General features: G+C 44.6%; 2 protein-coding genes across 4 annotated transcripts; both read left to right on the top strand.

The window, feature by feature from the left end:
• The first annotated feature begins 5625 nt into the window (after positions 1–5625).
• LOC110510393 (b(0,+)-type amino acid transporter 1-like) lies at positions 5626–33308 on the top strand. Of its 3 annotated transcripts, XM_036964324.1 has the most exons (14): positions 5626–5717; positions 8526–8593; positions 13354–13494; positions 20997–21144; positions 22851–23093; positions 24200–24325; positions 25358–25457; positions 26479–26523; positions 27897–28020; positions 28210–28313; positions 28476–28572; positions 30889–31038; positions 32405–32579; positions 33047–33308. In XM_036964324.1, the coding sequence occupies exons 3-14, from the start codon at positions 13360–13362 to the stop codon at positions 33106–33108; spliced, it is 1509 nt and encodes a 502-aa protein (XP_036820219.1). In that variant the 5' UTR covers positions 5626–5717; positions 8526–8593; positions 13354–13359; the 3' UTR covers positions 33109–33308. The 3 variants fall into 3 exon arrangements, with proteins under 3 accessions (XP_036820219.1, XP_036820221.1, XP_036820220.1); XM_036964325.1 differs by lacking the exon at positions 8526–8593 and having other exon boundaries at positions 5640–5717; XM_036964326.1 differs by lacking the exons at positions 30889–31038; positions 32405–32579; positions 33047–33308 and adding an exon at positions 30634–30808.
• A 3686-nt stretch (positions 33309–36994) lies between these two features.
• Positions 36995–41445, top strand: LOC110511392 (nucleoside diphosphate-linked moiety X motif 19). The gene is made up of 3 exons (XM_036964281.1): positions 36995–37900; positions 38175–38382; positions 40827–41445. The coding sequence occupies exons 1-3, from the start codon at positions 37109–37111 to the stop codon at positions 41045–41047; spliced, it is 1221 nt and encodes a 406-aa protein (XP_036820176.1). The 5' UTR covers positions 36995–37108; the 3' UTR covers positions 41048–41445.
• The last annotated feature ends 23900 nt before the right edge of the window (positions 41446–65345 follow it).

Below are 65345 nucleotides of genomic sequence, written 5' to 3'. Positions count from 1 at the left end.
GCTGGTTAGTCTGGTAGAAAACCCCTTCAGCTGGTTAGTCTGGTAGAAAACCCCTTCAGCTGGTTCAGCTGGTTAGTCTGGTAGAAAACCCCTTCAGCTGGTTAGTCTGGTAGAAAACCCCTTCAGCTGGTTCAGCTGGTTAGTCTGGTAGCAAACCCCTTCAGCTGGTTAGTCTGGTAGAAAACCCCTTCAGCTGGTTCAGCTGGTTAGTCTGGTAGCAAACCCCTTCAGCTGGTTCAGCTGGTTAGTCTGGTAGCAAACCCCTTCAGCTGGTTAGTCTGGTAGAAAACCCATTCAGCTGGTTCAGCTGGTTAGTCTGGTAGCAAACCCCTTCAGCTGGTTCAGCTGGTTAGTCTGGTAGAAAACCCCTTCAGCTGGTTAGTCTGGTAGTAAACCCCTTCAGCTGGTTAGTCTGGTAGCAAACCCCTTCAGCTGGTTCATCTGGTTAGTCTGGTAGCAAACCCCTTCAGCTGGTTAGTCTGGTAGAAAACCCCTTCAGCTGGTTAGTCTGGTAGCAAACCCCTTCAGCTGGTTAGTCTGGTAGTAAACCCCTTCAGCTGGTTCAGCTGGTTAGTCTGGTAGCAAACCCCTTCAGCTGGTTAGTCTGGTAGAAAACCCCTTCAGCTGGTTAGTCTGGTAGTAAACCCCTTCAGCTGGTTCAGCTGGTTAGTCTGGTAGCAAACCCCTTCAGCTGGTTAGTCTGGTAGTAAACCCCTTCAGCTGGTTCAGCTGGTTAGTCTGGTAGAAAACCCCTTCAGCTGGTTCAGCTGGTTAGTCTGGTAGTAAACCCCTTCAGCTGGTTCAGCTGGTTAGTCTGGTAGCAAACCCCTTCAGCTGGTTAGTCTGGTAGCAAACCCCTTCAGCTGGTTCAGCTGGTTAGTCTGGTAGCAAACCCCTTCAGCTGGTTCAGCTGGTTAGTCTGGTAGAAAACCCCTTCAGCTGGTTAGTCTGATAGCAAACCCCTTCAGCTGGTTCAGCTGGTTAGTCTGGTAGCAAACCCCTTCAGCTGGTTCAGCTGGTTAGTCTGGTAGAAAACCCCTTCAGCTGGTTCAGCTGGTTAGTCTGGTAGTAAACCCCTTCAGCTGGTTCAGCTGGTTAGTCTGGTAGCAAACCCCTTCAGCTGGTTCAGCTGGTTAGTCTGGTAGCAAACCCCTTCAGCTGGTTCAGCTGGTTAGTCTGGTAGAAAACCCCTTCAGCTGATTCAGCTGGTTAGTCTGGTAGCAAACCCCTTCAGCTGGTTAGTCTGGTAGAAAACCCCTTCAGCTGGTTCAGCTGGTTAGTCTGTTAGCAAACCCCTTCAGCTGGTTAGTCTGGTAGAAAACCCCTTCAGCTGGTTCAGCTGGTTAGTCTGGTAGAAAACCCCTTCAGCTGGTTCAGCTGGTTAGTCTGGTAGAAAACCCCTTCAGCTGGTTCAGCTGGTTAGTCTGGTAGAAAACCCCTTCAGCTGGTTAGTCTGGTAGCAAACCCCTTCAGCTGGTTAGTCTGGTAGAAAACCCCTTCAGCTGGTTCAGCTGGTTAGTCTGGTAGCAAACCCCTTCAGCTGGTTAGTCTGGTAGAAAACCCCTTCAGCTGGTTCAGCTGGTTAGTCTGGTAGCAAACCCCTTCAGCTGGTTAGTCTGGTAGAAAACCCCTTCAGCTGGTTCAGCTGGTTAGTCTGGTAGAAAACCCCTTCAGCTGGTTCAGCTGGTTAGTCTGGTAGAAAACCCCTTCAGCTGGTTCAGCTGGTTAGTCTGGTAGAAAACCCCTTCAGCTGGTTCAGCTAGTTAGTCTGGTAGAAAACCCCTTCAGCTGGTTAGTCTGGTAGCAAACCCCTTCAGCTGGTTAGTCTGGTAGCAAACCCCTTCAGCTGGTTAGTCTGGTAGCAAACCCCTTCAGCTGGTTAGTCTGGTAGCAAACCCCTTCAGCTGGTTAGTCTGGTAGCAAACCCCTTCAGCTGGTTCAGCTGGTTAGTCTGGCAGCAAACCCCTTCAGCTGGTTCAGCTGGTTAGTCTGGCAGCAAACCCCTTCAGCTGGTTCAGCTGGTTAGTTTGGTAGCAAACCCCTTCAGCTGGTTAGTCTGGTAGTAAACCCCTTCAGCTGGTTCAGCTGGTTAGTCTGGTAGAAACCCCCTTCAGCTGGTTGGTCTGGTAGAAAACCCCTTCAGCTGGTTAGTCTGGTAGAAAACCCCTTCAGCTGGTTAGTCTGGTAGAAAACCCCTTCAGCTGGTTCAGCTGGTTAGTCTGGTAGCAAACCCCTTCAGCTGGTTCAGCTGGTTAGTCTGGTAGAAAACCCATTCAGCTGGTTAGTCTGGTAGAAAACCCCTTCAGCTGGTTAGTCTGGTAGAAAACCCCTTCAGCTGGTTAGTCTGGTAGAAAACCCCTTCAGCTGGTTAGTCTGGTAGCAAACCTCTTCAGCTGGTTAGTCTGGTAGCAAACCCCTTCAGCTGGTTAGTTTGGTAGCAAACCCCTTCAGCTGGTTCAGCTGGTTAGTCTGGTAGCAAACCCCTTCAGCTGGTTCAGCTGGTTAGTCTGGTAGCAAACCCCTTCAGCTGGTTCAGCTGGTTAGTCTGGTAGAAAACCCCTTCAGCTGGTTAGTCTGGTAGAAAACCCCTTCAGCTGGTTAGTCTGGTAGCAAACCCCTTCAGCTGGTTCAGCTGGTTAGTCTGGTAGTCTCTACCTCCCTGTTCTCCTAACCAGGGATGACTATACCTCCCTGTTCAACTAACCAGGGATGACTCTACCTCCCTGTTCTACTGGCCAGGGATGACTTCCCTCCCTGTTCTCCTAACCAGGGATAACTTTACCTCCCTGTTCTCCTAACCAGGGATGACTCTACCTCCCTGTTCTCCTAACCAGGGATGACTCTACCTCCCTGTTCTCCTAACCAGGGATGACTATACCTCCCTGTTCTCCTAACCAGGGATGACTCGACCTCCCTGTTCTCCAGCCCCTGCCTCCTCCTACCTCCCTGTTCTTCAGCCCCTGCCTCCTCCTACCTCCCTGTTCTCCAGCCCCTGCCTCCTCCTTCCTCCCTGTTCTCCAGCCCCTGCCTCCTCCTACCTCCCTGTTCTCCAGCCCCTGCCTCCCCCCACCTCCCTGTTCTCCAGTCATCAAATCAAATGTATTTATAAAGCCCTTCTTACACCAGCTGATATATCAAAGTGCTGTACAGAAACCCAGCCTAAAACCCCAAACAGCAAGCAATGCAGGTGTAGAAGCACGGTGGCTAGGAAAAACTCCCTAGAAAGGCCAGAAACGAGGAAGAAACCTAGAGAGGAACCGGGCTATGAGGGGTGCCCAGTCCTCTTCTGGCTGTGCCGGGTGGAGATTATAACAGAACATGGCCAAGATGTTCAAATGTTCATAAATAACCAGAATGGTCAAATAATAATAATCACAGTTTGAGTTGAGTTTGAGTTTATTTTTTATTTTTACAGGGACAGTGCACATTAATCAACGTTTCAGTAAAAGTGCCGGTTTTAGCCAGCCGGGTAATTTTCAACCGCAGTCCCTGGGCAGGTTATTAAAAACAATTACAATATAGACAATAGCAGCATAGAACAAGCAAGACATAGCAACATAGGACAAGCAAGATGTAGCATACAGACAGAGCAACATAGAACGAGCAAGACATAGCATACAGACAGAGCAACATAGGACAAGCATGATGTAGCATACAGACAGAGCAACATAGGACAAGCATGATGTAGCATACAGACAGAGCAACATAAACAAAAAGCAGCAAGACAAAATTCATAAAAGCAACAAAGTGTTTCCACACCTCACAAGCTACAGACAACAGACAACATGGAAAGCGACAACACACAGCTAGGGACCATGTTCACAAATCTGATTGACCTTTAGCCATGTCTTCAAGCATTTTGTGAAAGTGTGATATGTGGTGCAATTATGTGTCTGATGGCAGTGTATTCCAGACATGGAAAGCTCTCACAGAGAATGCAGATTTACTAAAGGTGCTTTTCCTTAGGGTAACTATACAGTCACCTCTCATGGCAGACCTTGTGGATCTGCTGCCATATGTCTGGGTTTTCTGTTTAACAAAAATATTGAGTGGAGGGGGAGCCAGGCCATTAAGGATCTTGAAAACAAGACATGCGTCGGTGTATTGCACAAGATTTTCCCAACTCATGCTTTCTAAGAATGTGACAATGATGATGGCTATTGGGCTTCCTATCAAGCACTTTGAGAGCCTGTTTGTAGACAGACTGAATAGGTCTTAATGTTGTACAGCAAGCTTGGGCCCAACTAGTCAAGCAGTATGTTAAGTGGGGGAGTATCATAGTATCATAGATTTGAAGTACAGTTTTGCTAGTTGTTGTAGAGGGTGCAACAAGTCAGCACCTCAGGAGTAAATGTAATTTGGCTTTTCATAGCCGATCATTAAGAGTATCTCTACCGTTCCTGCTGTCTCTAGAGAGTTGAAAACAGCAGGTCTGGGACAGGTAGCACGTCCGGTGAACAGGTCAGGGTTCCATAGCTGCAGGAAGAACAGTTGAAACTGGAGCAGCAGCACGGCCAGGTGGACTGTGGACAGCAGTCCTGAGGCATGGTCCTAGGGCTCAGGTCCTCCGAGAGAGAGAAAGAAAGAAAGAGAATTAGAGAGAGCACACTTAAATTCACACAGGACAACGGATAAGACAGGAGAAGTACTCCAGATATATCAAACTGACCCTAGCCCCCCGACACAAACTACTGCAGCATAAATACTGGAGGCTGAGACAGGAGGGGTCAGAAGACACTGTGGCCCCATCCGATGATACCCCCGGAGAGGACCAAACATGAAGGATATAACCCCACCCACTTTGCCAAAGCACAGCCCCCACACCACTAGAGGGATATCTTCAACCACCAACTTACCATCCTGAGACAAGGCCGAGTATAGCCCACAAAGATCTCCGCCACGGCACAACCCAAAGGGGGGTGGGCGCCAACCCAGACAGGAAGATCACGTCAGTGACTCAACCCACTCAAGTGATGCACCCCTCCTAGGGACGGTATGAAAGAGCCCTAGTAAGCCAGTGACTCAGCCCCTGTAATAGGCCCCTTGTAGGTTAGCAGTAAAACCTTGAAATCAGCCATGCCTTAAAAGGAAGTAAGTGTAGGGAGGCTAGCACTGGAGTAATATGATCAAATTTTTTGGTGCTAGTCAGGATTCTAGCAGCCGTATTTAGCACCAACTGAAGTTTATTTAGTGCTTTATCCGGGTAGCCGGAAGTAGAGCATTGCAGTAGTCTAACCTAGAAGTAACAAAAGCATGGATACATTTTTCTGCATAATTTTTGGACAGAAAGTTTCTGATTTTTATATATATGTTTATGATATGTTCTTCAAAAGAGAGATCAGGGTCCAGAGTAACGCCGAGGTCCTTCACAGTTTTATTTGAGACGACTGTACAACCATCAAGTTTAATTGTCAGATTCAACAGAATATCTCTTTGTTTCTTGGGACCTAGAACAAGCATCTCTGTTTTGTTCGAGTTTAAAAGTAGAAAGTTTGCAGCCATCCACTTCCTTACGTCTGAAACACAGTCCCTGCCTCCTCCTACCTCCCTGTTCTCCAGCCCCTGTGTCCTCCAATCAGACGGAGTGTTGAGTCTCTGTTCCTCCTCCCATAATGTGTACTTTGTCTCAGGGAGGCAGTAGTAGTTGAGACCCACAGAGGAATGTGTTGTGCATCGTAGTAGATCTATCTCTAGTTGATGATTTCTGCTGCTATCAGGTGAGTCTTGTTGACGCCAGCTGTGTCAGAGGAGAGGAATTTATGTCTTAGGGTTTCAAGTTTAGTCAGTGGGTCTGGAAATGGTGTGTTATTATGAGAGGCGGTAGAACAGTAGAACAGAACAGAAGAGGACAGTAGAACAGTAGAACAGAACAGTAGAGGACAGTAGAACAGAACAGAAGAGGACAGTAGACCAGAACAGAAGAGGACAGTAGAACAGAACAGAAGAGGACAGTAGAACAGAAGAGGACAGTAGAACAGTAGAACCGAACAGGACAGTAGAACAGAACAGAAGTGGACAGTAGAACAGTAGAACAGAACAGAAGAGGACAGTAGACCAGAACAGAAGAGGACAGTAGAACAGAACAGAAGAGGACAGTAGAACAGAAGAGGACAGTAGAACAGAACAGAAGAGGACAGTAGACCAGAACAGAAGAGGACAGTAGAACAGAACAGAAGAGGACAGTAGAACAGAAGAGGACAGTAGAACAGTAGAACAGAACAGGACAGTAGAACAGAACAGAAGAGGACAGTAGACCAGAACAGAAGAGGACAGTAGAACAGAACAGAAGAGGACAGTAGAACAGAAGAGGACAGTAGAACAGTAGAACAGAACAGGACAGTAGAACAGAACAGAAGTGGACAGTAGAACAGTAGAACAGAACAGAAGAGGACAGTAGAACAGAACAGTAGAACACTAGATAGGGAATAGGGGACATGCCATATGGGACATAACCCCTGTGGTGGCCTGGTCTGTCTGTCTGTCTGTCTGTCTGTCTGTCTGTAACAGATCAAGCATTAACAGAACAAGGTCATATGAAGTTATAAACCAATAACAGTGGTTGAAAGTGTTCACTCTGTTTCACCCCAGTTGACCTTAACCCTCGTCGCTGTCTGTGTGTCTGTCTATCAGTCTATACGTCTGTCATAGAGGATGTAATAGATCAGGCATTAACAGAACCCGGTTATATAGAGTCAGAGAGCTGTCAGGCTGGCTGACCATCAGCAGAGCTGTTGCAGTGGTGTAAAGTACTTCAGTAAAAATACTATAAAGTTCTACTTCAGTCGTTTTTGGGGTATCTGTACTTTATAGTATATTTTTTCATACAATATTTTATGTTATATTTTTGACAACTTTTTCATCACTACATTCCTGACGAAAAGGATGTGCTTTTTAGTCCATACATTTTCTCTGACACGCAAAAGTACTCGTTACATTTTGAATGCTTAGCAGGACAGGAAAATGGTCCAATTCACACACTTATCAAGAGAACATCCCTGGTCATCCCTACTGCCTCTGATCTGGAGGACTCACTAAACAGAGAACATCCCTGGTCATCACTACTGTCTCTGATCTGGAGGACTCACTAAACAGAGAACATCCCTGGTCATCCCTACTGCCTCTGATCTGGAGGACTCACTAAACAGAGAACATCCCTGGTCATCCCTACTGCCTCTGACTCACTAAACAGAGAACATCCCTGGTCATCCCTACTGCCTCTGATCTGGTGGACTCACTAAACAGAGAACATCCCTGGTCATCCCTACTGCCTCTGACTCACTAAATAGAGAACATCCCTGGTCATCCCTACTGCCTCTGATCTGGAGGACTCACTAAACAGAGAACATCCCTGGTCATCCCTACTGCCTCTGATCTGGAGGACTCACTAAACAGAGAACATCCCTGGTCATCCCTACTGCCTCTGATCTGGAGGACTCACTAAACAGAGAACACCCCTGGTCATCCCTACTGCCTCTGATCTGGAGGACTCACTAAACAGAGAACATCCCTGGTCATCCCTACTGCCTCTGATCTGGAGGACTCACTAAACAGACAACATCCCTGGTCATCCCTACTGCCTCTGATCTGGAGGACTCACTAAACAGAGAACATCCCTGGTCATCCCTACTGCCTCTGATCTGGAGGACTCACTAAACAGAGAACATCCCTGGTCATCCCTACTGCCTCTGATCTGAAGGACTCACTAAACAGACAACATCCATGGTCATCCCTACTGCCTCTGACTCACTAAATAGAGAACATCCCTGGTCATCCCTACTGCCTCTGACTCACTAAACAGAGAACATCCCTGGTCATCCCTACTGTCTCTGATCTGGAGGACTCACTAAACAGAGAACATCCCTGGTCGTCCCTACTGCCTCTGATCTGGAGGACTCACTAAACAGAGAACATCCCTGGTCATCCCTACTGCCTCTGATCTGGAGGACTCACTAAACAGAGAACATCCCTGGTCATCCCTACTGCCTCTGATCTGGAGGACTCACTAAACAGAGAACATCCCTGGTCATCACTAAACACAAATTATTTGTTTTTAAATTATGTCTGAGTGTTGGAGTTTGCCCCGGGCTTCCTGGAAGAAAAGAAAAAACAAGACGTCTGGATGACTTAATAAAATAAATGTTTAATTATTCATACTTTTACTTCTGATACTTCAGTATATCCAAAACCAAAGACCTTACTGGGTCACTTTCACTTTTACTTGAGTCATTTTCTATTCAGGTATCTTTACTCTTACTGACCACTTTACTTTTTCCACCACTGTCTGTGTGTGTGTGTGTGTTTGTTTGTTTGTTTGTTTGTGTGTGTGTGTGTGTGTGTGTGTGTGTGTGTGTGTGTGTGTGTGTGTGTGTGTGTGTGTGTGTGTGTGTGTGTGTGTGTGTGTGTGTGTGTGTGTGTGTGTGTGTGTGTGTGTGTGTGTGTGTGTGTGTGTGTGTGTGCGTGTGTGCGTGCGTGTGTGTGTGTGTGTGTGTGTGTAAGCATTTCCAATATGTGCATCTTTGTTTCAGCTTCCAGAGAGATATCTGAAGACATCCCTGGGTTCCTGCATCAAACTACAAGCATTTCTACACAGGAGGTGAGTATCATTTCTATACAGGAGGTGGGTATCATTTCTACAAAGGAGGTGGGTATCATTTCTACAAAGGAGGTGGGTATCATTTCTACAAAGGAGGTGGGTATCATTTCTACAAAGGAGGTGGGTATCATTTCTATACAGGAGGTGAGTATCATTTCTATACAGGAGGTGGGTATCATTTCTACACAGGAGGTGGGTATAATTTCTACAAAGGAGGTGGGTATCATTTCTATACAGGAGGTGAGTATCATTTCTATACAGGAGGTGGGTATCATTTCTACAAAGGAGGTGGGTATCATTTCTATACAGGAGGTGAGTATCATTTCTATACAGGAGGTGAGTATCATTTCTATACAGGAGGTGGGTATCATTTCTACAAAGGAGGTGGGTATCATTTCTACAAAGGAGGTGGGTATCATTTCTACAAAGGAGGTGGGTATCATTTCTACAAAGGAGGTGGGTATCATTTCTACAAAGGAGGTGGGTATCATTTCTACACAGGAGGTGGGTATCATTTCTACACAGGAGGTGGGTATCATTTCTACACAGGAGGTGGGTATTATTTCTACACAGGAGGTGGGTTGAGATGCTATGGGCAAGGTCATAGATAGCACCCAATATTAGCCTATATAACATATCTGTTATATAAAGAGATCACCCAGTATTAGCCTGGTCACAGATCTGTTATATAAAGAGATTGCCCAATATTAGCCTGGTCACAGATCTGTTATATAAAGAGATTGCCCAATATTAGCCTGGTAACACATCTGTTATATAAAGAGATTGCCCAATATTAGCCTGGTAACACATCTGTTATATAAAGAGATCACCCAATATTAGCCTGGTAACACATCTGTTATATAAAGAGATCACCCAATATTAGCCTGGTAACACATCTGTTATATAAAGAGATCACCCAATATTAGCCTGGTAACACATCTGTTATATAAAGAGATCACCCAATATTAGCCTATATAACATATCTGTTATATAAAGAGACAGGATAAGACTGTTCGCGAACCAGGGGACAGGATAAGGTTTGAGGGGGTCCCCCCCCCACAGAAACCGGGACCGAGGTCTGAGGGGTCTCCCCCCCACAGAAACCGGGACCGAGGTCTGAGGGGTCCCCCCCACAGAAACATATGTGCATAGTGAAGGTTGAAGGGAAAGAGGTTGCAGCCCTGCTTGATTCCGGCAGTATGTCAACCATGGTCGTTGCAAACCTAGTGCCGACTCATAAACTAGATACATGTCAGGATATCCGCCCTACAGCCTTAGTGAGCAGACAAACAGAGGACAAGCTGCTGGATTATGAGATCGGCGTGGTCCAGAAGATGGCGTATGTTGTAATACTGGGTAGATACTTTCCTAGGTTAGGCCAAAATAATGGCATATTTGAGAAGCCCAACACCCCTGACCAAGCAGGAAGTAGCATGTAGCCCTCAAGCAAAGCCAAGAAAAGAGAAAGTCTCCCAGGGACCAAGCTCACAGGTGCTAGTAGGGGAGGATGAGGAAGAAGGAGCAGACCACGTCAATAAGGGGCAGCCTGGTACTAGTGGGGCTGGGGGTCCATCAAGATCCAGAGGGCGACAATCTAGAACCAACAGACCTGGCAGGGTCCCAGACTAATTTTGGGATGGGCCAGACCCAGGATCCAACCATGCAGCAAGTCGGAGCAGATGTGCAAGTCATAGATGGTACCCCCATAAATGACAGGACAATGCCCAATAGTTTCTCCCACTTCATCATGAGAAAGGGTTTGGGGTACTGAGTCTCAAAAATAAGGGTTGATGTGGTGGAACAGTTGTTGGTCCCCACCCGGTACCGGAGAACAGTACTGGACCTAGCTCATGGGCATTTTCTGGGAGGAGGCACACCTTGGTATTGATAAAACCCGAGACCGGATTGTAAGGAGGTTTTACTGGCCAGGAATTCAGACTGAGGTGGCTCGACATTGTGGAGAGTGCCCTGGGTGCCAGTTAACAGCTCCCCGACCAGCTGTTAGAAGCCTGTTAGTGCCACTCCCCATAATCAAAATGCCATTTGAGAGGATAGCGAAGGATAGTGGGTCCGCCACCCAAATCCGCAAGACGGCACCAATACATTCTGGTCATCCTAAATTATGCCACTCGCTAACAATAAGCCATTCTCCTTCGGACGATGGCTTCCAAAAATATCTGCAAGGAATTAGTGCTCCTGTTCACCAGGGTAGGGATTCCAAAGGAGATCCTTACTGACCAGGGGACCCCCTTTATGTCCAGCTTTATGGCGGACCTTTGTAAGATGTGGCAGGTGAAACAGTTGAGGACATCGGTTTACCATCCACAGACAGACGAGCTGGTTGAGAGATTCAACCGCACCCTGAAGTCAATGCTCAGGAAGGTAATTGATAAGGGTGGGGAAAATCTGGGATTGCTTATCTGATGTTTGCCATGAGAGAGGTTCCCCAAGCCTAGCTGGGGGTTTCACCCTTTGAGCTGGTATATGGGAGGCAACCCTGGGGAATCTTAGAAATCGCCCAAGAAACCTGGGACAGTAAGTAAGATAAAGAGAGACAGATAGTAGGGTGGCATCAGACAGACAGACATACAGACAGATAGTAGGGTGGCATCAGTCAGTCAGGTAGACAGACAGATGGACAGACAGACAGACAGACAGACAGACAGACAGACAGACAGACAGACAGACAGACAGACAGACAGACAGACAGACAGACAGACAGACAGACAGACAGACAGACAGACAGTAGGGTGACATCAGACAGGCAGGTAGAGAGACAGACAGACAGATAGTAGGGTGACATCCTGATCCTCTCAACTAGCTCCATTAGATATTCACCTGGAATGTATTTCAATTAACTGGTTTGTCTTGTTAAAAGTTAATTTTTGGAATTTATTTAATTCTTAATGCATTTGAGCCAATCAGTTGTGACAAGGTAGGGGTGGTATACAGAAGTTAGCCCTATTTGCTAAAAGACCAAGTCCATATTAGGGCAAGAACAGCTCAAATAAGCAAAGAGAAACAACAGTCCATCATTACTTTAAGACACGAAGGTCAGTCAATACGGAACATTTCAATAACTTTTTATGTTTCTTCAAGTGCAGTCGCAAAAACCATAAAGCGCGATAATGAAACTGGCTCTCATGAGGACCGCCACAGGAAAGGAAGACCCAGAGTTACCTCTGCTGCAGAGGATAAGTTCATTAGAGTTCGCTGTACCTCAGATTGCAGCCCAAATAAATGCTTCACAGAGTTCAAGTAACAGACACATCTTAACATCAACTGTTCAGAGACTGCATGAATCAGGCCTTCATGGTCGAATTGCTACAAAGAAACCACTACTAAAGGACACCAATAAAAAGAAGAGACTTGCCTGGGTCAAGAAACACGAGCAATGGACATTAGATCGGTGAAAATCTGTCCTTTGGTCCGATGAGTCCAAATTTGAAATGTTTGGTTCCCACCGCCGTGTCTTTCTGAGACGCAGAGTAGGTGAACGGATGATCTCTGCATGTGTGGTTCCCACCGTGAAGCATGGAGGAGGTGGTGTGATGGTGTGGGGGTGCTTTGCTGGAGACACTGTCTGTGATTTATTTAGAATTCAAGGCACACTGAACCAGCATGGCCACCACAGCATTCTACAGCGATACACCATCCCATCTGGTTTGCGCTTAGTTGGACTATCATTTGTTGTTCAACAGGACAATGACCCAACACACCTCCAGGCTGTGTAAGGGCTATTTGACCAAGAAGGAGAGTGATGGAGTGCTGTATCAGATGACCTGGCCTCCACAATCACCTGACCTCAACCCAATTAAGATTGTTTGGGATGAGTTGAACCGCAGAGTGAAGGAAAAGCAGCCAACAAGTGCTCAGTATGTTGGATCTCCTTCAAGACTGTTGGAAAAACATTCCAGGTGAAGCTGGTTGAGAGAATGCCAAGAGTGTGCAAAGCTGTCATCAAGGCAAAGGGTGGCTATTTGAAGTATCTCACATATAAAATATATTTGATTTGTTTAACACTTTTTTGGTTACTACATACAGTGGGGCAAAACAGTATTTAGTCAGCCACCAATTGTGCAAGTTCTCCCACTTAAAAAGATGAGAGAGACCTGTAATTTGCAAACTTCAACTATGACAGACAAAATTAGAAGAAAAAAAATCAGAAAATCACATTGTTGATTTTTTTATGAATTTATTTGCAAATTATGGTGGAAAATAAGTATTTGGTCACCTACAAACAAGCAATATTTCTGTCTCTCACAGACCTGTAACTTCTTTAAGAGGCTGAATACTTTTTTGCCCCACTGTAATTCCATATGTGATATTTCAGAGTTTTGATGTCTTCACTATTATTCTACTAAATAGTAAAAATAAAGAAAAACCCTTGAATGAGTTGGTGTGTCCAAACTTTTGACTGGTACTGTACATCCGACAAGAGAGAACACAACACGACATAGAGAGAGACCTAAGACAACAACATAGCACGGCAGAAACACATGAAAACACAGCATGGCAGCAACACAACATGGTAGCAGCACAAAACATGGTACAAACATTACTGGGCACAGACTACAGCACGAAGGGCAAGAAGGTAGAGGCAACAATACATCATGCGAAGCAGCCATTAACTGTCAGTATGTCTCCATGATTGAGTCATTGAATGAAGAGGAGTTGAAGAGAACTGACTCTGTCATCTTTACATTGTCCTCTTACGTGTTTGTTTGTGCGTGTTTGTGTGCGTCTTTGTGTGTGAGCAGGGTGACATGGACGAGGGCAGTGTGAGGAAGAGGAAGGACATGTTTAATGGAGGCCCCGCCCCCGACCCAACCTCCAATATGTCTGCCTCCCACTCCAAGCCTGCTGAGGAAGACGTGAAGGCTACCGTGCTACAGAAGGAGGTGAGGAATGTAGAGGACAGTATGTGTGTTAGTCTGTCTCTCTCTCTGTGTGTGTGTGTGTGTGTGTGTGTGTGTGTGTGTGTGTGTGTGTGTGTGTGTGTGTGTGTAATGCCGGATAAAATACCATTTTAAAACCGCCCCACTGCTCATGCCGTGTCTCCAGACATCCCCCAAACAAACAAAAAGTGACTCTGGGAGGGAGTAACAACTGGTAAACAGTCTCCTTTTAGACATGTCAGTCAGGTGGCTGCCGGCAGAGACTTCTAGTGCAGCAACGTTGAAGGGCTCTGGCTGGTATTACTGAGCCAGCTAGAAGGATGAAGGATGAAGCGTTAAACGGAGTCTACCTCAGCAGGAGCAAAAACACATACGTTACTCAAAAGTTCTCATAATAACTTTAGTGGTTGAAAAAGTTCCCAATTGTCACACTGGGACAGAGCGACAGGAAACACAGGGATAAATACACTGGTACAGAGAGACAGGAAACACAGGGATAAATACACTGGTACAGAGAGACAGGAAACACAGGGATAAATACACTGGTACAGAGAGACAGGAAACACAGGGATAAATACACTGGTACAGAGAGACAGGAAACACAGGGATAAATACACTGGTGCAGAGAGACAGGAAACACAGGGATACATACACTGGCACAGAGAGACAGGAAACACAGGGATACATACACTAGTACAGAGAGACAGGAAACACAGGGATACATACACTGGGACAGAGAGACAGGAAACACAGGGATAAATACACTGGTACAGAGAGACAGGAAACACAGGGATAAATACACTGGTACAGAGAGACAGGAAACACAGGGATAAATACACTGGTACAGAGAGACAGGAAACACAGGGATAAATACACTGGGACAGAGAGACAGGAAACACAGGGATAAATACACTGGTACAGAGAGACAGGAAACACAGGGATAAATACACTGGGACAGAGAGACAGGAAACACAGGGATAAATACACTGGGACAGAGAGACAGGAAACACAGGGATAAATACACTGGTACAGAGAGACAGGAAACACAGGGATAAATACACTGGTACAGAGAGACAGGAAACACAGGGATAAATACACTGGTACAGAGAGACAGGAAACACAGGGATAAATACACTGGGACAGAGAGACAGGAAACACAGGGATAAATACACTGGGACAGAGAGACAGGAAACACAGAGATAAATACACTGGGACAAAGAGACAGGAAACACAGGGATAAATACAGTGGGACAGAGAGACAGGAAACACAGGGATAAATACACTGGTACAGAGAGACAGGAAACACAGGGATAAATACACTGGTACAGAGAGACAGGAAACACAGGGATAAATACACTGGTACAGAGAGACAGGAAACACAGGGATAAATACACTGGTACAGAGAGACAGGAAACACAGGGATACATACACTGGCACAGAGAGACAGGAAACACAGGGATAAATACACTAGTACAGAGAGACAGGAAACACAGGGATAAATACACTGGGACAGAGAGACAGGAAACACAGAGATAAATACACTGGGACAGAGAGACAGGAAACACAGGGATAAATACAGTGGGACAGAGAGACAGGAAACACAGGGATAAATACACTGGTACATAGAGACAGGAAACACAGGGATAAATACACTGGTACAGAGAGACAGGAAACACAGGGATAAATACACTGGTACAGAGAGACAGGAAACACAGGGATACATACACTGGGGAAAATAATACCTGGAGAGGGTGGAGACAATCACAAGGACAGGTGAAACAGATCAGGGTGTGACTGATTAAAAGTATAAATCATTTCATATTTCTTGTTAACCAGAATGCATCATTTTCTTTTTAATATACGGAGAGCCAGGGGCACACTCCAAACACTCCGACATCATTTACAAACTAAATATTTGTGTTTCGTGAGTCCGCCAGATCAGAGGCAGAAGGGATGACCCAGGGATGTTCTCTAGATAAGTGTGTAAGTTAGACCATTTTACTGTCCTGCTATACTGTACATTCAAAACATAACGAGTACTTTTGGGTGTCAGGGAAACTGTATGGAGTATAAAGTTACATTACAAATACCCCCAAAACTACTTAAGTAGAACTTTGAAGTATTACTGAAGTTCTTTACACCACTGACTTTACAGAAAGTAGGCTACTGAGACAGACAGTTGTCACGTTCGTTGAATGGAGGAGACCAAGGCGCAGCGTGATATGAATACATGTTGCTATTTATTAATGAAGACGGACACTAAACAAACTATACAAAACTAACGGGACGCTATAATATAAATGTGCAGACACGGGCAACTAGACATAGACAATCACCCACGATTTACCCAAGGAATATGGCTGCCTAAATATGGTTCCCAATCAGAGACAACGATAAACAGCTGCCTCTAATTGAGAACCAATCTAGGCAACCATAGACATACAAAACACCTAGACTAGATGAAACCCATAAACATACAAAAACCCTAGACAGGGGGAAACACAACAAACCCTTGTCACACCATGACCTAACCAAAATAATAAAGAAAACAAAGATAACTAAGGTCAGGGCGTGACAACAGTGATGTGGTGAGGCTGAGGTAGACTGTAATGCATGTAGGAGGAAGTAGAGGAGACAAAGAGAGCGGAAGCAGAGAGTTAGTTAGTATAGTGGTTCCCAAATGTGGGGTTATGCCCCAGATGGGGTCCTCTGGGAGAATCTGTACTAATCTCATCAAACAAGATAAGACAAAAAATAAGGGACAAAAAAACTCAATCTCAACAGGACCCATCTTCCCTACAGACCTACATTACAATACAACCACTGTATGTTACAATATGAACATCTCAACAGGACCTATCCTCCCTATAGACCTACATTACAATACAACCACTGTATGTTACAATATGAACATCTCAACAGGACCTATCCTCCCTATAGACCTACATTACAATACAACCACTGTATGTTACAATATGAACATCTCCACAGGACCTATCCTCCCTATAGACCTACATTACAATACAACCACTGTATGTTACAATATGAACATCTCAACAGGACCTATCCTCCCTATAGACCTACATTACAATACAATCAATGTATCTGGGACCTTTACCACATCAGATAATACTAAACCAGACTAGATCAATCTGGGACCTTTACCACATCAGATAATAATAAACCAGACTAGATCAATCTGGGACCTTTACCACATCAGATAATAAACCAGACTAGATCAATCTGGGACCTTTACCAAAAACATGTATCCAAATCGTCTGTTTGATCTTTGGACGTGAAGGAGAACCATTGTGTTGCTCTTCAAATATAAAAATACTACAAATGATGTTTCAAACAGACAAGTGTGATGTAGCTTGTAGCATTATTCATGTAATTACTGACCAAGTATGACTTTGCATTCTGGTTCCACTCATGTGAAAACTGACCAAGTATGACATTGCATTCTGGTTCCATTCGTGTTCTCGCTTGCTACAAGTACATAAGCTACTTGAGTGACCGACATCAATCCTCCTAGCTTGTGTACAAGGCCTTTGTATGGTAGCTGTAAATGTATAGTCCTGTTTTAGTGCACAGGGTTACTGAGTGACTCTGACAACAGTATCTTGACTGACTGAGGAATGTTAGGAAGCTGTTTACGGGTCAGTACCTCTCAATAGAACTACTGCTTCATTCTGTAGTTTACACCGTGAGGCTCTCAGGAACCCAGGGTCGGTACCTCTCAATAGAACTACTGCTTCATTCTGTAGTTTACACCGTTAGGCTCTCAGGAACCCAGGGTCAGTACCTCTCAATACAACTACTTCTTCATTCTGTAGTTTACACCGTGAGGCTCTCAGGAACCCAGGGTCGGTACCTCTCAATACAACTACCGCTTCATTCTGTAGTTTACACCGTTAGGCTCTCAGGAACCCAGGGTCAGTACCTCTCAATACAACTACTGCTTCATTCTGTAGTTTACACCGTGAGGCTCTCAGGAACCCAGGGTCAGTACCTCTCAATACAACTACTGCTTCATTCTGTAGTTTACACCGGGAGGCTCTCAGGAACCCAGGGTCAGTACCTCTAAATACAACTACTGCTTCATTCTGTAGTTTACACCGGGAGGCTCTCAGGAACCCAGGGTCAGTACCTCTCAATACAACTACTGCTTCATTCTGTAGTTTACACCGTGAGGCTCTCAGGAACCCAGGGTCAGTACCTCTCAATACAACTACTGCTTCATTCTGTAGTTTACACCGTTAGGCTCTCAGGAACCCAGGGTCAGTACCTCTCAATAGAACTACTGCTTCATTCTGTAGTTTACACCGGGAGGCTCTCAGGAACCCAGGGTCAGTACCTCTCAATACAACTACTGCTTCATTCTGTAGTTTACACCGTTAGGCTCTCAGGAACCCAGGGTCAGTACCTCTAAATACAACTACTGCTTCATTCTGTAGTTTACACCGTTAGGCTCTCAGGAACCCAGGGTCAGTACCTCTCAGTAGAACTACTGCTTCATTATGTAGTTTATAGAGGAATGTTGCAGTGATACGTAGATTAATTGTCACATTTTCCACTCTTCTTCTTTTTTTTTTTACAGAAATTAGACATTTAACCCTGAATTAACCCTGTCAGTCCTGAGACCCCAGCAAAATTCATTTATCTGACTTTCATTTATCTACATGTTCAGCCCTGATATTTAGCCTCACAATGAAGTGTTCTACCATTTTCTGTTTTTATTCCATAAAAATAATATATATTGTGAAACTCCTTACCTATTCACGAACAAGATCCTAAGCGGGACAGCACAAAATGAGACTCAGAGATGTGACTTCATCAATGAAACTGTAATGGGTGTTTTTCTTTCAACTCTCCCCGGTGCAGTACAAACAAAGGCCATGGTAATGACTATCCAAACAAACTAGCAGTTAGTACTAAACACAAAATCAACAACTTGAGCCGAATGTTTAACAGGGAATCATGGTGCTGTGGAATTTGCCTCATGCTTGTAATCACTCTGCCCCCCTCTGCCCCTTCAGTCTGGTCATTAACTTCCTGAGGGCCGGGGGCAGTATTCGAAAATTCGGATGACTGACGTGCCCAAAGTAAACTGCCTGTTACTCAGGCCCAGAAGCTAGGATATGCATATAATTGGTAGTATTTGGATAGAAAACACTCTGAAGTTTCTTAAACTGTTAAAGTAATGTCTGTGAGTATGACAGAACTGATATGGCAGGCGAAAACCGAGAATCCAGAATCCATCTGGAGTTTTTTTTTTTTTAGGTGTCTGCCCATTCTAATCCTTGTTAATGGGAAAATCAAAGGAATACATCACAGATTGCAGTTCGTAGGGCTTCCAGTAGATGTCAACAGTCTTTGGAAAGAGGTTCAAGCTTGTTTCAGGCTTGTTTTTGGAAAAATGAGCTAGAATTTGTTATTTTTCTAGGTGGCTCCCATTTTGACTAGTAATGAACATACATCCCCCCAAACCAGTAACCACTATTAAATTTGATAATTTATTTACATATTAGGGTACCTGAGGATTGATTAGAAACGTTGTTTGACTTGTTTGGACAAAGTTTACAACTTTTGGGATTACTTTGTATGCATTTTGAATGCGGGAAACAGGTGGATTACTGATTGAAGCGCGCCAACTAAACTGACTTTTTTGGGATATAAAGAAGGACTTTATCAAACAAAACAACCATTTGATGTGTAGCTGGGACCCTTGGGATTGCAACCAGAGGTAGATCTTCAAAGGTAAATTATTTATTTTATCGCTTGTTTGGAAAATGTTTGTAATGCTTTTGTAGCGCTGTCCTCAGATAACCGCATGGTATGCATTCACCGTAAAGCCTTTTTGTAATCTGACAAAGCAGCTGATCAACAAGAAGTTAAGATTTTAAATTATGTAGGATACTTGTATTGTCATGAATGTTTAATACTACGATTTTGTATTTTGAATTTGGCGCGCTCCGATTTCACCGGATGTTGTCGAATTTGATGCTGGTTACGGGATTTCTGCACTAAGAGGTTTTAAGAGAGGACCAGCAACAATTAGGCAATTGACCTCAGGTGAGCTCATCAGTAGTGGCTGTACTGCGGCCCACCTCAAGGAGAGGAGTTGATAATTTGATCCAGCTGATACCTCACAATATATTGAACAATAACACAAAATACAATAATGGAAATAAACAGACAAGCGTACATAAACTTAACGTAGGCAGGGATATTAAATTAAATGTTGCTGGATCAAATCCTGAAGCTGACAAGGTAAAAATATGTTGTTCTGCCCCCTGAGCAAGGCAGTTAACCCACTGTTCCCCTGAACAAGGCAGTTAACCCACTGTTCCCCTGAACAAGGCAGTTAACCCACTGTTCCCCTGAACAAGGCTGTTAACACACTGTTCCCCTGAACAAGGCAGTTAACCCACTGTTCCCCTGAACAAGGCTGTTAACCCACTGTTCCCCTGAACAAGGCAGTTAACCCACTGTTCCCCTGAACAGGGCAGTTAACCCACTGTTCCCCTGAACAAGGCAGTTAACTCACTGTTCCCCTGAACAAGGCAGTTAACCCACTGTTCCCCTGAACAAGACAGTTAACCCACTGTTCCCCTGAACAAGGCAGCTAATCCACTGTTCCCCTGTACAAGGCAGTTAACCCACTGTTCCCCTGAACAAGGCAGCTAATCCACTGTTCCCCGGGGCGCCGAAGACGTGGATGTTGATTAAGTCAGCCCCTCCCTCCCGCACCTCTCTGATACAGAGGGGTTGGGTTGAATGTGGAAGACACATTTCAGTTGAAGGCATTCAGTTGTAAAACTGAGTAGGTACCCCCCTTTCCCCAACTGAGTAGGTATCCCCCTTTCCCCAACTGACTAGGTATCCCCCTTTCCCCAACTGACTAGGTATCCCTCTTTCCCCAACTGACTAGGTACCCCCCTTTCCCCAACTGACTAGGTATCCCCCTTTCCCCAACTGACTAGGTATCCCCCTTTCCCCAACTGACTAGGTACCCCCCTTTCCCCAACTGACTAGGTATCCCCCTTTCCCCAACTGAGTAGGTATCCCCCTTTCCCCAACTGAGTAGGTATCCCCCCCTTTCCCCAACTGACTAGGTATCCCCCTTTCCCCAACTGAGTAGGTATCCCCCTTTCCCCAACTGAGTAGGTACCCCCCCCTTTCCCCAACTGACTAGGTATCCCCCTTTCCCCAACTGACTAGGTATCCCCCTTTCCCCAACTGAGTAGGTACCCCCCTTTCCCCAACTGACTAGGTATCCCCCTTTCCCCAACTGACTAGGTATCCCCCTTTCCCCAACTGACTAGGTACCCCCATTTCCCTTACATGTAAAAACAAAATGTACACATTAAGACACATGGTTGAGTGGTAAAACATTCACATACAAAGCTTCCCAACAGGAGACGGGGGTTTAATCGCTGGTTCTACCGCCTGTATCACCCTCTCAGGAAGTTGTCATAACCACTTCCTGTCTCTCTCTGCAGGTGGGCCTTTTGAGTGGGATCTGTCTGATCGTAGGAACGATGATCGGCTCCGGCATCTTCGTCTCCCCTAAGGCAGTGCTGCTGGAAACGGGAGCCGTAGGACCATGTCTGTGTGTCTGGGCTGCCTGCGGGGTGCTAGCTACACTGGGTGAGGAGGCAGACAGTCAGTCAGACAGACAGACAGACAGACAGACAGACAGACAGACAGACAGACAGACAGACAGACAGACAGACAGACAGACAGACCCACCCACCCACCCACCCACCCACCCTATCCTGGGTAATCTCTAACCAGACACTAAATGATACCATGAACTGAGATAGTTTACCTGATTAACCCTATCCTAGGTAATATCTAACCAGACACTAAATGACACCATAAACTGAGATAGATTTCCTTGACTAACCCTGTCCTAGGTAATCTCTAACCAGACACTAAATTACACCATGAACTGAGATAGATTACCTGACTAACCCTATCCTGGGTATTCTCTAACCAGTCAGTAGTGGTGGGAAAGAATGATAGGAATCTCCTAAATCAGGAATGACCAAAGTGAGGAGGGCTCCGTGTGAGAAGGGCCCCGTGTGAGAAGGGCCCCGTGTGAGAAGGGCCCCGTGTGAGAAGGACTGGAGCTGCATCCCAGATGGCACCCTAACCCTATGGGTCATGGTCCTACTACCCCGTAAGGCCCTGGTCTAAAGTAGTGCACTATATAGGGTGCCATAGGGCCCTAGTCTAAAGTAGTGCACTATATAGGGTGCCATAGGGCTCTGGTCTAAAGTAGTGCACTATATAGGGTGCCATAGGGCTCTGGTCTAAAGTAGTGCACTATATAGGGTGCCATAGGGCTCTGGTCTAAAGTAGTGCACTATATAGGGAATAGGGTTCCATTTGGGAGGTATTCTGACTGTGAGAAGGATTGTGTCAGTGTGTTCAAGCCCCTCAAACCAGTAAACAGAAACATGGACATGGACCCTGCTGAGTTATTAAGAGGCTAGGAGGGAATTCCTCTCCCAACACGAACCCTGCTGATTTATAAGAGGCTAGGAGGGAATTCCTCTCACAACATGAACCCTGCTGACTTATGATGAGTCTAGGATAGAATTCATCTCCTGATTGATTAGTTAGTAACTCTTAATTGACTAGTTAAGAACTCCCCTGGTTGTCTAGGTCTTAATTGATTAGTTAAGAACTCATCTGGTTGCCTAGGTCTTAATTGATTCGTTAGGAACTCACCTGGTTGTCTAGGTCTTAATTGACTTAGTTAGGAACTTACCTGGTTGTCTAGGTCTTAATTGATTAGTTAGGAACTCACCGGTTTTCTATGTCTTAATTGATTAGTGAAGAACTCACCTGGTTGGCTAGGTCTTAATTGATTAGTTAGGAACTCACCTGGTTTTCTATGTTTTAATTGATTAGTGAAGAACTCACCTGGTTATCTAGGTCTTGATTGATTAGTTAGGAACTCACCTGGTTGTCTAGGTCTTAATTGATTCGTTAGGAACTCACCTGGTTGTCTAGGTCTTAATTGACGTAGTTAGGAACTCACCTGGTTGTCTAGGTCTTAATTGACTTAGTTAGGAACTCACCTGGTTGTCTAGGTCTTAATTGATTAGTTAGGAACTCAACTGGTTGTCTAGGTCTTAATTGATTAGTTAGGAACTTACCTGGTTGTCTAGGTCTTAGTCGATTAGTGAAGAACTCACCTGGTTGTCTAGGTCTTAATTGATTAGTGAAGGACTCACGTGGTTGTCTAGGTCTTAATTGGACACATTGATAGGAAATCCCCTGAAGCAGCAGCAGGTCTCGTGTCAACTAACTGTCTGTCTCTGAGCCTGCCTGTCTGCCTGCAGGGGCGCTGTGTTACGCGGAGCTGGGCACCATGATCACTAAGTCTGGAGGGGAATATGTGTACTTGATGGAGGCCTATGGGTCAGTGACGGCCTACCTCTACTCATGGAGCACCATCATGGTCCTACAGCCCTCCGCCTTCGCCATCATCGCCCTGAGCTTCGCAGAGTACACCTCCACACCGTTCTACCCAGGATGCACTCCTCCCATTGTGGTCACAAAGTGCCTGGCTGTAGTGTGCATATGTGAGTGTGAATCTTTCTTGAATTATGAAAAATCCTAATAGAAAACAATTGACATGCACTTCCTGAATGGACTGAATTAAAACCATGGCTCTATCTAAATTTGTGTTCCTTGCATTGTATTGGAGAAGATCCAAGGTCCCTCCCCTCTGACCTTCTTCTCCAATGCCTTTTGAGAAGAGAGGATGCCTGGGGTCACGTAAAGATGAATAAAAAATTTGCCATGACTTGACCCCCACCGTGCTCTTCCTGCCTTTGGCTCTTCTCCTCCTCCTCTTCCCCTTTTCTCCTCCTCTTCCTTGTCTCCTCCTCCTCCATCTCTTCCTCCCGCCTCCTCCGCCTCCTGCTCCCGCCTCCTGCTCCTCTAGTATCTTAGAAACCATCAAATGTTGTTGTTCACTTGAGCAAGGCTCTTAACCCCTGAACTGATCCCCAGGCTCTTAACCCCTGAACTGATCCCCAGGCTCTTAACCCCTAAACTGATCCCCAGGCTCTTAACCCCTGAACTGATCCCCAGGCTCTTAACCCCTGAACTGATCCCCAGGCTCTTAACCCCTAAACTGATCCCCAGGCTCTTAACCCCTAAACTGATCCCCAGGCTCTTAACCCCTGAACTGATCCCCAGGCTCTTAACCCCTAAACTGATCCCCAGGCTCTTAACCCCTAAACTGATCCCCAGGCTCTTAACCCCTAAACTGATCCCCAGGCTCTTAACCCCTAAACTGATCCCCAGGCTCTTAACCCCTAAACTGCTCACCAGTCTCTTAACCCCTAAACTGCTCCCTGGGCACTACAGTAGCAAGACACTAGTAGATGCCCACAGTTCCAGCCTCATACACGTGTGTGTGTGTGTGTGTGTGTGTGTGTGTGTGTGTGTGTGTGTGTGTGTGTGTGTGTGTGTGTGTGTGTGTGTGTGTGTGTGTGTGTGTGTGTGTGTGTGTGTGTGTGTGTGTGTGTGTGTGTGTGTGTGTGTGTGTGTGTGTGTGTGTGTGTGTGTGTGTGTGTGTGTGTGTGTCGGAGTGGTTGACTACAACAGAAGACCAACTTCTGTCTCGTATGGATTAATAAAATATTCCTCCTCTTCTTCCTTCCTCTTCCTCCCCCTCCAGTTCTGATCGTGTCGGTGAACTGTCTCAGTGTGAAGTTAGCCAGCTATGTCCAGAACTTCTTCACTGCAGCCAAGCTTCTCATCATCCTGGTCATCATAGTGGCGGGCATCGTCCTCTTGGTACAAGGTTGGTACTTTACACATTCTGTCTGCTTCCCTTATGGCACCCTATTCCCTAATTTAGGTGTGGCATAACAAAGGGGTTGAATACTTATTGATTCAAGACATTTTAGTTTTTCTAATTAATTTGTAAACATTTCTAAAAACGCAATACCACTTTGACAATAATGGAGTATTGTTTGTAGGCCAGTAAGACCAAATCTAAATTTAATACATTTGAAATTCAGGCCGTAATACAACCAAATATTGAAAAAAATCAAGGGGCATGAATACTTTCTGAAGCCAATATTCAAACCAAAAACTTTGAAGGCCGACGAAGTGGTTCCATGTGAACAGCAGTTAAGGGCAAACGTCGTTCGGAAGGGAGGGGCGACGGCCTCAAAACACCAGTCTCAACGTCAACAGTGAAGAGGAGACTCCGGGATGCTGGCCTTCGAGCCAGAGTTCCTCTGTTCAGTGTCTGTGTTCTTTTGTCCATCTTAATCTTCTTTGTTTTTATTGGCCAGTTTGAGATATGGCTTTTTCTTTGCAACTTTGCCTAGAACGCCAGCACTGCGAAGTCGCCTCTTCACTGTTGACGATGAGACTGGTGTTTTGCAGGTACTATTTAATAAAGCTGCCAGTTGAGGACTTGTGAGGCGTCTGTTTCTCAAACTAGACACTCTGATGTACTTGTCCTCTTGCTCAGTTGTGCACCGGGGCCTCCCACTCCTCTTTCTATTCTGGTTAGAGCCAGTTTTCTAATGATGAATTAGCTTTTTAAAATGCTAAACTTGGATTAGCTAACACAACGTGTCATTGGAACACAGGAGTGATGGTTGCTGATAATGAGCCTCTGTACGTCTATGTAGATATTCCATTAAACATCACCCGTTTCCAGCTACAATAGTCATTTACAACATTAACAATGTCTACACTGTATTTCTGATCAATTTTATGTTATTTTAATTTACAATAAATGTGATTTCTTTAAAAAACAAGGACATTTCTAAGTGTCCCCAAACTTTTGAACAGTAGTGTATACACTGTTTGTGTCCAGGAAACACTGAGAATCTGTCCAACCCATTTGAAGGAGCCTCAACCTCCTTTGGATCCATTGGACTGGCATTTTACAACGGGCTCTGGGCCTACGATGGGTGGTAAGACTACATCTGCTTCCCAAATGGCACCCTACTTCCCATGTAGGTCAATACTTTTGACCAGGGCCCGTAGTGCTCTAGTCAGGGCCCGTAGCGCTCTAGTCAGGGCCCGTAGCGCTCTAGTCAGGGCCCGAAGTGCTCTAGTCAGGGCCCGTAGCGCTCTAGTCAGGGCCCGTAGCGCTCTAGTCAGGGCCCGTAGCGCTCTAGTCAGGGGGTCTGTAGCGCTCTAGTCAAGGGGGACTGTAGTGCTCTAGTCAGGGGGGCCCATAGCGCTCTAGTCAGGGGGGACCAGTAGCGCTCTGGTCAGGGGGGCCCGTAGCGCTCTAGTCAAGGGGGACCCATAGCGCTCTAGTCAGGGGGGCCCGTAGCGCTCTAGTCAGGGGGCCCGTAGCGCTCTAGTCATTGGGGCCCGTAGCGCTCTAGTCAGGGGGGGCCCGTAGCGCTCTAGTCAGGGGGGGCCCATAGCGCTCTAGTCAGGGGGGCCCGTAGCGCTCTAGTCAGGGGGGCCCGTAGCGCTCTAGTCAGGGGGCCCGTAGCGCTCTAGTCAGGGGGCACGTAGGGCTCTAGTCAGGGAGGGCCCGTAGCGCTCTAGTCAGGGGGGCCCATAGCGCTCTAGTCAGGGGGGCCCATAGTGCTGTAGTCAGGGCCCATAGTGCTCTAGTCAGGGGGGCCCATCGTGCTCTAATCAGGGGGGCCCGTGGCGCTCTAGTCAGGGCCCGTAGTGCTCTAGTCAGTGGGCCAGTGGTGCTCTAGTCAGTGGGGGCCTGTGGTGCTCTAGTCATGGGGGCCCGTGGTGCTCTAATCAGTGGGGGCCTGTGGTGCTCTAGTCATGGGGGCCCGTGGTGCTCGAATGAGGGCCCGTGACGCTCTAGTCAGGGTCTTTGGCGCTCTAGGCAGGGCCCATAGTGCTCCAGTCAAACTATTGCACTAAGCTGGGGGTTGGGTATCATTGGGGATTTCTGTTTTGAATGTCAACCCAACCTGTTTATACGTGGTTCTATAAACACGTGTTTTCTCTCAGGAATCAGCTGAACTTTATAACAGAGGAGCTGAAAAACCCAAACAGGTGAGTGTCCACACAGCTGACATTTAGGGTTAGTCCAAAATGGCGCCCTGTTCCCTGATGGTCCCTGGTCATCAGTAGTGCACTATGTAAGGAACAGGGTGCCATTTGGAACGCACTAACAGTTACATGACCTTCAGCACGGTCAAGCAAGTTAATGTTTCCAACAGTTTACTAAACTAGTGATTTAGAACAGCAGTTACCACAAGTCAGAACAAAGACAACAGGAGCACTGCCTGCGCTCTTCCTGCACCAATTAAACATCCTCAAATCTCCTATAATAACCTTAGTCTAACAAACTTAACCATAAACAAATTAGTCCATTCAACATAGCTAAATATCATGTGGCTGTCCATAGTACTTGATCAGAATCACTGTTATAATCTTTGGCCTGTACAGAGAATTAAGTAAAAACCACAAGTCCAAATCTCTGTGTCCATCTATCCATGGTTTAGGAAAGGGCTGATTTAGCTAGCTAGCTACTGCAGGACATCAAGCAGACCAGAAACAAACAAGTTTTTCTGACTATGATGACGTTTTGCCTAGGATGTGATTTGATTGGTGTGAAGCCAAATCCAAAGTGGCCTCCCTTGTGGGGTGGTTTTGCTGCACCAGGACTATCCACAGCTGAGCTCATCTCAATGCTGATTGGTTAATTATTTTTATTTAAAAAAATATCAAAGGAAGTCAAATGCTCGCTGGCATCAATCAATCAAATGCTTCTGCGGTAACATGTCATACTCATTTTGGCCAGACAGCATCAGATACATCTGCTACACATACTGAGACAGGGGGGCGCTGTTTCCCTCGCTCTTATGATTTCTCTGATGAGATTGATTCAGCCACTTGAGGTTCTGAGCATGTTTGATTCAGCCACTTAAGAATTGATTCAGCCACTTCAATTGATTCAGCCACTTCAATTGATTCAGCCACCTCAATTGATTCAGCCACTTAAGAATTTAAGGAAAATTATGAAAACACAGAGACAAAAGATAAAGTGTTTAATAATTGTATTTGTTTTATTGGTCTGATATTCGGGGAAGCCTGAGTTCCCTTGGCATTCACACGCCACCTCCTTTCCTGTTAGGGAGACAACAAGAGTTTAATCAACTCTCTGTCTCTGTCTCTATCTGTGTGCTACATAATCCATTAACACTGGTCTCTGTGTAACATGTGTTGGTTGTAGTCTCTCTATCTCACACCAACTCTCTGTCTCTCTAAATCTCTCTATCTCTCTCTCTATATATCTCTCTCTATATATATATCTCTCTCTATATATCTCTCTCTATATATATCTCTCTCTCTATATATATCTCTCTCTCTCTATATGTCTCTCTCTCTGTATATATCTCTCTCTCTCTATCTATCTCTAACAGAAACCTTCCCCTGGCCATTATCATTGGTATTCCCTTGGTGACTTTGTGCTATGTGCTGGTCAACATTGCCTACTTCAGCGCCATGACCCCTACGGAACTACTGCAGTCTTCCGCTGTTGCTGTGGTAAGAGGGTCGTCATGGAGATAGAGAGGGACGGAGACAGAGGAAGCCATTGGTGTGGCTCATCATATCTCCCTTAGCAAGAACAAGACGCATTCTTTCAACAACAAACAATTACATTTTATTTATTGTCCCCCCCCCCCCCCCCCCCCCCCCCCCGTGTCCTCGGAGGGACTTGTTTGTGCCCCTTAGACTTTTGGTGACAGAGTGCTGTACCCCCTGTCGTGGGTAGTCCCTGTGTTTGTCGTCTTCTCCACCTTCGGAGCGGCCAATGGGACCTGCTTCACAGCCGGCAGGTAAAGGGACAACTTCAGGAAGACATTGTTTTTGCTAATCAAATTTAATCAAAACAAATGTATTTTATAAAGCCCTTTTTATATCAGCAGTTGTCACAAAGTGTTAAAACATACTGCCAATATTATGTTGAACTAACATGTTTGTGCTCTGTCCCACCTCAGGTTGACCTATGTGGCAGGAAGAGAGGGTCACATGGTAAAGATCTTGTCCTATATCAGTCTGAAGCGCCTCACTCCTTCCCCCGCACTCATCTTCAATGTAAGTCTGAGATATTACATGATGTCTCTATGTTGATCTCCTCACCTCAACTCTACCCAGCTCATTGTGCTCTAACTCAACTCAGTCTACTCTAATAGCCCAATAGGACCATGACTGAATGTTAAGTCCTGTGTGTTTTAATGAGGAGACGGAACACCAAGGATATTATAGTTTTATGTCTTTAGATTCGTGTTTATTTCTATTAGTTGAAAGATTTTTATGTGAAATTCAGTTTAGTTTGTTTTCAGATCCACCCCAGCTAGCACATTTTATTCCTTGGAAGTTGTCGGACCATACGTTTTGGTTTCCCCATTTGTTCTGGGAAACGAAGCTGTACGTTTCCTGACCAGTAAAACTGAATGTTTTTCAGAGACAGAATCGTAAAATCACGAAATTGGGGGGGGAAAATGGGTAAATTACAAAAAAACACCTAAAAAACATTAACAAACTTGCAAAGAGGAGGACTATCCGTACCAATTTTTTTTATTGTATTTCCAGGCACTAGCATTTCATCCCATATAAAGTTGGTTTAGACATTATTCTTCCGCCCTTGGATGATAGAGAGAAATATGGTGACTCCTATTGTCCTGGAAGAGGTAGTCCCTTAAACATTGTAATACGGTATCAGCTAACGCCATGGAAGAGGTGGTCTCCACTGATATATCCCTTAAACAGTATATCCCTTGGCATGCCCATACTCCTATATTTCACAATAATGCCTTGGGGTCTGGAGGGCGGTCTTTTGCATCCCCTCAATGGTCCAAATGTAGAATCTGGACCCTGAGAGATATCCATCTGGACCCTGAGAGATATCAATCTGGACCCTGAGAGATATCAATCTGGACCCGTAGAGATATCAATCTGGACCCTGAGAGATATCAATCTGGATCCTTAGAGATATCAATCTGGACCCTGAGAGATATCAATCTGGACCCAACTACCGAACCATCTTATGATGGGATTTATAAATACATTTCCTGGGCTCCTGAAAGGACTGATCTTTATATATAAACATCTCTTGGAAAGCTCATATTCTGAGCATTAAAAAAGTATGGGTCTACAGATCTAAATGATTCTGAACAACCTTTTAACTGGAACAGAATATTAAAAAAATATGACCTTGACATCCCGTAATCCAAACTATCAATTTATACATTTTAAGTTTGTTCACAGGAAACATTTAAAGTTTGTTCACAGACTATTTTTAACACCAAGGAAACGTTTTAAGATGAAATTGGCCCCAACTGTTCACTGAAACCTGTAGGAAACATACTGAAAGAATGTTGTTTTTTAATGTTCTCTGAACTATTTGAGAACATTTCCAATGTCAAACCAGTTGGAGAACGTTCCTAGAACGTTACCAATGTCAAACCAGTTGGAGAACGTTCCTAGAACATTACCAATGTCAAACCAGTTGGAGAACGTTCCTAGAACATTACCAATGTCAAACCAGTTGGAGAACGTTCCTAGAACATTACCGGAATGAAATGTAACTGTTTGTACTTTTAGGAAACGTTCTGTTGAAGTAATAAAGCACCACTTTGTCAAGTTCCTTAAATGTGACCGACCACCTCGATTCGGTCTGAAGTAGCAAAATTTGAAATTGTGTTTTGTTTAAAAACTTTGGATAGAAGTAGAGACTCAGAGCTACAAAATGGTGTATCAGACACTGCAGTTGAGGAATAATGGGAAAGTAATTCTGCTTTGAAAGTTAATTAACTTGTAACGTCACTTTTGAGAAAATGACCCTTGAATGTTTTGGTACACCTACTGGAGAGCTCTCCTTTGTCTACACCCATTCAACATCGTTCAAACCCTCTCAAGCCATAGCCCCACCCATCTCTTTAACGATTCACGTGATTCGCTAAACAGAGTGAGTAAGGTAGTAAACAAGGAAACCGATCTTACACGTAATGTTAGGTAGCGAGCCAGCAAACTAACGTTCGCTAGCTAACAGCATGCTTTAACTTACAATGAAAAAATGACTTTCTGACTCAATTTGAAACTTATGATATCTGACAATGTAAAATTCAGTTTACCCTGTTGTTGTTGTGGTTGTAGGGTATTCTGGCCGTATTCTACATTATCCCAGCAGACATCAACACCCTGATCAACTACTTCAGTTTACTCTGTTGTTGTTGTGATTGTAGGGTATTCTGGCCGTATTCTACATTATCCCAGCAGACATCAACATCCTGATCAACTACTTCAGTTTACCCTGTTGTGATTGTAGGGTATTCTGTCCGTATTCTACATTATCCCAGCAGACATCAACATCCTGATCAACTACTTCAGTTTACCCTGTTGTGGTTGTAGGGTATTCTGGCCGTATTCTACATTATCCCAGCAGACATCAACACCCTGATCAACTACTTCAGTTTCGCCCAGTGGGGTTTGTACGGCCTCACAGCTCTCGCTCTCATCGTCATGCGATTCACCAGGAAGGAACTCAAGAGGCCCGTCAAGGTAAGACTAGATTCACATTGCCATACATCCAAGTCCTGTATATTAATTTTTGTATTTTTCCTTTATTTAAGGCAAGTCAGTTAAAGAACAAATTATTATTTTCAATGACGGCCTAGTGGGTTAACAGCCTTGTTCAGGGGGAACAGTGGGTTAACTGCCTTGTTCAGGGGAACAGTGGGTTAACAGCCTTGTTCAGGGGGAACAGTGGGTTAACAGCCTTGTTCAGGGGGAACAGTGGGTTAACTGCCTTGTTCAGGGGGAACAGTGGGTTAACAGCCTTGTTCAGGGGGAACAGTGGGTTAACAGCCTTGTTCAGGGGGAACAGTGGGTTAACTGCCTTGTTCAGGGGGAACAGTGGGTTAACTGCCTTGTTCAGGGGGAACAGTGGGTTAACTGCCTTGTTCAGGGGGAACAGTGGGTTAACTGCCTTGTTCAGGGGGAACAGTGGGTTAACTGCCTGTTCAGGGGGAACAGTGGGTTAACAGCCTTGTTCAGGGGGAACAGTGGGTTAACAGCCTTGTTCAGGGGGAACAGTGGGTTAACAGCCTTGTTCAGGGGGAACAGTGGGTTAACAGCCTTGTTCAGGGGGAACAGTGGGTTAACTGCCTTGTTCAGGGGGAACAGTGGGTTAACTGCCTGTTCAGGGGGAACAGTGGGTTAACTGCCTGTTCAGGGGGAACAGTGGGTTAACTGCCTGTTCAGGGGGAACAGTGGGTTAACTGCCTGTTCAGGGGGAACAGTGGGTTAACTGCCTGTTCAGGGGGAACAGTGGGTTAACTGCCTGTTCAGGGGGAACAGTGGGTTAACTGCCTTGTTCAGGGGAACAGTGGGTTAACTGCCTTGTTCAGGGGGAACAGTGGGTTAACTGCCTTGTTCAGGGGGAACAGTGGGTTAACAGCCTTGTTCAGGGGGAACAGTGGGTTAACAGCCTTGTTCAGGGGGAACAGTGGGTTAACAGCCTTGTTCAGGGGGAACAGTGGGTTAACTGCCTTGTTCAGGGGCAGAATGACAGATTTTTTTACCTTGTCAGCTCAGGGATTCGATCTAGAAACCTTTCAGTTACTGGCCCAACACTCTAGGCTACCTGCCGCCCCTCATCTCTTGGTTATTGGAATAACATAGTTACAACTATCATGTTGAGTTCGTGGACGGTCAGTCCTTACATCCATAGCTCTGTCTCTACATTTTAGAGTGGTTCCATTTCTCCAGTCACATCCCTCACCTGGTTACCACAACAAATGGGGTGGTAACCACTTTGATGTTTTCCTGAATCCCAGATTCACTTAAACCTGTTTTTAGAGCAATACTGTCCCAGATCCCTCCTGTGAGACTGACAGGTGGTTATGTCCTGGTTGTCCCCCAACAGTGTCCCATGCCCATAGCAGTGCTGGTGGTGATAGTGTCCTGCTACCTGGTCCTAGCACCGATCATAGACAAGCCAGAGCTGGAGTATCTGTACTGTACCATCTTCATCCTCAGCGGTCTGCTGCTCTACTTCCCCTTCGTTCACCGCAGGTTCAGCTGGACACGCAGGGTCATGAGTGAGTAACTACCCACTGCTCAGAGTTGTTGACACTCGAGTGTTGAGAGAGAGCCTTTATCCCAAAATGGCAGCCTATTCCCTTTGTAGTGCACTAGAAGACAACACCGGCTTGTGTCCCAAATAGCCCCCTATTCCCTGTGTCGAGCAACTACCCTATGGGCCCTGGTGAAAGGTAGTGCACTACAATATAGGGTATAGGGTGCCATTTGGGAAGCAGACACTATTATCTTCTGCAACTTGGGTCTTTATGTATCAAAATGTTGTATTCCTCAGTGAGCGGTAGTGGAGTTCTTCCCCTTTAGATAATTACAGTCATTGTGGAGTTCAACTCAGAAGGTCACAGAGCCTATAGATCATGCTGTGATTGGGCTGATGTCACCTTTATTAAAGTTATTTATTTATTATTCACCTTTTAATTAGCCTGATTGGTCCAATCTGACCTTTAACCTCTCATCTCCCCTGCAGGGCCAATCACCATGTACCTCCAGCTGCTGATGGAGGTCGTTCCTCCTGAGAACAACGAATAGAGGAAGATAATAAACAGCCTAAACTGACTCATGTGGACAAATGTATTTTAGTGCGTCCCAAATGGTACCCTTTTCCCTATGTGGTGCACTACCCCATAGACTCTAGTCAAAAGTAGTGCACTACATAGGGAATAGGGTGCCAATTGGGACGAAACCTTAGACAACACAGACTGTTTCATAATGAAGGTACTGTCCTGTCTCATAATGAAGGTACTGTTCTGTCTCATAATGAAGGTACTGTTCTGTCTCATAATGAAGGTACTGTCTCATAAGGAAGGTACTGTCCTGTCTCATAAGGAATGTACTGTCCTGTCTCATAATGAAGGTACTGTCTCATAATGAAGGTACTGTCCTGTCTCATAATGAAGGTACTGTCTCATAAGGAAGGTACTGTCCTGTCTCATAAGGAATGTACTGTCCTGTCTCATAATGAAGGTACTGTACTGTCTCATAATGAAGGTACTGTCCTGTCTCATAATGAAGGTACTGTCTCATAATGAAGGTACTGTCCTGTCTCATAATGAAGGTACTGTCCTGTCTCATAATGAAGGTACTGTCCTGTCTCATAATGAAGGTACTGTCTCATAATGAAGGTACTGTCCTGTCTCATAATGAAGGTACTGTCCTGTCTCATAATGAAGGTACTGTCCTGTCTCATAATGAAGGTACTGTCCTGTCCCATAATGAAGGTACAGTCATGTCTCATAATGAAGGTAGTGTCATGTCTCATAATGAAGGTACAGTCCTGTCTCATAATGAAGGTACTGTCCTGTCTCATAATGAAGGTACAGTCCTGTCTCATAATGAAGGTACTGTCTCATAAGGAAGGTACTGTCCTGTCTCATAATGAAGGTACTGTCTCATAAAGAAGGTACTGTACTGTCTCATAATGAAGGTACTGTACTGTCTCATAATGAAGGTACTGTACTGTCTCATAATTAAGGTACTGTACTGTCTCATAATGAAGGTACTATCTCATAATGAAGGTACTGTCCTGTCTCATAGTGAAGGTACTGTCCTGTCTCATAATGAAGGTACTGTCCTGTCTCATAATGAAGGTACTGTCCTGTCTCATAATGAAGGTACTGTCCTGTCTCATAATGTAGGTACTGTCCTGTCTCATAATGAAGGTACAGTCCTGTCTCATAATGAAGGTAGTGTCATGTCTCATAATGAAGGTACAGTCCTGTCTCATAATGAAGGTACTGTCCTGTCTCATAATGAAGGTACAGTCCTGTCTCATAATGAAGGTACTGTCCTGTCTCATAATGAATGTACTGTCCTGTCTCATAATGAAGGTACTGTCTCATAACGAAGGTACAATCCTGTCTCATAATGAAGGTACTGTCTCATAATGAAGGTACTGTCCTGTCTCATAATGAAGGTACTGTCTCATAATGAAGGTGCTGTCTCATAATGAAGGTACTGTCCTGTCTCATAATGAAGGTACAGTCCTGTCTCATAATGAAGGTACTGTCCTGTCTCATAATGAAGGTACAGTCCTGTCTCATAATGAAAGTACTGTCCTGTCTCATATTGAAGGTACTGTCCTGTCTCATAATGAAGGTACTGTCTCATAATGAAGGTACTGTCCTGTCTCATAATGAAGGTACTGTCTCATAAGGAAGGTACTGTCCTGTCTCATAAGGAATGTACTTTCCTGTCTCATAATGAAGGTACTGTCTCATAATTAAGGTACTGTCCTGTCTCATAATGAAGGTACTGTCTCACAATTAAGGTACTCTACTGTCTCATAATGAAGGTACTGTCTCATAATGAAGGTACTCTCATAATGAAGGTACTGTCCTGTCTCATAATGAAGGTACTGTCTCATAACGAAGGTACTGTCTCATAATGAAGGTACTGTCCTGTCTCATAATGAAGGTACTGTCCTGTCTCATAATGAAGGTACTGTCTCATAATGAAGGTACTGTCCTGTCTCATAATGAAGGTACTGTCCTGTCTCATAATGAAGGTACTGTCCTGTCTCATAATGAAGGTACTGTACTGTCTCATAATGAAGGTACTGTCCTGTCTCATAATGAAGGTACTGTACTGTCTCATAATGAAGGTACTGTACTGTCTCATAATGAAGGTCCTGTCTCATAATGAAGGTACTGTCCTGTCTCATAATGAAGGTACTGTCTCATAATGAAGGTACTGTCCTGTCTCATAATGAAGGTACTGTCTCATAATGAAGGTACTGTCCTGTCTCATAATGAAGGTACTGTCTCATAATGAAGGTACTGTCCTGTCTCATAATGAAGGTACTGTTTCATAATGAAGGTACTGTCTCATAATGAAGGTACTGTCCTGTCTCATAATGAAGGTACTGTCCTGTCTCATAATGAAGGTACTGTACTGTCTCATAATGAAGGTACTGTCCTGTCTCATAATGAAGGTACTGTACTGTCTCATAATGAAGGTCCTGTCTCATAATGAAGGTACTGTCCTGTTTCATAATGAAGGTACTGTCTCATAATGAAGGTACTGTCCTGTCTCATAATGAAGGTACTGTCTCATAATGAAGGTACTGTCCTGTCTCATAATGAAGGTACTGTCCTGTCTCATAATGAAGGTACTGTCTCATAATGAACGTTCTGTACTGTGTCATAATGAAGGTACTGTATCATAATGAAGGTACTGTCCTGTCTCATAATGAACCTTCTGTCCTGTCTCATAATGAACGTTCTGTACTGTGTCATAATGAACGTTCTGTACTGTGTCATAATGAACGTTCTGTACTGTGTCATAATGCTGGAATCCTGTCTGTTTCTCTCCCTTGAGACTATCGCCAATGGAGATGGTCTATATAATGCCCCTCTGTGTTTAAACTCTGCTTAGGGGGACATATTTGCTTTTAGGATACTGCCAATGTATATTGAGGACACAGAGGCTCTGCTTAGCAGGTTGGCAGCAGCTGTCTACATGGTCTGGATCCCAAACTAATTGACTGGATATAGGAGGTCATTGGCTGCATCTCAAATGAAACCCTATGCCCTATGGAATGGGGCGCCATTGGTCTGTGTCTCAAATCACACCCTGTGCCCTAGGGAACAGGGCGCCATCTCAACTCACACCCTATGCTCTAGGGAACGGGGCGCCATCTCAAATCACACCCTATGACCTAGGGAACGGGGCGCCATTGGTCTGTGTCTCAAATCACACCCTATGCCCTAGGGAACGGGGCACCATCTCAAATCACACCCTATGCCCTAGGGAACGGGGCGCCATTGGAGAAGCTGACAATATGCTGTTCTTGTACATGACTAGAGAGAATTTAAGAGAACCACAATGATGTCATATTTTTGCTTTTTATTTGTCCTGTTAACTGTTTTAACACTGTTAAAAATCCCTCATGTTTTGCGCTGTTCAAGCACTTGTATATAATCTATGTCTAAGGTTTAAATTGTATTTGACAAGTTAAAATACATTTGTCCCTTGTTGTCTTCTATCTCGTCCACCAGCTGCCAGTTGAACCTGGGGACACGGTTCATCTTATACTGCCTACTGTGTGATGTATTCGTGTCACTCTAAACTGAATGTAGATTTTATACTACTGAATTCAACATTTTAAAACCTCTTCTCTTCTCGGAGTTGAAAAGTAGATAGGGAGTTGTTGTGTTTGTGAATAAAACAGCTTACCCTTCAATTGTAATTTAATCTCACAAATCAATTAATTTGTCATCTTATAAAAAGTTTAAAGTATCTGTTTGCCCAAAAAATACTAACCACAAACATCAATCACTTTCCTGAACTCGAACCTTCACCCACGTTAATCAGCATCATGAACTGCGTTGATAGAGGCTATGGTGAGATCAGTCATCCACAACAGTAGGTGGCGTCGTAACAGAAGACACCGGAAACACGGTTCTTCTTCTCCGCCCTTGACCTCACTGCTCATATGACGACACATCAACACAATAACATTTGACATTGGTGTTGTGGACTTTGCTTCAGAATAACATTATTGGAAATGAGAGAATAAAACGACCAAAAGATGAATACGGCTCTGAGACACTGGAAGGAGGCCGCGACAGTCATACTAGCTGCTGGTACGAGACATAAACTCCCTGTAGATAGTTTGACAAGGTGTCTCGATAAAGGCACCTCTGCACCTGCGATCAGTGAGCACTCCAACTTGCCTGACAGGTTAGCCTTCGACTATGAAGTGTTGTTGTTGAAACGAAGCGGTACGAGTGGTTTCATGCCGAATGCTTATGTCTTTCCCGGCGGTCTGGTGGATCCGTCAGATTTCTCAAGTGAATGGCTTGATCTTTTTCAATATTTTCGGCGCTCACCGAATTTTGGACTGGGATTTGTGAAACAGCCGCCGGAGACGAGACCCCCCATCTTCGCCACTGACAGGAAGAAACTGGGTTCTCTCGTTCCAGGTGACGTCGCATTTAGAATCTGTGCAGTGAGGGAAACGTTCGAGGAGTCCGGTGTACTTCTAGTCGTGTCAAAAGAGCAAGAGAGTACTTTATGTAACAGCATCGAGAACAACCGATACAGTCAACCCGAATTAACCAGAATACCTGATCTCTGTGACAAGAGTGAATTGGCTAAATGGAGAGTGCTGGTAAACGAGAACCCTTCTAACTTCATCAGAATGTGCAGGGAGCTGGAGTGTCTACCTAACATCTGGGCTCTGCATGAATGGGGTAACTGGCTGACCCCTACTGGTGTGTACGGGAAACAGCGGAGGTACGACACGGCCTTCTACATGTGCTGCTTGCAAGAAACACCACCTCACACCCTACAAGACGAGAAGGAAATTGTGCACTTTAAGGTGATACCATAGCTTAGTAAGGTGAACGTGTAATTTATTGTTGTGTTCAACGGTTTAAGTGACTCTATATTCATTCTTTATCAGTTCATAATATTGTTGTAAACTGTTCATTTGATCTTAGTCTAACCTAAACCCCTCTCTCTCCTCCCCTCTCCCTCTCTCTCTCCTCCCCTCTCCCTCTCTCTCTCCTCCCCTCTCCCCCCTCTCCACTCTCCCTCTCTCTCTCCTCCCCTCTCCCTCTCCTCCCCTCTCCCTCTTGTCTCCCCTCTCTCAGTGGTCCACCCCCCCAGAGATCCTCCACAGTTACCAGGCCAGAGAGATGTGGATAGCCCCTCCACAGTTCTATGATCTCAGCCGAATGTGCCGGTTCCCCTCCTTGCAGAACCTCCATAGCTTCTCCAGGCAGAGAGCTTCAGAGGGCTGTGAACAGTGGCTCCCTGTCCGCATGGTGTCAGACAGCTACTACATATCACTCCTCCCAGGTTAGAGTTTACATGAAGGGTCTGATTACTACATATCACTCCTCCCAGGTTAGAGTTTCCATGAAGGGCCTGATTACTACATATCACTCCTCCCAGGTTAGAGTTTACATGAAGGGTCTGATTACTACACATCACTCCTCCCAGGTTAGAGTTTATATTTACATGAAGGGTCTGATTACTACACATCACTCCTCCCAGGTTAGAGTTTACATGAAGGGTCTGATTACTACATATCACTCCTCCCAGGTTAGAGTTTACATGAAGGGTCTGATTACTACATATCACTCCTCCCAGGTTAGAGTAAACATTTACTTAATTCAGAGTGTTGTCAGATTTTCCATTCGTGAATTCAGGGCCTTCCGCTCTCAGCGAGTTCAGAGCGCACACTGGACGCTCTGGCCGAGGAGTAGGGTTGAACCGAGCGTTCTGACCTAACAGCAGTCAAGCCCCCAAGCTAACTGGCTATCTTTGGCTTGCTTGCTAGCATCTTCCAGACACAAATGAGAGAACACCTCACTCTGACCATTTTACTGGGCCTGGCAGAGCTGGTTAGGCAGTTTTCATGTTATCCAGAGCATTGGTGACTGCAACTGTGCTGCTGCCAACAAATTAATTACGATTTTCTTTCCAATGTGCCCTTTATCCACGTCATCTAGTGCCCTTTATCAGTCATCTAGTGCCCTTTATCCACGTCATCTAGTGCCCTTTATCCACGTCATCTAGTGCCCTTTATCCACGTCATCTAGTGCCCTTTATCCACGTCATCTAGTGCCCTTTATCCACGTCATCTAGTGCCCTTTATCCACGTCATCTAGTGCCCTTTATCCACGTCATCTAGTGCCCTTTATCCACATCATCTAGTACCCTTTATCCACGTCATCTAGTGCCCTTTATCCACGTCATCTAGTGCCCTTCATCAGTCATCTAGTGCCCTTTATCAGTCATCTAGTGCCCTTTATCAGTCATCTAGTGCCCTTTATCAGTCATCTAGTGCCCTTTATCAGTCATCTAGTGCCCTTTATCCACGTCATCTAGTGCCCTTCATCAGTCATCTAGTGCCCTTTATCCACGTCATCTAGTACCCTTTATCCACGTCATCTAGTGCCCTTTATCCACATCATCTAGTGCCCTTCATCAGTCATCTAGTGCCCTTTATCAGTCATCTAGTGCCCTTTATCAGTCATCTAGTACCCTTTATCCACGGCATCTAGTGCCCTTTATCCACGTCATCTAGTGCCCTTTATCAGTCATCTAGTGCCCTTTATCCACGTCATCTAGTGCCCTTTATCCACGTCATCTAGTGCCCTTTATCAGTCATCTAGTGCCCTTTATCCACGTCATCTAGTGCCCTTTATCCACGTCATCTAGTGCCCTTTATCCACATCATCTAGTGCCCTTCATCAGTCATCTAGTGCCCTTTATCAGTCATCTAGTGCCCTTTATCAGTCATCTAGTACCCTTTATCCACGGCATCTAGTGCCCTTTATCCACGTCATCTAGTGCCCTTTATCAGTCATCTAGTGCCCTTTATCAGTCATCTAGTGCCCTTTATCCACGTCATCTAGTGCCCTTTATCCACGTCATCTAGTGCCCTTTATCAGTCATCTAGTGCCCTTTATCCACGTCATCTAGTGCCCTTTATCCACGTCATCTAGTGCCCTTTATCCACGTCATCTAGTGCCCTTTATCAGTCATCTAGTGCCCTTTATCAGTCATCTGGTGCCCTTTATCAGTCATCTGGTGCCCTTTATCAGTCATCTAGTGCCCTTTATCAGTCATCTAGTGCCCTTTATCAGTCATCTGGTGCCCTTTATCAGTCATCTGGTGCCCTTTATCAGTCATCTGGTGCCCTTTATCAGTCATCTGGTGCCCTTTATCAGTCATCTAGTGCCCTTTATCAGTCATCTAGTGCCCTTTATCAGTCATCTGGTGCCCTTTATCAGTCATCTGGTGCCCTTTATCAGTCATCTGGTGCCCTTTATCAGTCATCTGGTGCCCTTTATCAGTCATCTAGTGCCCTTTATCCACGTCATCTAGTGCCCTTTATCAGTCATCTGGTGCCCTTTATCAGTCATCTGGTGCCCTTTATCAGTCATCTGGTGCCCTTTATCAGTCATCTAGTGCCCTTTATCAGTCATCTGGTGCCCTTTATCAGTCATCTAGTGCCCTTTATCAGTCATCTAGTGCCCTTTATCAGTCATCTAGTGCCCTTTTGACTTCATGGAGAGAGATTTGGACTCCAAGCCGGCTTCCTCAGTTGAGAGAAAAAAAGATCTTTTAGGTTTTTGAGTTGTTGTTTTGTTTGTTATATTATTCTCCCGGGGATGTATGGGGTTGTAGGGGGTTTTCTTCTCATGTTGAAGTCAAAACTGTCAATCTGATTTGATATGGTTACTGCCAGATGATCGTTTAACGTGTGTCTCCGCGTCTCCTCCTCTTACCAGGTGACGAGATGTACCCAGAGGAGGGGTCATGTCAGATGGATGTGACCCTGAACACAGACCAGAGCCTTAATGAGCTCCATCAGGGCTGCTCAGCACTGCACCGTATCGTAGCCTTGGACCCCTACACCGCTGCTGCTGTCATCACCATCACACCCAAATACAACCACCTGCTGCCCTTCACACGGTCCAGCCTGAGACCCGGCACCAGCAGTCAGCTCTGAGAGACGGGTTGACACTCAAATGGCACCCTATTCCCAATGACCTTTCAGCAGAGATACACAAACTACTGGTCCACAGTCGTGCACTATATATAGGGAATAGGGTGTCATAGGGCTCTGGTCTAAAGTAGTGCACTATATAGGATGTCATAGCTCTCTGGTCTAAAGTAGTGCACTATATAGGGTGTCATAGGTCTCTGGTCTAAAGTAGTGCACTATATAGGGAATAGGGTGCCATTTGTGACGTGACCCATGTTTTGTGCTGTACAGGCCTGCTGCTAAGGTGCTGCTGCTGGTTTTGGACGGTTTAGGCCGTCATTGTAAATAAGAATTTGTTCTTAACTGACTTACCTAGTTAAACTAAGGTTAACTAAAAAAATGTATTAAATTCTGGAACAATGGAAATTGATCTTGTTTTCAAATACCTCTCAATGTATTATTTCTGTACAGATTTATTTAATCAGTGTGTTTTGTATGAAACATTCATTAGAACTATCACACCATTAACCACTGAGTCTACAAAACATTAAGAACACCTGCTCTTTCCATGACCGACTGACCAGGTGAGTTCAGGTGAAAGTCATTTAATGTCACCTGTTAAATCCACTTCAATCAGTGTAGATGAAGAGGAGGAGACAGGATTTTCAAGCCTTGACAATTGTGACATGGATTGTGTGTGTGTGTGTGTGTGCCATTCAGAGGGTTAATGGGCAAGACAAAATATTTAATGGCTTTGAATAGTATGCCAGGTGCACCGGTTTGAGTGTGTCAAGAACTGCAAAGCTGCTGGGTTTTTCATGCTCAACAGTGACCTGTGTGTATCAAGAATTGCCCACCACCCAAAGGACATCCAGCCGACTTGACACAACTGTGGGAAGCATTGGAGTCAACGTGGACCAGCATCCCTGTGGAACGCTCTTGACACAATTCCAGTCCATGCCTGACACATTGAGGCCGTTCGGACCCGTTGAGGCCGTTCCGACCTGTTGAGGCTGCTCTGACCCGTTGAGGCTGCTCTGACCCGTTGAGGCTGTTCCGACCCGTTGAGGCCGTTCTGACCTGTTGAGGCCGCTCTGACCCACTGAGGCTGTTCCGACCCGTTGAGGCCGTTCTGACCTGTTGAGGCCGCTCTGACCCACTGAGGCTGTTCCGACCCGTTGAGACTGTTCTGACCCGTTGAGGCTGTTCTGACCCACTGAGGCTGTTCCGACCCGTTGAGGCTGTTCTGACCCGTTGAGGTTGTTCTGACCCACTGAGGCTGTTCTGACCCACTGAGGCTGTTCTGACCCGTTGAGGCTGTTCTGACCCACTGAGGCCGCTCTGACACACTGAGGCTGTTCCGACCCGCTGAGGCTGTTCTGACCCGCTGAGGCTGTTCTGACCCGTTGAGGCTGTTCTGACCCACTGAGGCCGCTCTGACCCACTGAGGCCGTTCCGACCCGTTGAGGCTGTTCTGACCCACTGAGCCTGTTCCAACCCACTGAGGCTGTTCCGACCCGCTGAGGCTGTTCTGACCCGTCCAACACATTGAGGCCTGACCCACTGAGGCTGTTCCGACCCGTTGAGGCTGTTCCGACCCACTGAGGCTGTTCTGACCCGTTGAGGCTGTTCTGACCCGTTGAGGCTGTTCTGACCCGTTGAGGCTGTTCCGACCCGTTGAGGCTGTTCTGAGGGTAGAAGGGGGTGGTGTAACTATATTAGGAAGGCGTTCTTAATGTTTTGTCACTCAGTATGTCTAGGTAAATAATGCAGTAGTTGAGTTGTACAATTAACATATATCAGCCAGTGGATTCAGAAATAATGTGGATCTCACAATCACATAAACCCAGTTGATTCAGAAATACTGTGAATCATAAACCCAGGGAAACAGGAAACGGAAGCTGCACGTTCACCAACAACACAAACCCAGGCAGACAGGAGACACGAGCTGCACGACCACCAGGTAAGTCATGACAACAAGAGACACATCCCAATAGGTGTTCCAGGTAAGTCATGAAAACAACAAGAGACACATCGCAAGCATCAGAGTGGGCTGTTTAACAGACACCTCAGCATCAGAGTGGGCTGTTTAACAGACACCTCAGCATCAGAGTGGGTTAGATGTCAGAGTGGGCTGTTTAACAGACACCTCAGCATCAGAGTGGGTTAGATGTCTCAGTGGGCTGTTTAACAGACACCTCAGCATCAGAGTGGGCTGTTTAACAGACAGACACCTCAGCATCAGAGTGGGTTAGATGTCAGAGTGGGCTGTTTAACAGACACCTCAGCATCAGAGTGGGTTAGATGTCTCAGTGGGCTGTTTAACAGACACCTCAGCATCAGAGTGGGTTAGCTGTCAGAGTGGGCTGTTTAACAGACACCTCAGCATCGGAGTGGGTTAGATGTCAGAGTGGGCTGTTTAACAGACACCTCAGCATCAGAGTGGGTTAGCTGTCAGAGTGGGCTGTTTAACAGACACCTCAGCATCAGAGTAGGTTAGATGTCAGAGTGGGCTGTTTAACAGACACCTCAGCATCAGAGTGGGTTAGATGTCTCAGTGGGCTGTTTAACAGACACCTCAGCATCAGAGTGGGTTAGATGTCTCAGTGGGCTGCAGAAACCTCTACGTTTTGAAGCCACAGGGGTTTTGGCGAGATAGAGTACAGTTTATGGCAGATTTGACCTTTCGGAGCAGGGTAGGAGAATTAACACAGCAGGGTAGGATCATTAACACAGCAGGGTAGGATCATTAACACAGCAGGTTAGGATCATTAACACAGCAGGTTAGGATCATTAACACAGCAGGGTAGGATCATTAACACAGCAGGGTAGGATCATTAACACAGCAGGGTAGGATCATTAACACAGCAGGGTAGGATCATTAACACAGCAGGGTAGGATCATTAACACAGCAGGGTAGGAGAATTAACACAGCAGGGTAGGAGAATTAACACAGCAGGGTAGGAGAATTAACACAGCAGGGTAGGATCATTTACACAGCAGGGTAGGATCATTAACACAGCAGGGTAGGATCATTAACACAGCAGGGTAGGATCATTAACACAGCAGGGTAGGATCATTAACACAGCAGGGTAGGATCATTAACACAGCAGGGTAGGAGAATTAACACAGCAGGGTAGGAGAATTAACACAGCAGGGTAGGATCATTTACACAGCAGGGTAGGATCATTAACACAGCAGGGTAGGAGAATTTACACAGCAGGGTAGGAGAATTTACACAGCAGGGTAGGATAATTAACACAGCAGGGTAGGATCATTTACACAGCAGGTTAGGATCATTAACACAGCAGGGTAGGATCATTTACACAGCAGGTTTTATTTATTTATTTTTATTTATTTCACCTTTATTTAAACAGGTAGGCTAGTTGAGAACACCTTTATTTAACCAGGTAGGCTAGTTGAGAACACCTTTATTTAACCAGGTAGGCTAGTTGAGAACACCTTTATTTAACCAGGTAGACTAGTTGAGAACACCTTTATTTAACCAGGTAGGCTAGTTGAGAACACCTTTATTTAACCAGGTAGACTAGTTGAGAACACCTTTCTTTAACCAGGTAGGCTAGTTGAGAACAAGTTCTCATTTGCAACTGCGACCTGGCCAAGATAAAGCAAAGCAGTGTGAACAGACAGCAGGTTAGTAGAATTAGGTTCAGGTTAGGAAAAAGGGTTAGAGTTAGCTAAAATGCAAACATTTTCCACTTTTGATGTCCAGTTGACATAAACCCCATGGGGGGGGGGGGGTTTCCACACCTGCTTTGATCTGAAATTTGATTGGTCGACAGTCCACCTTTTCTGTTGTGAGATTTGATTGGACGGTGAGTGTTTGGCGAAGTAATCTGAGATTCACCTGGCACAATCGCACCGAGAAGCAGAACAACAGAAACTAGAAAAAAAATAAAAATTAGAAGCAAATGTTATTTTAAAAAATATGGATTTCTACACCCAAACGAAACAGACAAATGCAGTCAAAACCAGTCAAAACCAGTCCTTATCATTGGAAACAGTGAGAGTCCCAAATGGCACTCTATTCCATACAGGCCCTGGTCAAAAGTAATGCACTATATAGGGAATAGGGTCCTGGTCTAAAGTAATGCACTATATAGGGAATAGGTCTCTGGTCTAAAGTAGTGCACTATATAGGGAATAGGGCTCTGGTCTATAGTAGTACCACTATATAGAGAATAGGTCTCTGGTCTATAGTAGTCCCACTATATAGGGAATAGTGTCCCATTTGGGATGCAGAGACCGTATTCCTCTTCAACCTTTTCCTTCTGTCTGATTGCAATCCTATGTGAAGCTTCCACTCTCACAACATCCCGAGAGCACTTGTCTGTGTGACTGAAGAACCAGCAGGACAGTCTGCATAACAATGGGGACTAGAGTAACAGCCATTCAGCGAGACAGGAAACTGTCCTAACGTTATGCTCATCAGTTGATCCATACAGAAGAGACGTTTCTTTGACATGAGGATGTTGCATAGCCTATGTCATGTACGACACCGATCGTACGGTGTGGTTGTTGAATGACACACGTTCCGTGGTACACACGGCTGTAGTGTAGTGGTAGTGTGGTAGTGTAGGCCTATAAGGCTGTAGTGTAGTATAGTAGTGGTAGTGTAGGCCTATAAGGCTGTAGTGTAGTGGTAGTGTGGTAGTGTAGGCCTATAAGACTGTAGTGTAGTGATAGTGTGGTAGTGTAGGCCTATAAGACTGTAGTGTAGTGGTAGTGTGGTAGTGTAGGCCTATAAGGCTGTGTAGTTGTGGTAGTGTAGGCCTATAAGGCTGTGTAGAAGTGGTAGTGTGGTAGTGTAGGCCTATAAGGTTGTGTAGTAGTGGTAGTGTAGGCCTGTAAGGCTGTGTAGTAGTGGTAGTGTAGGGCTATAAGGCTGTGTAGTAGTGGTAGTGTGGTAGTGTAGGCCTATAAGGCTGTAGTGTAGTGGTAGTGTAGGCCTATAAGGCTGTGTAGTAGTGGTAGTGTAGGCCTATAAGGCTGTATGTAGTGTAGTGGTAGTGTGGTAGTGTAGGCCTATAAGGCTGTATTGTAGTGGTAGTGTGGTAGTGTAGGCCTATAAGGCTATGTAGTAGTGGTAGTGTAGGCCTATAAGGCTGTAGTGTAGTGGTAGTGTGGTAGTGTAGGCCTATAAGGGTGTGTAGTGTGGTAGTGTGGTAGTGTAGGCCTATAAGGCTGTGTAGTAGTGGTAGTGTAGGCCTATAAGGCTGTGTAGTAGTGGTAGTGTGGTAGTGTAGGCCTATAAGGCTGTGTAGTGTGGTAGTGTGGTAGTGTAGGCCTATAAGGCTGTGTAGTAGTGGTAGTGTGGTAGTGTAGGCCTATAAGGCTGTATGTAGTGTAGTGGTAGTGTGGTAGTGTAGGCCTATAAGGTTGTAGTGTAGTGGTAGTGTGGTAGTGTAGGCCTATAAGGCTATGTAGTAGTGGTAGTGTAGGCCTATAAGGCTGTAGTGTAGTGGTAGTGTGGTAGTGTAGGCCTATAAGGCTGTGTAGTAGTGGTAGTGTGGTAGTGTAGGCCTATAAGGCTGTAGTGTAGTGGTAGTGTGGTAGTGTAGGCCTATAAGGCTGTGTAGAAGTGGTAGTGTGGTAGTGTAGGCCTATAAGGGTGTGTAGTGTGGTAGTGTGGTAGTGTAGGCCTATAAGGCTGTGTAGTAGTGGTAGTGTAGGCCTATAAGGCTGTAGTGTAGTGGTAGTGTATGCCTATAAGGCTGTGTAGTAGTGGTAGTGTGGTAGTGTAGGCCTATAAGGCTGTAGTGTAGTGGTAGTGTGGTAGTGTAGGCCTATAAGCCTGTAGTGTAGTGGTAGTGTGGTAGTGTAGGCCTATAAGGCTGTGTAGTAGTGGTAGTGTGGTAGTGTAGGCCTATAAGGCTGTAGTGTAGTAGTGGTAGTGTAGGCCTATAAGTCTGTAGTGGTAGTGTGGTAGTGTAGGCCTATAAGGCTGTAGTGTAGTAGTGGTAGTACACTATATAGGGAATAGGGCTCTGGTCTATAATAGACCTTCAGATACACAGAGATCAAACCCCATAATGACCTGTCATTGATTTAGGGAGGGAGAGAGAGACTAGTTTTCACTATGTAGACACTGGTCATGAATAGACCTTCAGATACACAGAGATGAAACCCCATAATGACCTGTCATTGATTTAGGGAGGGAGAGAGAGACTAGTTTTCACTATGTAGACACTGGTCATGAATAGACCTTCAGATACACAGAGATCAAACCCCATAATGACCTGTCTGATTTAGGGAGGAAGGAAGGAAGGAAGGAAGGAAGGAAGGAAGGAAGGAAGGAAGGAAGGAAGGAAGGAAGGAAGGAAGGAAGGAAGGAAGGAAGGGAGAGAGAGAGAGAGACTAGTTTTCACTATGTAGACACTGGTCATGAATAGACCTTCAGATACACAGAGATCAAACCCCATAATGACCTGTCATTGATTTAGGGAGGGAGGGAGGAAGGAAGGAAGGAAGGAAGGAAGGAAGGAAGGAAGGAAGGAAGGAAGGAAGGAAGGAAGGAAGGAAGGAAGGAAGGAAGGAAGGAAGGAAGGAAGGAAGGAAGGGAGGGAGAGAGAGAGACTAGTTTTCACTATGTAGACACTGGTCATGAATAGACCTTCAGATACACAGAGATCAAACCCCATAATGACCTGTCATTGATTTAGGGAGGGAGGGAGAGACTAGTAACCTGCAGTGCTGTGGATGGTAACCGTGGAAACAGAACTCAGTAGCTTTATCCTACCTGTTGTCCAGATGCCTCTCCTTCTGAGGCTGCATCCCAAATGGATCCCTAGACAGACTGATGCCTAGTCTCCGTGGAAACCATGTAGTTGTTACAGTGACATCAGCAGGAGATGAAAGTAACCTTGAAGTGAATCCAAAATGGTACCCTATTCCCTATATCAAATAAAAATGTATGAGTCACATGCGCCGAATACAACAGGTGTAGTAGACCTTACAGTGAAATGCTGAATACAACAGGTGTAGTAGACCTTACAGTGAAATGCTGAATACAACAGGTGTAGTAGACCTTACAGTGAAATGCTGAATACAACAGGTGTAGGTAGACCTCACAGTGAAATGCTGAATACAACAGGTGGAGTAGACCTTACAGTGAAATGCTGAATACAACAGGTGTAGTAGACCTTACAGTGAAATGCTGAATACAACAGGTGTAGTAGACCTTACAGTGAAATGCTGAATACAACAGGTGTGGTAGACCTTACAGTGAAATGCTGAATACAACAGGTGTAGTAGACCTCACAGTGAAATGCTGAATACAACAGGTGTAGTAGACCTCACAGTGAAATGCTGAATACAACAGGTGTAGTAGACCTCACAGTGAAATGCTGAATACAACAGGTGTAGTAGACCTTACAGTGAAATGCTGAATACAACAGGTGTAGTAGACCTTACAGTGAAATGCTGAATACAACAGGTGTAGTAGACTTCACAGTGAAATGCTGAATACAACAGGTGTAGTAGACCTTACAGTGAAATGCTGAATACAACAGGTGTAGTAGACCTCACAGTGAAATGCTGAATACAACAGGTGTAGTAGACCTTACAGTGAAATGCTGAATACAACAGGTGTAGTAGACCTTACAGTGAAATGCTGAGTACAACAGGTGTAGTAGACCTTACAGTGAAATGCTGAGTACAACAGGTGTAGTAGACCTTACAGTGAAATGCTGAGTACAACAGGTGTAGTAGACCTTACAGTGTGGGGGGGGGGGGGTAGCCTGGGTAGCCATTTGATTAAATGTTCAGGAGTCTTATGGCTTGGGGGGTAGAAGCTGTTCAGAAGCCTCTTGGACCTAGACGTGGCGCTCCGGTACCGCTTTCTGTGCGGTAGCAGAGAGAACAGTCTATGACTAGGGCAGGAAGCTTGGCCCCAGTGATGTACTGGGCCGTACGCACTACCCTCTGTAGTGTCTTGCGGTCGGAGGCCGAGCAGTTGCCATACCAGGCGGTGATGCAACCAGTCAAGATGCTCTCGATGGTGCAGCTGTAGAACCTTTTGAGGATCTCAGGACCTATGCCAAATCTTTTTAGTTTCCTGAGGGGGGAATAGGTTTTGTCGAGCCCTCTTCACAACTGTCATGGTGTGCATGGACCATGTTAGTTTGCTGGTGATGTGGACACCGAGGAACTTGAAGCTCTCAAATATAGTGCAGTACTTTGGCCCTATGAGCCCTGGCTAGAAGTAGTACTTTGGCCCTATGAGCCCTGGCTAGAAGTAGTGCAGTACTTTGGCCCTATGAGCCCTGGCTAGAAGTAGTGCTTTGGCCCTATGAGCCCTGGCTAGAAGTAGTGCAGTACTTTGACCCTATGAGCCCTGGCTAGAAGTAGTGCAGTACTTTGGCCCTATGAGCCCTGGCTAGAAGTAGTGCAGTACTTTGGCCCTATGAGCCCTGGCTAGAAGTAGTGCTCTGGCCCTATGAGCCCTGGCTAGAAGTAGTGCTTTGGCCCTATGAGCCCTGGCTAGAAGTAGTGCTCTGGCCCTATGAGCCCTGGCTAGAAGTAGTGCTCTGGCCCTATGAGCCCTGGCTAGAAGTAGTGCTCTGGCCCTATGAGCCCTGGCTAGAAGTTGTGCTCTGGCCCTATGAGCCCTGGCTAGAAGTTGTGCTCTGGCCCTATGCGCCCTGGCTAGAAGTTGTGCTCTGACCCTATGAGCCCTGGCTAGAAGTAGTGCAGTACTCTGGCCCTATGAGCCCTGGCTAGAAGTAGTGCAGTACTTTGGCCCTATGAGCCCTGGCTAGAAGTAGTGCAGTACTTTGGCCCTATGAGCCCTGGCTAGAAGTAGTGCAGTACTTTGGCCCTATGAGCCCTGGCTAGAAGTAGTGCAGTACTCTGGCCCTATGAGCCCTGGCTAGAAGTAGTGCAGTACTTTGGCCCTATGAGCCCTGGCTAGAAGTAGTGCAGTACTCTGGCCCTATGAGCCCTGGCTAGAAGTAGTGCAGTACTCTGGCCCTATGAGCCCTGGCTAGATGTAGTGCAGTACTCTGGCCCTATGAGCCCTGGCTAGATGTAGTGCAGTACTCTGGCCCTATGAGCCCTGGCTAGAAGTAGTGCAGTATAAAGAGAACAGTGTAGAACATGGGGATGTGTGAAACTGACCTGGGCGTGAGCCGTGTCAGGAGGAAGTGCTACTCACCAAGGAAGCAGCGTCCTTTACACTGGTGCCTAGTTGTTCTGCCTGTGTGAGGCAGGATGTGAAATCTGATACCACTTGAAGCTGGCATGTCCCTCCTAACATTTCATTTGTTTGTCCGACTGTCCATCAAACCCTGGTTGAACCCTTCATCACCACTAACAACACATATGCCTGGAACCCTACATCATCTACATCACCACTAACAACACATATGCCTGGAATCCTACATCACCACTAACAACACATATGCCTGGAATCCTACATCACCACTAACAACACATATGCCTGGAATCCTACATCACCACTAACAACACATATGCCTGGAACCCTACATCACCTACATCACTACTAACAACACATATGCCTGGAATCCTACATCACCACTAACAACACATATGCCTGGAATCCTTCATCACCACTAACAACACATATGCCTGGAATCCTACATCACCACTAACAACACATATGCCTGGAATCCTACATCACCACTAACAACACATATGCCTGGAATCCTTCATCACCACTAACAACACATATGCCTGGAATCCTTCATCACCACTAACAACACATATGCCTGGAATCCTACATCACTACTAACAACACATATGTCTGGAATCCTACATCACCTACATCACCACTAACAACACATATGCCTGGAATCCTACATCACCTACATCACCACTAACAACACATATGCCTAGAATCCTACATCACCTTCATCACCACTAACAACACATAAGCCTGGAATCCTACATCACCTACATCACCACTAACAACACATATGCCTGGAATCCTACATCACCACTAACAACACATATGCCTGGAATCCTACATCACCACTAACAACACATATGTCTGGAATCCTTCATCACCACTAACAACACATATGCCTGGGATCCTACATCACCACTAACAACACATATGCCTGGAATCCTACATCACCACTAACAACACATATGCCTGGAATCCTACATCACCTACATCACCACTAACAACACATATGCCTGGGATCCTACATCACCACTAACAACACATATGCCTGGAATCCTACATCACCACTAACAACACATATGCCTGGAATCCTACATCACCACTAACAACACATATGCCTGGAATCCTTCATCACCACTAACAACACATATGCCTGGAATCCTACATCACCTACATCACCACTAACAACACATATGCCTGGAATCCTACATCACCACTAACAACACATATGCCTGGAATCCTACATCACCTACATCACCACTAACAACACATATGCCTGGGATCCTACATCACCACTAACAACACATATGCCTGGAATCCTACATCACCTGCATCACCACTAACAACACATATGCCTGGGATCCTACATCACCACTAATAACACATATGCCTGGAATCCTACATCACCTACATCATCACTAACAACACATATGCCTGGGATCCTACATCACCACTAACAACACATATGCCTGGAATCCTACATCACCAATAACAAAACATATGCCTGGGATCCTGCATCACTACTAACAACACATATGTCTGGAATCCTTCATCACCACTAACAACACATATGCCTGGAATCCTACATCACCACTAACAACACATATGCCTGGAATCCTACATCACCACTAACAACACACATGCCTGGGATCCTGCATCACTACTAACAACACATATGTCTGGAATCCTACATCACCACTAACAACACATATGTCTGGAATCCTACATCACCACTAACAACACATATGTCTGGAATCCTACATCACCACTAACAACACATATGCCTGGGATCCTACATCACCACTAACAACACATATGTCTGGAATCCTACATCACCACTAACAACACATATGCCTGGAATCCTACATCACCAATAACAACACATATGCCTGGGATCCTGCATCACTACTAACAACACATATGTCTGGAATCCTACATCACCACTAACAACACATATGCCTGGGATCCTACATCACCACTAACAACACATATGTCTGGAATCCTACATCACCACTAACAACACATATGCCTGGAATCCTACATCACCACTAACAACACATATGCCTGGGATCCTACATCACCACTAATAACACATATGTCTGGAATCCTACATCACCACTAACAACACATATGCCTGGGATCCTACATCACCACTAACAACACATATGCCTGGGATCCTGCATCACTACTAACAACACATATGTCTGGAATCCTACATCACCACTAACAACACATATGCCTGGAATCCTACATCACCACTAACAACACATATGCCTGGAATCCTACATCACCACATAACAACACATATGCCTGGGATCCTGCATCACTACTAACAACACATATGTCTGGAATCCTACATCACCACTAACAACACATATGCCTGGAATCCTACATCACCACTAACAACACATATGCCTGGAATCCTACATCACCACTAACAACACATATGCCTGGAATCCTACATCACCTACATCACCACTAACAACACATATGCCTGGAATCCTACATCACCACTAACAACACATATGCCTGGAATCCTACATCACCTACATCACCACTAACAACACATATGCCTGGAATCCTACATCACCACTAACAACACATATGCCTGGAACCCTACATCACCACTAACAACACATATGCCTGGAATCCTACATCACCTACATCACCACTAACAACACATATGCCTGGAATCCTACATCACCACTAACAACACATATGCCTGGAACCCTACATCACCACTAACAACACATATGCCTGGAATCCTACATCACCTACATCACCAATAACAACACATATGCCTGGGATCCTGCATCACTACTAACAACACATATGTCTGGAATCCTACATCACCACTAACAACACATATGCCTGGGATCCTACATCACCACTAACAACACATATGTCTGGAATCCTACATCACCACTAACAACACATATGCCTGGAATCCTACATCACCACTAACAACACATATGCCTGGGATCCTACATCACCACTAATAACACATATGTCTGGAATCCTACATCACCACTAACAACACATATGCCTGGAATCCTACATCACCACTAACAACACATATGCCTGGAATCCTACATCACCACTAACAACACATATGCCTGGGATCCTGCATCACTACTAACAACACATATGTCTGGAATCCTACATCACCACTAACAACACATATGCCTGGAATCCTACATCACCACTAACAACACATATGCCTGGAATCCTACATCACCACATAACAACACATATGCCTGGGATCCTGCATCACTACTAACAACACATATGTCTGGAATCCTACATCACCACTAACAACACATATGCCTGGAATCCTACATCACCACTAACAACACATATGCCTGGAATCCTACATCACCACTAACAACACATATGCCTGGAATCCTACATCACCTACATCACCACTAACAACACATATGCCTGGAATCCTACATCACCACTAACAACACATATGCCTGGAATCCTACATCACCTACATCACCACTAACAACACATATGCCTGGAATCCTACATCACCACTAACAACACATATGCCTGGAACCCTACATCACCACTAACAACACATATGCCTGGAATCCTACATCACCTACATCACCACTAACAACACATATGCCTGGAATCCTACATCACCACTAACAACACATATGCCTGGAACCCTACATCACCACTAACAACACATATGCCTGGAATCCTACATCACCTACATCACCACTAACAACACATATGCCTGGAATCCTACATCACCACTAACAACACATATGCCTGGGATCCTACATCACCACTAACAACACATATGCCTGGAACCCTACATCACCACTAACAACACATATGCCTGGAACCCTACATCACCACTAACAACACATATGCCTGGAATCCTACATCACCACTAACAACACATATGCCTGGAACCCTACATCACCACTAACAACACATATGCCTGGAACCCTACATCACCTACATCACCACTAACAACACATATGCCTGGAATCCTTACATCACCATTAACAACACATATGCCTGGAATCCTACATCACCACTAACAACACATATGCCTGGAACCCTACATCACCACTAACAACACATATGCCTGGGATCCTACATCACCTACATCACCACTAACAACACATATGCCTGGAACCCTACATCACCACTAACAACACATATGCCTGGGATCCTACATCACCTACATCACCACTAACAACACATATGCCTGGAATCCTACATCACCACTAACAACACATATGCCTGGCATCCTTACATCGTAGGGCAGCTGAAGAGAATGGTTTCGTCGCTTGTAGCACAGAGATCAATTTATTGCAATTAATCAAAAATAATTCATAGATTTTAATTAAACAACAACAACAAAAACATTTTTATTTGTCATAGACGGACAAGATTCATATGCAATTATAAAGGCGAGTTCCTAGCGAGTTCAGGAAGCCAAGCTAGAGCTTTGTGAGATGTTCACACAGCGAAGGGGGCAGACTTTTAGACCAAAGGGACCCAGCAGAAAACATTTTCTCTGACAACTAACGATGTAAATATGACAGTTAGGAAGGTGAAGGCATGTAGTTCATGGTGTTATCATGGATTATCATGGATTATATATCTAGAATCAGTCATTTCATATAGTTCATGGATTATCATGGATTATATATCTAGAATCAGTCATTTCATATAGTTCATGGTGTTATCATGGATTATCATGGATTATATATCTAGAATCAGTCATTTCATATAGTTCATGGTGTTATCATGGATTATCATGGATTATATATCTAGAATCAGTCATTTCATATAGTTCATGGTGTTATCATGGATTATCACATATTATATATCTAGAATCAGTCATTTCATATAGTTCATGGTGTTATCATGGATTATCATGTATTATATATCTAGAATCAGTCATTTCATATAGTTCATGGATTATCATGGATTATATATCTAGAATCAGTCATTTCATATAGTTCATGGTGTTATCATGGATTATCACATATTATATATCTAGAATCAGTCATTTCATATAGTTCATGGTGTTATCATGGATTATATATCTAGAATCAGTCATTTCATATAGTTCATGGTGTTATCATGGATTATATATCTAGAATCAGTCATTTCATATAGTTCATGGTGTTATCATGGATTATATATCTAGAATCAGTCATTTCATATAGTTCATGGTGTTATCATGGATTATCACATATTATATATCTAGAATCAGTAATTTCATATAGTTCATGGTGTTATCATGGATTATATATCTAGAATCAGTCATTTCATATAGTTCATGGTGTTATCATGGATTATATATCTAGAATCAGTCATTTCATATAGTTCATGGTGTTATCATGGATTATATATCTAGAATCAGTCATTTCATATAGTTCATGGTGTTATCATGGATTATATATCTAGAATCAGTCATTTCATATAGTTCATGGATTATCATGGATTATATATCTAGAATCAGTCATTTCACATAGTACATGGTGTTATCATGGATTATCATGGATTATATATCTAGAATCAGTCATTTCATATAGTTCATGGTGTTATCATGGATTATATATCTAGAATCAGTCATTTCACATAGTACATGGTGTTATCATGGATTATCATGGATTATATATCTAGAATCAGTCATTTCATATAGTTCATGGATTATCATGGATTATATATCTAGAATCAGTCATTTCATATAGTTCATGGATTATCATGGATTATATATCTAGAATCAGTCATTTCATATAGTTCATGGTGTTATCATGGATTATATATCTAGAATCAGTCATTTCATATAGTTCATGGATTATCATGGATTATATATCTAGAATCAGTCATTTCACATAGTACATGGTGTTATCATGGATTATCATGGATTATATATCTAGAATCAGTCATTTCATATAGTTCATGGTGTTATCATGGATTATATATCTAGAATCAGTCATTTCACATAGTACATGGTGTTATCATGGATTATCATGGATTATATATCTAGAATCAGTCATTTCATATAGTTCATGGATTATCATGGATTATATATCTAGAATCAGTCATTTCATATAGTTCATGGATTATCATGGATTATATATCTAGAATCAGTCATTTCATATAGTTCATGGTGTTATCATGGATTATATATCTAGAATCAGTCATTTCATATAGTTCATGGATTATCATGGATTATATATCTAGAATCAGTCATTTCATATAGTTCATGGATTATATATCTAGAATCAGTCATTTCACATAGTACATGGTGTTATCATGGATTATCATGGATTATATATCTAGAATCAGTAATTTCATATAGTTCATGGTGTTATCATGGATTATATATCTAGAATCAGTCATTTCACATAGTACATGGTGTTATCATGGATTATCATGGATTATATATCTAGAATCAGTCATTTCATATAGTTCATGGATTATCATGGATTATATATCTAGAATCAGTCATTTCATATAGTTCATGGATTATATATCTATAATCAGTCATTTCATATAGTTCATGGTGTTATCATGGATTATCATGGATTATATATCTAGAATCAGTCATTTCATATAGTTCATGGATTATCATGGATTATATATCTAGAATCAGTCATTTCATATAGTTCATGGATTATCATGGATTATATATCTAGAATCAGTCATTTCATATAGTTCATGGTGTTATCATGGATTATATATCTAGAATCAGTCATTTCATATAGTTCATGGTGTTATCATGGATTATATATCTAGAATCAGTCATTTCATATAGTTCATGGTGTTATCATGGATTATATATCTAGAATCAGTCATTTCATATAGTTCATGGTGTTATCATGGATTATATATCTAGAATCAGTCATTTCATATAGTTCATGGTGTTATCATGGATTATATATCTAGAATCAGTCATTTCATGTAGTTCATGGTGTTATCATGGATTATCACATATTATATATCTAGAATCAGTCATTTCATATAGTTCATGGATTATCATGGATTATATATCTAGAATCAGTCATTTCATATAGTTCATGGTGTTATCATGGATTATCACATATTATATATCTAGAATCAGTCATTTCATATAGTTCATGGATTATCATGGATTATATATCTAGAATCAGTCATTTCATGTAGTTCATGGTGTTATCATGGATTATCACATATTATATATCTAGAATCAGTCATTTCATATAGTTCATGGTGTTATCATGGATTATCATGGATTATATATCTAGAATCAGTCATTTCATATAGTTCATGGTGTTATCATGGATTATCATGTATTATATATCTAGAATCAGTCATTTCATATAGTTCATGGTGTTATCATGGATTATCATGGATTATATATCTAGAATCAGTCATTTCATATAGTTCATGGTGTTATCATGGATTATCATGGATTATATATCTAGAATCAGTCAGTTCATATAGTTCATGGATTATCATGGATTATATATCTAGAATCAGTCATTTCATATAGTTCATGGTGTTATCACATATTATATATCTATAATCAGTCATTTCATATAGTTCATGGATTATCATGGATTATATATCTAGAATCAGTCATTTCATATAGTTCATGGTGTTATCATGAATTATCATGTATTATATATCTAGAATCAGTCATTTCAAGCCTTATTCATACAGTTTTGTTGAATACAAAATCCATCATATAAAACATTTCATATTTTTATCATATATTTTATTTTATTTATCATATTTGTACTGTGCACTTCAGCTTGTGTCCTGAAAGTGACTACACCTCAGCAGAAAATTTGAGATTATACCTATTTCTATCAGAAAGGTGAGATTCTAACCTTTCTTGGAGTATGCGTGATAAATTAAATAATTACTTTTTGGAGATGACCTAGATTACATTTTCGGTTGACATTTAGTTACATTTAACTGGCAAGGCAGAGGTCCTGGTATCGAGCCGGTTGACATTTAGTTCCATTTAACTGGCTATCAAGGCAGAGGTCCTGGTATCGAGCTGGTTGACATTTAGTTCCATTTAACTGGCTATCAAGGCAGAGGTCCTGGTATCGAGCCGGTTGACATTTAGTTCCATTTAACTGGCTATCAAGGCAGAGGTCCTGGTATCGAGCTGGTTGACATGTAGTTACATTTAACTGGCTATCAAGGCAGAGGTCCTGGTATCGAGCTGGTTGACATGTAGTTCCATTTAACTGGCAAGGCAGAGGTCCTGGTATCGAGCTGGTTGACATGTAGTTCCATTTAACTGGCTATCAAGGCAGAGGTCCTGGTATTGAGCCGGTTGACATTTAGTTCCATTTAACTGGCTATCAAGGCAGAGGTCCTGGTATTGAGCCGGTTGACATTTAGTTCCATTTAACTGGCTATCAAGGCAGAGGTCCTGGTATCGAGCTGGTTGACATTTAGTTCCATTTAACTGGCTATCAAGGCAGAGGTCCTGGTATCGAGCTGGTTGACATGTAGTTCCATTTAACTGGCTATCAAGGCAGAGGTCCTGGTATCGAGCTGGTTGACATTTAGTTCCATTTAACTGGCTATCAAGGCAGAGGTCCTGGTATCGAGCCTCTGTGATCCGAATCAGAAGGAAGTGCTTCATCGCAGCGTGACGTCCTTTACACAAGCGTAGTACGAGGAAACACAATGAAGTAGAATTAGAGCATCTGATTGGCTGGGAACAACAAACACTCTGAATCTACACATCCATTCAGAACTGACCAAATTGTGAAAGACAGGCGTTGTAATTTTGAATTCCGTAAAGTGAGTGCGGAAGAGGTGACATTCAACAAGGACAAGCCACCTGGGTCTGACAACTGAGGATGATAGTGGACTGTATTGCCACATCTATTGGCCATCTGTTCAATGGAAGCCTACAGGAAAGTGTGTTCCCTCAAGCCTTAGAGGGAAGCAAAAGTCATTCCTAAACCCAAGAATAACAAAGCCACCCTTTACTGGCTCAAACAACTGACCAATCAGCCTACTGCCAACACTTAGTCAACTTTTGGAGAGAAAAAAAGGTGTTTCATCAGATACAATGCTATTCAACGTAAACAAATGAACAACTGATTTTCAGCACTTCGAGGGAAGGGCATTCAACATGTACGGCGCTTACACAAACGACTGATGATTGGCTGAGAGAAATTGATGATGAGAACATTATTGGACCTGTTTTGGTTCAGCTTTGGACATTAAGGATCATAACCTGTTGATTTACATCCCGGTGCAACACTGCTACAGAGCCTTCAGAAAGCATTCACACCCCTTGACTTTTCCATATTTAAGTTGTGTTACAGCCTGAATTAAAAATATATTAAATGTAGATTTGTTTTGGTCACTGGCCTACACACAATACCCCATAATGACATCACAATACCCCATAATGACATCACAATGTGGTATTTTGTTTGTTGAATTTGTTTTCAAATGAATTGAAAATAAAATGCGTAAATGTCTGATGATGATAGGTATTCAGTCCCTTTGCCATGGCAAGCTCAAATAAGTTCAGGGGTAAAAATGTCCTGAACAACTCACAAAATAAGTTACTACAGACTTTAACATGATTTTTGAATGACTGCCTCATCTCTGTACCCCACACATACAGTTATCTGTAAGGTCCCTTAGTCGAGCAATTAATTTTATACAGATTCAACCACAAAGACCAGTGAGGTTTTCCAAGGCCTCGCAAAGAACGGCACCTATTGGTAGATGGGTAAAAATAACATTGGATATCCCTTTGAGCAGGGTGAAGTTATTAATTACACTTTGGATGGTGTATCAATACACCCAGTCACTACAAAGATACAGGCATCCTTCCTAACTCAGTTGCCAGAGAGGAGGGAAACTGCTCAGGGATTTCACCATGAGGCCAATGGTGACTTTAAAACAGTTACAGAATGTAATGGCTGTGATAGAAGAAAACTGAGGATGGAACAACATAGTAGTTACTCCACAATACTAATCTAATTGGCAGAGTGAAAAGAAGAAGGAAGAAGTATAGAATACAAATATTCCAAAACATCCTGTTTGCCCGTCGGGAAGTCCAAGATCCAGTTCCAGAGGGAGGAGTCTGTCCCAGTATGGTCTTAGAGAGCATGGAGGGAACTAAAACACTGAGCTGTAGTCAATGAACAGCTTCTGTGAATGTTAACCTGTTTAAAGGTTTTACTCACATCAGCCACGGAAAGCGTGATCACACAGTCATTCAGAACAGCTGGTTTTCTCATGCATCGTTCAGTGTTGCTTGCCTCAAAGCGAGCATAGATGGCATTTAGCTTGTCTGGTAGGCTTGCTTCACTGGACAGCTCGTGACTGGGTCTCTCTTTGTAATCCATGATAGTTTACAAGCCCTGCCACATCCGACGAGCGTCAGAGCCAGTGTAGTAGGATGCGATCTTGGTCTTGTATTGATGCCTGTTTGATGGTTCGTCAGAGGGCGTAGCAGGATTTTCTTAGAAGCGTCCGGATTACTGTACCGCTCCTTGAAAGTGTCAGCTTTAGCCTTTAGCTCAGTGCAGATGTTGGTCTTTAGCTCAGTGCAGATGTTAGCCTTTGGCTCAGTGCAGATGTTAGCCTTTAGCTCAGTGCAGATGTTAGCTTTTAGTTCATTGCAGATGTTAGCCTTTAGCTTAGTGCAGATGTTGGCCTAGCTCAGTGCAGATGTTAGCTTTTAGTTCAGTGCAGATGTTAGCCTTTAGCTCAGTACAGATGTTAGCCTTTAGCTTAGTGCAGATGTTAGCTTTTAGCTTAGTGCAAATGTTAGCTTTTAGCTTAGTGCAAATGTTAGCCTTTAGCTTAGTGCAGAAGTGTTATACCTTTAGGGACAGATGTAGAAGTGTTATACCTTTAGGGACAGATGTGAAAGTGTTATACCTTTAGGGACAGATGTGGAAGTGTTATACCTTTAGGGACAGATGTAGAAGTGTTGTACCTTTAGGGACAGATGTAGAAGTGTTATACCTTTAGGGACAGATGTAGAAGTGTTGTACCTTTAGGGACAGATGTAGAAGTGTTATACCTTTAGGGACAGATGTGGAAGTGTTATACCTTTAGGGACAGATGTAGAAGTGTTATACCTTTAGGGACAGATGTGGAAGTGTTATACCTTTAGGGACAGATGTGGAAGTGTTATACCTTTAAGGACAGATGTAGAAGTGTTATACCTTTAGGGACAGATGTGAAAGTGTTATACCTTTAGGGACAGATGTGGAAGTGTTATACCTTTAAGGACAGATGTAGAAGTGTTATACCTTTAGGGACAGATGTGAAAGTGTTATACCTTTAGGGACAGATGTGGAAGTGTTATACCTTTAAGGACAGATGTGGAAGTGTTATACCTTTAGGGACAGATGTGGAAGTGTTATACCTTTAAGGACAGATGTAGAAGTGTTATACCTTTAGGGACAGATGTGAAAGTGTTATACCTTTAGGGACAGATGTGGAAGTGTTATACCTTTAGGGACAGATGTGAAGTGTTATACCTTTAGGGACAGATGTAGAAGTGTTATACCTTTAGGGACAGACGTGGAAGTGTTATACCTTTAGGGACAGATGTAGAAGTGGCTCTATCTCAACCATTATTTAAATGGTTTCTCTTTCTCCCCTAGCCATGAATTTTTAATCACATGTATATTTTTGGATGAGCAGGATGAGGAGAAGGAGAGAATGATGAGAAGAGTGAGGGATGGGGAGAGGATAGAGGGGGAAGAGAATAAGTGGAGATAGGAGTGGAGACAACAGGACAGAAGAGGAGAGGTTAAGTGAGGAGAATTGAGGATGAGGAGGAGCAGAGGGGAGGAGAGGCAACTCGCAGATGAGGAGAGGGGAGTTGAGGATGAGCGGAAGGGAGGAGAAGATGAGGAGAGGATGAGGAGAGGAGGGGATGGGAAGCGAGGAGAGGAGTGGAAGGGAGGAGAAGATGAGGAGAGGATGAGGAGAGGGGATGGGAAGGGAGGAGAAGATGAGGAGAGGGGAGGGGATGGGAGGAGAAGATGAGGAGAGGATGAGGAGAGGGGATGGGAAGGGAGGAGAAGATGAGGAGAGGATGAGGAGAGGGGATGGTTTGTACCATTGTAGCTACCATTACAGTTCCATATAGTTGTCACGTCGGGGATAACAGTTGTTGACAAATGTAGCATTTTAGCGAAACTTAACCCTTCTGCAAAACCTAAACCTCAGTCTCCTAACCTGCCACGTTAGTTATCCTAACCTGCCACGTTAGTTATCCTAACCTGCCCCGTTAGTAATCCTAACCTGCCACGTTAGTAATCCTACCCTGCCACGTTAGTTATCCTAACCTGCCACGTTAGTTATCCTAACCTGCCACGTTAGTTATCCTAACCTGCCACGTTAGTAATCCTACCCTGCCACGTTAGTTATCCTAACCTGCCACGTTAGTTATCCTAACCTGCCACGTTAGTTATCCTAACCTGCCACGTTAGTTATCCTAACCTGCCATGTTAGTTATCCTAACCTGCCACGTTAGTTATCCTAACCTGCCACGTTAGTAATCCTACCCTGCCACGTTAGTAATCCTACCCTGCCACGTTAGTTATCCTAACCTGCCACGTCAGTTATCCTAACCTGCCACGTTAGTTATCCTAACCTGCCACGTCAGTTATCCTAACCTGCCACGTTAGTTATCCTAACCTGCCACGTTAGTAATCCTACCCTGCCACGTTAGTTATCCTAAACTGCCACATTAGTTATCCTAACCTGCCACGTTAGTAATCCTAATCTGCCACGTTAGGAGCATGATGATGCCAGACAGAGAGCATGATGATGCCAGCAGATTCTTTAGCTGCTATTTCTGTCTTCTGACACGTAGCCTGCATCCCAAATGGAAACCTATTGGAAATCTATTCCCTATTCCAAAGGGCTCTGGTTTAAAGTAGTGCACTATAGGGCAGTGTTTCCCGACTCCAGTCCTCCAGTACCCATCAGCAGTACACCTTTCAATAGTAGCCCAGACAAGCACACCTGATTCAACGTGTCAACTAATCATCAAACCATTGATGAGTTGATTCGGGTGTCAAAGGCTACAACAAAAAATGTGTACTGTTGGGGGTACTGGAGGACTGGAGTTGGGCTGTTGGGGGTACTGGAGGACTGGAGTTGGGCTGTTGGGGGGTACTGGAGGACTGGAGTTGGGCTGTTGGGGGTTCTGGAGGACTGGAGTTGGGCTGTTGGGGGTACTGGAGGACTGGAGTTGGGCTGTTGGGGGTACTGGAGGACTGGAGGACTGGAGTTGGGCTGTTGGGGGTACTGGAGGACTGGAGTTGGGCTGTTGGGGGTACTGGAGGACTGGAGTTGGGCTGTTGGGAGGACTGGAGGACTGGAGTTGGGCTGTTGGGGGTACTGGAGGACTGGAGTTGGGCTGTTGGGGGTACTGGAGGACTGGAGTTGGGCTGTTGGGGGTACTGGAGGACTGGAGTTGGGCTGTTGGGGGTACTGGAGGACTGGAGTTGGGCTGTTGGGGGGTACTGGAGGACTGGAGTGGGACTGTTGGGGGTACTGGAGGACTGGAGTTGGGCTGTTGGGGGTACTGGAGGACTGGAGTTGGGCTGTTGGGGGTACTGGAGGACTGGAGTTGGGCTGTTTGGAGGACTGGCGTTGGGCTGTTGGGGGTACTGGAGGACTGGAGTTGGGCTGTTGGGAGGACTGGAGGACTGGAGTTGGGCTGTTGGGGGTACTGGAGGACTGGAGTGGGGCTGTTGGGGGTACTGGAGTTCTGGAGTTGGGCTGCTGGGGGTACTGGAGTTCTGGAGTTGGGCTGTTGGGTGTCCTGGAGTTCTGGATTTGGGCTGCTGGGGGTACTGGAGGACTGGAGTTGGGCTGTTAGGTGTAGTGGAGGACTGGAGTTGGGCTGTTAGGGGTACTGTAGGACCAAGGATTGGCTGCGTGGGGTTCTGGAGGACTGAAGTTGGGCTGTTGGGGGTTCTGGAGGACTGGAGTTGGGCTGTTGGGGGTTCTGGAGGACTGGAGTTGGGCTGTTGGAGGACTGGAGTTGGGCTATTGGGGGTTCCTGGAGGACTGGAGTTGGGCTGTTGGGGGTTCTGGAGGACTGGAGTTGGGCTGTTGGGGGTTCTGGGTGACTGGAGTTGGGCTGTTGGGGGTACTGGAGGACTGGAGTTGGGATGTTTGGAGGACTGGTGTTGGGCTGTTGGGGGTACTGGAGGACTGGAGTTGGGCTGTTGGGAGGACTGGAGGACTGGAGTTGGGCTGTTGGGGATACTGGAGGACTGGAGTTGGGATGTTGGGGGTACTGGAGGACTGGAGTTGGGCTGTTGGGGGTACTGGAGGACTGGAGTTGGCTGTTGGGGGTACTGGAGGACTGGAGTTGGGCTGTTGGGGGGTACTGGAGGACTGGAGTTGGGCTGTTGGGGGTACTGGGTGACTGGAGTTGAGCTGTTGGGGGTTCTGGAGGACTGTCGTTGGGCTGTTGGGGGTACTGGATGACTGGAGTTGGGCTGTTGGGGGGTACTGGAGGACTGGAGTTGGGCTGTTGGGGGTACTGGATGACGGGAGTTGGGCTGTTGGGGGTACTGGAGTTCTGGAGTTGGGCTGTTGGGGGTTCTGGAGGACTGGCGTTGGGAAACCCTGAATACGGATTACGGTTTCATTTAGGACACATCCAGACCGTTCTGTCAGTCTGTACTGCACCTATAACAGGAAGTGGTATAGAACCTTGGTCTTCTATAACCTATACAGGAAATGGAACAGAACCCTGGTCTTCTATAACCTATACAGGAAATGGCACAGAACCCTGGTCTTCTATAACCTATACAGGAAAAGGGCACAGAACCCTGGTCTTCTATAACCTATACAGGAAATGGCACAGAACCCTGGTCTTCTATAACCTATACAGGAAATGGCACAGAACCCTGGTCTTCTATAACCTATACAGGAAATGGCACAGAACCTTTTTTTCCGTCTCTAATAAATCAGGAGAAACTGCAGCATCTCAAGGATCATATACGTTCAGAGGTAACAGCCCGGTTCAGTAGAAACTCAGACTGTTGTCTCTCCTCCTTAGGCAATGTGGATCTGAAATAATTCTGTTGAAGGTGTAAGCATTACTGGCTCCACCTTTCCCTCTTATAGACTATCATCATACTGCTTATACTGTAC

Source organism: Oncorhynchus mykiss, chromosome 26 (genome assembly GCF_013265735.2).
Source record: "Oncorhynchus mykiss isolate Arlee chromosome 26, USDA_OmykA_1.1, whole genome shotgun sequence".
NCBI classification, from domain to species: domain Eukaryota; kingdom Metazoa; phylum Chordata; class Actinopteri; order Salmoniformes; family Salmonidae; genus Oncorhynchus; species Oncorhynchus mykiss.
The sequence above is the reverse complement of the archived record's forward strand: the minus strand, read 5'-3'. Positions and strand labels throughout refer to the sequence as shown.

Bases quoted from the DNA above. Each gene is read 5' to 3' on its own strand.
- LOC110510393 (XM_036964324.1), top strand. From the start codon at position 13,360: ATGGACGAGGGCAGTGTGAGGAAGAGGAAGGACATGTTTAATGGAGGC. The intron at 13,495-20,996 runs GTGAGGAATGTA...CTCTCTCTGCAG, and splicing joins CTACCGTGCTACAGAAGGAG to GTGGGCCTTTTGAGTGGGAT. The intron at 23,094-24,199 runs GTGAGTGTGAAT...CTCCCCCTCCAG, and splicing joins CCTGGCTGTAGTGTGCATAT to TTCTGATCGTGTCGGTGAAC.
- LOC110511392 (XM_036964281.1), top strand. From the start codon at position 37,109: ATGAATACGGCTCTGAGACACTGGAAGGAGGCCGCGACAGTCATACTA. The intron at 37,901-38,174 runs GTGATACCATAG...CCCCTCTCTCAG, and splicing joins AGGAAATTGTGCACTTTAAG to TGGTCCACCCCCCCAGAGAT. The intron at 38,383-40,826 runs GTTAGAGTTTAC...TCCTCTTACCAG, and splicing joins CTACATATCACTCCTCCCAG to GTGACGAGATGTACCCAGAG.